We start from the raw sequence: 72,089 nt of genomic DNA on the forward strand, positions 1-72,089 counted from the left end.
TCGAGCACAAACCCGACGTGGTGGGCCAGACAGCCCCAGTGGGAAATTCGAAAGAAGAGGCAAATAAAGCTTCCCTTTGAATAAAGTTCTAAAGTATTCTAGACGTTTCTGAGCAGTAACTGCCTTCGTGACAATCTCAATCACGAATGCCACGGCACTGCAGCTCCGCCATGACCTGTAGCCATCAGCAACACAGGCAAGACATGTGTACCACGTGCGATTTGGTTACTCGTCAAAATTGTCCCCTGTTTTTTATTCTGAGCGTCGTTACCTTTTTTCGTCTGTTGTGGCTTTTACAAAGTAGGATAGAGAAGAATGGCACCGCCGAGCGGCGCTGCCGTGCCAGCGCGACAGCGCCGCATGCGGGGCAAAAACAAACTAGCGGGCGTACACCTGTTCCACCTCTCGTTCACGCCGCCTTGATTGCCTCCTGCACTGCGCGTGTTTGGGCACGTTTCGCACCACGCGCGGTGTGTGCCTAGGTGTGTGTGCGTGGATGTTATTCGAAGGACGATGTACACGCTTCCATTTGCCTTTATGAAGATCGGTACGCTTGACGATTATTTTCATGGCTGCAATGCGGCTAAAACGCAGCGTCTGCTTAGCCATGTAAGTGACGCTGAGCAGGCAACTGGAAACATCTTCTCTGCCACCGGAAAAGTCGTCGGCACATACGATGCGTGTTTGCTAAAGTCATTTTTGCAATTTCCCACAAAATGGTTGCTACAAATTCGTGTTGTCTCTGATGGCGACAACGGACTTCTATTGACACTGTGCGGAAATAAACAAAATATATCGTAGCATAGCAGAAGTACGACATGCGCACACAACTTTAGCTAGTAAGACCCCTACAATATAGAATAGACGCAGCAATGTAAACAGCTTGGCCATTATCCCATTTGCTTGACCACTGTTATTGTATCACACTATGTGATATAATACGTGTGTTATGAACTCATGTGTTTTATGAACTCTGCTCGCAAGGACATGGTTTGCATAACATGAGGACCGGTGCCACGTGCTCATCCTTGTTGACGTCAGTTTTTCATGCACATGCTCCGCCTCTTTGTGACGTCACCGAAAAATGTCCTATTATTCGTTCACGTATATTTGCTACGCTAATAAACTGAAACCTACGTCCCGATTGATATGTACCTTGACAGTGATGGCATACGAGCAAACGGAAGCCAAGCAGAAGCTCCCAATTATAACATATGCGGAATGGCGCGGAATCTGTTCCTTCATATATTTTTCACGCATTGCTGATCTAGGTAGGTGCAGTGCCTTTTGTGGACGCATCCACAACTGGTGCTCAACCAGGCAACAAGTAATTCAGTGTTCAATCGACCGGAGAACATCAAGTTGCATGTGTAAGAACTGCTGTAGCTTGTCTTGAGAAGGTGCACAAGAAATTCTGATTTTGATGAATTTGTTTCGATGAATGTACAAAGCCTATGTTATATAGCCCGTGATGAACGTCATTGGTTGTCATTGTGCCGTCATCTGGCGTTCTTTTTTTTCCCCCAGTGCTATACTTTCAGCCGCAATATTAGTTGGTTCTTTTGTGTGAAGCCCCAATCGAGATATTGACAACCTGTAAATTTTTAATGGACCTCTTGTACCAAACCTAGAAACCACGGGCCTCGTCCGTTGCTGTAAAACAAGTATTTCATGCAGTACATGCAATAAGCAATGCCAATCAAGCAGGCACACTTAATTTCGCTTGACCGCGCTTCGTTCGTGCTACGATGTGCCCGTCCCGTTTGACTTTTAACAGTGCCGTATATCGAGTTAAATTTATCCCGGTTGCCAGGCAAGGCTGCTCTACAGCAAAACACTCTCGGCACCACGTGGGGAGCCACGTTCCCCTTTCCCAACCATAAAAGGAGGGCGAGCACGAAGCCGTTCCGGGTATGACATCAAAATGTACTTTCCTCATAGTTCCCCACACTAAGCGACCGAGATGCATTGTACATTGCCATTCATCAGCTTTTAGGAATGTCAAACCATTGCATAGTAGATGGGTGTGCACATAACATGTATGGTAAAGGCCAAGATGCTGAATGAGAACAACACCCCAGTCACAGCGGTCACAGTACTTTGACTGTCACACAGGTGCATCAAAAGGAGATGCATTTGAAGTCCGCGTTTGTCCTTGCAAATCTCAAGGTATGAATTTTCAGCCTGGGGGCGTCCAAAAGAATACAAGGAAGTCGGAATAAATACGGAAGCAAAATTTGTTTCACATGGAAAGTTACGGAATTCCCACGCACTGTCGGAATCGATGTAAGCGAAGCTTTCTGCAATGGTTGTCTTGATTGACGATAATTAGCGAGGATGTCGGCAGCGAAAGCCTAACTTCTTCAACGCTTAGTGCGTTGATAATAAACGTTACCTTGCGTGCACCGCTGCTGTTGTTATATATATATAATAACTATATATATAACTTGCCGCAGGTTCCCACCTGCGGCAAGTTGTTTTTTCATCCAGTTTAATTTCCATTAAGTTATGGTTTCTTTATTTCATTTATTAAACACAAGTAATTTCCCCTATGTTGTCCTAGGTGTCAGTGTTTGTTGGCTTCTCATGATATGACTAAGATATATATATATATATATATATATATATAAGCACTTCCGCGTCCACGGTGTGTGAGTGATGGCGTTGGCTAACCCTTCCAGGGTTCTAACAGGAAACATATCTCCCCATGAAAGTGGATGGGGAAAGGATCGTTCCCATGTGCGGCAAGTTGTTTTTTCCTCCGCTTTTATTTTTATTATTTATCGTTTCTTTATTTCGATTTATTAAGCACAAGTAATTTCCTCTATGTTGTCCTTGGTGCCAGTTTTGGCTTCTTTTGATATGACTATATATATGTAGGCGAACTTCAATTAGGCGAACCTTATTCATTTCGTTTATTTTTATAAATATTTGACTAGTGCTTCTGTTTACAAGAGCCTTCCGCCTTTAAACAGCCTGGCCAATTAGCACTTACAACATACAGTGTAATAGGAACTAGTTAAAAAATGCACAACCATTATTCTAACGACATCTGCTGAAAGCACCGTAGCTGTAAGGGTGTCAATAACTTAGTCTATTGTCAGGTGGGAGCAGCTGGTTGAGAGCTATGCGGACAGGGTTAGGCCAAATGCTATAGCTCACATTCATTTTTTCTCCAAGTACCGAGAATCAAGTGTTGGAATATGTTCGTGAACTGTCAATGTCTCTTTTCTTCTTTGTGTAGTTGTTGCGCTCACAGACGAAGCATAAATTGCTCTTTCCCTACAGTGGACAAGTTCACCCCTCTTTCGGCGAAGACGGTGGGCGTCCATCTCCCTCCCCCTCTCTCTCTGCTGCCGGCCTTTCTCCCATAGTTGCCCCAAGAACGTCCAGTGATTCGATAATTTTTCGAACCCACTCTCCAACAACTTCTGACCAATCACGACCCCGAAGGGAGGCCCCACCTACCAGGCTATAAAAGACAGTGTGCATCTCGGCGACACTCTTCTCGTCTCTCAGCTCGTCCGAATGAGACCGACGTGACGTCACGCACATCCACGCAGCAAACAACCTTGACGACCTGCGACTGGCCGTAGACGAATGCAGTGAGGCGCCCATCATTGCCCCATCGTCTTGCAAGCATTAGCTTCGTCAAAGGCGCGCTCTTCAAACTCGGCTGCCACGAACCACCTAGGGAGCCACAACTTCCTGAGAGGAACGGAGAATCTGTCCATCGCCGACCCTGCGACCTGACTACCGCTCGAGACGACGACTCAGACCAGGCAGACCGGCAACCTCGTTCTCCGTCGCAGTCATCCGGGTCTTCCGAGGATCTCCGCGATAACGCTTACAGCATGCAAGCGACCACGTACACCCTGCAAGGGTTCAACTGCCCATTCGTGAACGAACGACCCATCACCTTCGAGCAGCCGTTCCCGTGGGTGCGCGTCTGCGTGAACTGCGCGGTGGTTGCGGCCGATGCTGTGCTGCTTCCCTGCTGTCACACGTTGTGTGGTTTGTGCCTCCAAGACGCTTGTGATAGCGGCAGTAATCCACATCGGAGTGAGAGCGACAGCTTCGAAGACACGCACCGTTTCGGCTCGTGTCCCCTCGACGGTAAACCCTTCGCCGAGGAAGGCTTCGTCGAGCTGTACTTTCCTCTGGAGTATCTTATGGCACTGCCGGTGTACTGCTATAATGCCGGCTGGGGCTGCCCCTTCGAAGGTGAGCTTGGAGAACTTCAGGATCACCTGCAGGAATGCTTCTTCGGAACCGAGACCTCTATGTTGGCGCCTCGGGGGTGGTAACATCGCTGGCGCATAGGCCTGGGGTCACCGGTGAATCAGTCGACCCTGTGCATATTACGATACGCTCAATAGTGCGCAAGGATTATGCAGCTTATGACCATGTGCGCTAAACGTCGAAGCAGCTACTTTGAATATATGCCTGTATTGCTAAAGTGCGTAATAAACATTATTGCTTCTCATTTTCCGAATTGCTCAATTATTTGCGTGCCATGTGGTGGTCGGCTGGAAACGGCCTGAACTGCTGCATCACGTTGATTGGGAACATAGGAGCGAACGCGGCCTTTATGCAACCACGCGGAATCACTCGATGGGTATATACTTGCCAGTATAGAGTTTCAATGCGCGCGATAAGCTAGCAATAACTGGCCTTACATCTTGCCTGTCTGATGACCTGATAATTAGTAGCAGTGAGCGTACGAGTCTCCTGCGTGAAAAAAATGCTGTAGCCAAAGTTATGTCCGACACTCCCTCCAACAGTTAAAGGTGCATTAGACGTATCAGCCATTGTCTTTATTGATGCACAGGGGGAAATTCTCTTTGTTATCTTCCAAATTTCGATTTCACATGCCTCGCTAATAAGCAATATTAACAGTTAAATATAGGTTTACCTCGCGTCACCGTCCATCCGATGGAGCAGCGTGCCTGCTTCTTCTCAGCCCGCTCTCACGGGAGTGCTCGTCACTGCAGTAACCACTGCCAAGTGTGCTTCCATGGCGTTGACTCGCACTTGCCAAGGTATAATAACAACGCCATCCATATGGTGCCTCCCCGTACTAGGACAACGCGTGCTTATCCCAACTACAGTGCAACGATGCAATGACGCTTCCCTACCTATCGACTAACTCATTTGTGGAAATCCGATCGCCTTGCAGCATTTCACAATTACGAAGATGTCAGTCGAAACTGCAATACAGAAATTAACAAAAACCTTAGCGATTTAAAGCTGACAAGCGCGACCCTTCTCTGTGTGGTAAGTTCCGTTGATCTGTTCGTCAAGTCGCCTGCATCTCTCGTTTGCAAAGAGGAGCGAGTGACCCTTGTACCTTTTCTTTTATCGCTCACCGCAGTTCACTTTTGAAGTATCTTCGGGAGACTGCTTTAATGTCATCCCTTCGCAAATCACTAATATAAACTTAGATGTTGGCAGTGCGACTTACGCCATCGTATAAGACGTGGTTCTGTTTTACGTTTAATACCATTTTACTCTTGTCAGTACAACACACGCACTGCTACCTTGATGCTGCTATCTTCGTCTACATCAAGTAGATTATGATGTATAGACTGAGTTCTGCCAAAACGTAATCGAGAACGCACGAACATTAGATACCTTTGACGGCGTTTAGTCTCTAAACGCAGCTGAGAGCTCGCTTTTCTAATGAAACATCGAATGGCTGTTTTTGTTCAGCGCGTTACAATGAAGGTTAGAGTTCAAGTTACGTAGAGCGCAGAGTAATTCGTTTCGGGGAATGCTGAAATCTACAAAAATCATGAGCCAGAAATCTAGACAGTTGGTACTCAGTGGTTTTTATGACAAGCACAGAAGCCTTTTTAATGTGGCATTTTCGTTATCTTCGCGGTGATACATCTGATTGCTACACTGGGTATCCAATTTGCATAACAAATTACTCAATATTTGTTTTTGTACGAATTACGCCTGCATGAAGGACCAGAAAGCCCTGCTCGATGATTACGGCATGACAGTGGAACACTCAACGCCCATCTCCTTTAACTTCTCACAGTGGCGCTCATCGAGCAATATTTACTTTCAAGCGTATGTAACAATGTTCAACGAAAAACCTCCTGTTTACAGGCATTTGTCTCAAATGCGATGCATCAACCCTTTCCATTCTCCACCAAGGAGGATGCACGAACACAAATGCATTTTCATGTACTCCTATACTTCCCTGTTGTTGAAATAGCCCACGGCCCATTCCTCTTGACCCAGCTAAGCTCTTCTTGCAATTGAGTAGCCCTTAGCAGTAACAAACACTAGCAGAGAAGTTGGGTGTGTGCGTTTGTGGGGTGGTAAAGTCGAAGATGCCTAAAGGGCACAATACAACGTTATGCCAGTGTTCGGTTGAAAGTGTTTTCGCTACATATTCAACGTAGCCCCTGCTCAGGTGAATAAAAAAAATCCTTTGAAATTGAAGCTTGCTTCTTCCTTCGACTTTCCCACTGCTGCTATTGCTGTCTGGCACACCGCATCGAGCGGGGGAGGGGAAGAGGTTAGACTATGTGTATGCATGTTAGAGGCGAGTCAGAAAGAAAGGCGACGCGAGAAACTTGTTTGGGCCCACCGCGTCGAATCTGCACATGTTCTGCGAAGCTCCCTGGGCATCTTCACATTAGCTTCTTGACAGCTGTAATTACCCGTGACCACCCTAAAAAGCATTCCAGAAACTGCAGCGTTTCCCTTTCTGCTAACGTGCGAGTCCAGACAGAACCTACATAGAACTGTACAGAGGTGGGAGGAGAAGCGGCAGTTCGATACAAGCGGGGGCGGAGGGGGGGGGGGTAGTGACGGGAGAAGGCAAGCAAACCCCACTGCTATACGACAGCGGTGGTGGGGAAACTGGATAAGCTAATGTTCAAAGTGCGGCAGAGTACGTTTCTGCTATTTCTGAAAAGAAACAGCATGCAAATATTTCCAGCAGACAAATTACGCAGGGCGTGAAGAAGCAGAGCCGCATTATTAAAGCACACCCCATGTTGCCGGCGTCAATACGGAAGCGGTCGCACGGCAAATCAGCGCTTCTTTGCCCACCGAAGTAGCTTTGCGACGATGGCATCGCTTGACGTCGCGTATTCGATCCAGACCGCGGTATTTCCATTTCGACAAGGGGCGAAATATAAAACGCACTTCCAATAAGATTTTAGGACATGTTAAAGAACAGCACGGCGTCAAAAATTAATCCGTAGTCCGCGTCTACTGCGCGCCTCATAATCCGATTATGATTTTGGGACGCACAGCCGAGCAATCCAATTCAACGTTAATGGTTGGGCCATGATGCGATGTGCCTTGTGAGGCAATGACAATGCTCAACCCTCACGTAAGTTATGATATATAGTGCACAATAACGCCTCAAGCAAACACCCCTCCCCGTTCTTTCTGTGTGCTATGCAGAATAAACAGCTGTGGTGCACGCCAGGGAACGTTTAACATCAATTGACATCAAGCTTTCGCCGTCAATGCCACTACGCATTGTCGTCGATCAAAGCAACCAGACCAGAAAGCATGGGTTGCGTCGATTCCCACAGTACGTCGGATCTGCGTAAATGTTTGCGCTTTTTTTTAGTTTTATTCTACAGTCTGAACCAACTAGCCCAGCAGCAAGCCATGTTCAACTAAGGTGCCAAGAGAAAGGGCCCGTCCTCTTTCGCAACCGAGTGGCGAAGATTCGCGACAACAAAACGGGGAGGGAGACAGTCGCCGGCTCGTTCGTTTGGACTGTTCCCTTACATCGGCCATTGTCGATGGTATCTCCATAATTTTTCATTCCGCTCGCATCGAAACGTGGGGGCCCCCGCGCATTTCCGTGTTGTCCACCAAGTGTGACTCCACTCCTCCCAAAGTGGAAGGGAAAGAGAGCCATGCATCTACCATGAAAATTTCCAGCCGCTCCGTTTCAGTTCCACCACACCCGACTCCTGTTCATCAAAGGAATCTATTGTTTGCCATTCGATAGGCTTTAGCACCGCCGAACACTTGAACAATAGAGGGGTGTCCAAGATTCTTGTAATTGTAAAGGCGAAGCTGGTGAATGGGAACAATACATAATTGCACTAGTGTATCGGTGCGGGTATACAGGTTAGAAAATCTTTATGTGGAGCGTGCACAGAAATAGTCTTCTTTTTTTCGAATGTTCTGGAGGCAGAATACTAAGCAGAGTTATAAAGAGATAAACAATGTCTCTGAAACCAGCGTTACGACGGGGGGACTCGTCTTCTTCAGCCAATAACTGGTTTCCTTTGTCGCGATTTTATGTACGCCTAGTTCACCCTTCCCCACACCCTTGCGGAGAACGAGAATGAGGCAGCACCATACACTGTAAAAAAAATTTCTTCAGTTTACGGTCAAAGTTGCAGGTAAAACGTTGCCGGACACTTTTCCGTTAAATGAAAAACGGTCTTTCCGTAGAACGGACAGGCCGTAAAAATTATTTCCGTTAAATGGAAAACGGTGTTTCCGTAGAACGGACAGGCCGTAAAAATTATTTCCGTTAAATGGAAAACGGTGTTTCCGTAGAACGGACAGGCCGTAAAAATTATTTCCGTTAAATGGAAAACGGTGAGCTCCGTAGTTGTGATCACAGAATTGACCGTATTTTGCAAATAAGAAAAACGGTGAGTTCTGTAAAACGGAAATGCTGTAAATTGAGCCCCGTACTTGCGATTATAGTACATGACCGTACTTTGGTAATGAAGAAACGGGGACTTGAATGCTCGTGTTCTCGAGCCAAATTGTTTCGTTCATTGGAATAAGTTATTTTGGGCAATGAACCACCCAAGTCGTACATTACAATGTGGATAATGTGCAACATCATTTAAGATATAGCTGGAAATGGGGCAGAAATCATAGCACACAGGAAATACACCACACAGAACGTGCTGTGTTTGCATGTTTCCTCCTAGTGTCATTGTTTTCTACACCGCTTATTCTTCGTGTCAGTGTTGTCATGTTGCACTTGAGTTCTACACCCAACATGTACACAGCATACATACAGATTTGTGTTCGAGAAACAACAAGCCACTTGAATCTGAAAAAACCTGTGTTTATTCTGCTTTACTGAAAAAAGCAGGGTGTGAGACTGGGCTAGTTGGTATTCCATGCTGAAGTGACCAGCGCAAGAGTGAACGCGGGACACTAAAAAAGTGACAGGAACAGGTGCGAACTTCCAATTGGTGTTTATTACGAAAAGGCATGTATATATACTCTTGTGCACTTGATCATAATCAGTTACAAGAGCACACTAAAGCCGCCCCAAGGCCTAAGGCGGCCTCCCACATACAGACCCCAGGTATGCAACTTCTTTAATGTCAACGCTAGGGATAGTTTGCTAACGCAGTTGCCTTATGCGATATCTGCCCCCTCAATGATGGGCGTAGTGCTTTCTTGTGCGTTGCTTGCTATTATTTCTGTTTTTTCAGAGTGCATGACATTTGCATTGGGAGTTGTGGATTCAAAGGAAACCCTCTCTCCCTTTTGTACTTTTGTATTATGTTCCTGTAGTCTCATATTTAGGCACCTTCCCATTTGCCCCACGTAACGCTGCCCACAGAAAAGAGGTGTGCTATTCACTACTCCCCCCGAGCATTTCACGAAAGCTTTTCTGTGAGCAATGTTGCATGAAATTGATTGTCTGCTGACAGGGCTGGTTTTGGCACATAACTGAGATAACTTGTTGGGTGCGGGAAAAACGACCTATACTCCCGCCCTTTGGCCTATTTTCTTTAGTTTATGCAAGATAGCGTGAATGTATGGGATGACTGCTAGATTCCTGCGAACAGTATCACATAGGTGTAAATAAAGAAAATAAGCCAAAGGACTGCAGTCTTGGTCATTTCTTCCACGCCCCGCAAGCTGAGTTATGTGCCAAAACCAGCCCTGTCAGCAGACAATCAAAATTATGCAACATTGTGCACAGAAAGGGTTTCATCAAATGCTCAAGAGGAATAGTGTATAGCATACCTCTTTCCTGCGGGCAGCGTTACGTGGGACAAATAGGAAGTTCCCTAAACTTGAGACTACAGGAACATAATCGGAAAGTACAAAAAGGGAAAGAAGGTTTCCTTGGAATCCATTGCTCCCAATGCAGATGTCATCGACTGTTTTAAAAACAGAAATAATAGCAAGCAGTGTGAAAGAAAACACTAGACTCATCAGTGAGGCAGCGGCTATTGCAGAATGCAACTGCATTAGCAAGCCATCCCTATATGTAGCACTGACTGTTAAAGAATTTGAATATCTGGGGTCTGTATGCGGGAAGCCGCCTTAGGCCTTGGTGCACTCGTTTATTTGTGATGACCATGTTGACTTGCACGATTGTAACAGATTATGATCAAGTGTGCAAGAGTACATATACATACCTTTTAGTAATGAACACCGGTTAGAAGTTTACGCCTGTCCTTGTCGCTTTTTTAGTGTCCCGTGTACACTCTTGCGCAAGTCCTTTCCGCATAGACACTAGAAATTGGCTGACTAGAGGAAGGATTGGTTGAGACTTGGAATGACTGGCTGCTTGCAGAGGCCTTCGGCTTTGCCTGAAAAGAAAGAAGCACCAATCAATTAAGGCTGTTCAATTATTTACTATCATCATCGCTATTGTTACTCAGATAAACAATGATTTCGTATTCACAACTGTCACTGCAAGTGCTCTTGTCAAAAGAAATGGTTCAGACTCAGCCATGTTGATATATATTCATTCGTAGCCTTATAGCATAAAAAGCTTCAAATAGAAAGGACCCAAGTCAATTGATGGTTTGCTTGGAACAGCCAAAGATGTCACGTGCACATTATGACATTTGGAGATTACATCTCCCATATTTAGGTAGAGCTGCCATGGCCACATACTGCAGACCATAGCTTTCAACTTTCACTGCTCCATTAAACAACCTTGCAGAATTTACTGTTTCCCAAAACAATGAAGCACTCTTGAAACAAGCGCAAACCATGCATGTTGTTTACTTCCGACGCAGAACAAGCAAGCCAAAGATATTGTCCAGCTGACAGGCTGGTAGAATAGCAACAATAGCAACAATACAAAAAACCATGCTTGCACCACAACTGTGTCACGACAGCTGTCAGCCCCTTTCGGATATGGTTTGTTGTCACGGAAGAAGTACCAATGTGTAATATTCTTTTTACTCAAGCAGTGAAAATTAAAAGTTACGGTCGTGAATGCATCAACATACCCTTCCCAGCTTCATAAAAAGTTATAATATTGCACTGTGTTCACCGAAAAATTTGCCCTTTTTGTTAAGAAGCCTGCAATTATGCCTGGACCCCATACATGGCTCTGGCAGGCAGTACTATTTATTCTGTCCGTTTCTTGACTTGCAATCCCATAACGAAACAAATAATGCAACATATTTTTCCAGATTGCATTGCTTCATGTGAATGCGCTTAATTCGGGAAATTTCTGAAATGAATCCAGCCTCTACTAAAAAATTTTAAAGTAGAGTAATTCATTAACATGCCTAAACATGAGCACTTCCCGTAGATTTTGAGAGCCAATGAGGACAGAGCTATTTGCTCAAATTTCTACGACTCATGGCAACAAGATGGCCAAATTCTGCGCTGTTAGTAAATGCAAAGAAAAAAAACTTTGGTCAATTTGTGCAATGTTTCGTTTCAAAATTTTCCTTCTTTATACCATAGTGGGGATACTCTGAGGTAATTGGTTGGAATTAATGCTATTGGCCTGCAGTCTGGTACAAAATATTTTTAAAGCCGCAGCGACAACACTATTTCCTTCGGGTCTATCCAAAATGCAGATTCGGTAAAATCCAGGGAAAATGCTTCTAACTAAACAGGTCATTCTATATTGTTTTTTGCAGAGACACCTTTTTTTTCTTGGAAAACTAAGGTTAATTTCATTGTCGCCAGGCTCGGAACATGCCCTACTGTCTGCAGTACACATGTTGCCACTTTAAAGGCCTGCAAGAAGGCACCAGTTATATTTTCTAGGGCAAGAAGGCAATGAAGTATGTTACTTAAGGCAATTAGTCACAGGAGTCCTGGATCAGTAGAAGAAAATTTAAAGACTATAAATTGTTTAGAAGACTTAAGTCACACATTACTGAGTCACCATCTATAGCTTACCGTTAGTCTTAAAGGTACCATCATTGCATTGTGCTAAAACTAACAGAGACTGAAACCTGGCATGATAAAAATGGAGCTTGAGAATGAAGGCTTGCTCAACAAGCAACGGAACGCCAAAAAATGATATGCATGATAAATTTAAAAAAAAGGCGCTTTTGAGGACGGTAAAGAACTAGGCACCATGACGAAATTTGTAAATATGCAAGCATAGGATGGAGTCAGTTGGCGCAAGCCATATATATTTACAGATTACTAGGAAAGGCCTTCGTGCCGCAGTGGACATAATGTATGTGAGAGCACTGCGCCCCTTCAATTATGCAGTCCCAGACTGTCCGCAAACCACCTGCGGCTTCTGGTCTGGCTAGCATTGACAGAAGGGCGCATCACAGTCATGTGATCCCGCTGCCTGGGACTGTCCGAGGTTTTGTTTGAAAGCACCGTGATTGGAAGCCGCTCTCCTGGCTGCTGTTGTCTGCTATTAGCTACTTAAACTAATAGGGTTTTACGTGCCAAATCCACTTTCTGATTATGAGGCAAGCCGTAGTGGAGGACTCCGGAAACTTCGACCACCTGGGGTTCGTTAACGTGCACCTAGATCTAAGTACATGGGTGTTTTCATATTTTGCCCCCATTGACATGCAGCCACCGTGGACGGGATTCAATCTCGTGACCTCGTGCTTTTAGCTACTTGTGGATAGCACCCTACCCAGCAAATTCAGTAGCGTCGTCATCAAAATGGTGCAGTCTCAGAGGCCATGTCGCCGACACAACCATAAAGCTTGCATAATGGAATCGCAGCCTGAGCACATTGAACATGTTAACAAAGCTCAGTTTACATCGTGCTCTCGCTCTTCGGGCCCCTTAACTGCTGTATTTAAGCCAGCTCATTCATTTCCTGTAAATTTAAGTGTCATTGCCACACAAAAATAAGCAAAAACACGGTTGTGCCACATCACTGTTCACCCACAAAGCACAGGCCGATATCCTCAAAGCACGTGAAACCGTCTACTGAAGGCCTGACGTGCGTCTAGGACAGAGCACGTCTACACTGTCTACTAATCCTGCACATCCAAAAGCAAAATTTCGAATTTGGTTAACAGAAGGGATCAGCACACATGTCAACAGCAATCGGTGAAGCTCTGATTATACAGGTTGTCCCACGTAACTTGAGCCAAATAAAAATATGCAAATGTGACGTAGCTCGACAGAACCAAGGTAATGTTGTTTGCCGTCACTTGGAGATACTCAGATATTTTTTCATTCCACCAAAATAAATATTTCATCTTCGTTAATTAATCAACTTTTCAAATATTATAATTAGATTAGAAGTGTCCATGAGAAAATTGGAGAGCAACATGAAAAGCTCCCCATACAGCTTTCTGTTGTTTGAGACATGCTGCGTAGAAGTGTTTTTTCGAGAAAGAAGCTCGCGAATACACGCAAAGTGCTGCGAATGGACAGTCACGCATCGATTTAGTGTGTATTTGCAGGCTTCTTTCACGCTAGGAAAAACACTTTTATGTAGCATGTATTAATCATAATATTTGAGAAGTTGATTAATTACCGAATACTAATTATTTAATCTGGCAAAATGAAAAAAATATGAGTATCTCGAAGCGAGGGCAAACAACATTACCTTGGTTCTGTCCAGTTACGTGGCATTTGCATATATTCAATGTTTGGCTCAAGTTACGTGAAACACCCTGTATGCCACGCCAGCTACCAGCATGAAATATCTACATGCAATATGATATGTTTCCTCGTCCACCAGTTTCACTCATCTGAAAAGCGAAATCTACCTGTTTACTATGCATATAGCAATGAGCATTACAGATTTCACGAAACACATCAAGAAAAGCAAGCATTTGCGCCTGATCACTGTGCTTTGTCTTAAAAAACACAAGGACTAAGGTTGCAGCAATTAGACCACTCATGAAAACCTCGCATTATGGCACACGAAGCATCGATTTAACGGAAGCAATAGCTGAGTACATGATATTTGCTGTCTGGAACGCGCAAAGTACACATAAACACACAGCCTCTTTTAAAACATGGCGTCAAGCCCGCGTGCATCTTTTCAAGACAGCCACCGTCTGCTAGCTACTTGCATATGTCTGAACAAATATCTGCTGACAGCTCTGAGAGTCCGCAGAGTCTGTGACTTCTGGTAAAACGAATGCGATACTAGCTGCTCTCGGACTGGTGGATGGGGCTTCCGAAGCTGATTGAGAAAATCGAATGCGGGACAGCAGTGCTAAGCAGTCCAGGACTGTCAAGGACTGATAACCGAAGAGGCCCACTAATGCTTTGTGTTCCTATCCTATGTAATCTCTTCATACTGATCAGCTCAAGCTGCATGGAAAAGAAGTCTCTTGTTAGTGCACTGAAGACAAGCCTCTTGCCCAAACATTGGCTATAGAGACGACCATCGTTCGACAACTGTTGATCTGTTCATAGAAGTGAGAATTCCGCGAAAAACTTTTCAATGAAGTAAGCAATATGATGATGAACTTGTTTCATAAAACTTCATAAGTACACCTGACCTTTGACTCACTTATGCATGTAAGTAAATATTATGAAATTGTCGCTGTGAACAGTTGTCCCCGACTGCTGTACACTTGTGATAAAAAATTAACCGTATTTGAAAGTTTGTATAATTAGCCAGGAGAGCCGCACTTGCTGGATGGCTCATCATTTAATTCGGAAAAAAATTCAGCAGTGAGCAGCAATTGTATCACTAATGACCTTGAACACCTTTTATAATTATTAATTTGTAAACACCTGTTGTCGAACAGCCCACTTACTGAAGTTTTGAACATATTGTACACAATTATAGCACATACTACACGAAATAAGATCTGTAATAGACCTTACCAAATACAATATTAGTGTGGCGGCAGGTCAAATGGCTCCTCAGCAATGCTTGCGTCCTTCCTGGGAGAACAAAAAACGACATTAGGCTTACACTGACAGCACCAAACCACATGATTTAAGTTGCAAACAAGTGCCCCACAACATAGGAAGTTCTAATAAGATATGGTCAACCTGCTTAACCATGTCAGACATTGAATGACAGAATGTACTTTTATGGAGCCTCAACTCTATGAAATACATGCTAATACAAACATGCTAGTACACAGAATCAAATTGGATGCATGAAAATTCTCAGTAAACCTTTATTTCCTAGCAACCACAAGTTGCTCTTTGTGAAGTGCAACAAGTGAGTGTCTAACGTACACTAAGAAGGTGGAAAATTCGGGATCCTTTCTGGTGAATAACCAACCATATCTCTACCGGTACCCAGCAATACAAAGGTGAATTGTAAGTATTATATTGATTAAAGAAACATTTCAGTGCTACCAAGCAAGTACAATAAATAAATTATTTCGAATTCATCTTCATGTCAGGCTAATCAAGTTAATTTTCCTTAGATCACATGAGAGAATGGTTCGAAAAAAATATTGGAATCTGTCAACAATGTTGAAGCAATTTTATGACAGCCTGCAGATAGCAGTTGTTGAAATAAGACCTGGGGCACGGGGAGAAAAGACAAAGAAGTGTGATAAAACAAAATGGGGCCTGTGCTGTGCAGCTACTAAATGCAGTTTTATTAAATTATGATGTGAAAAACAGCAGATGTAAGAGATGCAAGACCCTCAGGTGGTATTTTACAATGTTGTTACGGGAAATTGTTTCAAGGAGCATGACTGCTTAACCCTTCGAGGGTCAATGAAGTAAATATACCGCACCGCGAAGTACAAAAATGGTCGAAGCCATATATTTACGGCGCTGTCTGTAGGTTTAAAAAGCGCAACAATTTCCTAACCTTTTCTGTCATGTGCTGCCACTATGTGGAAATACAGGAAATTTCTTTTGCACGCCTCGTTCTATCAGTTTTCGTTGCATGGTTTGTTATAGCGCTAGTTTGCTCCTGCGCGTCTACGTACTACCGCTTGTGCATTGGTGTGCGCGTGGGCGGGTGGCGGTTTGGGTTTTGTTTTCTCGGGCGGTTTCGGCTTCTTGTGCTTGCAAAACTGATGGCTATCTCGTTACTAGTCGCTCAAAAGGCTACTGCTTGTTTCTCGCTCATTTAGTGCTCGCAGGGGTGCGCATAGAAGGATGCTGCCGTGCATGCGCTTCTGTTGCTCCTTTCTTTTTCTTTTTTTGAGACTCGTGAAAACTAATTGCATCTGGTTGGTGATAAGATGAAGATTAGTGGAAGTTTGTCACACGTTTTGATTTTTTGATGGGCACACAACCCCACAGTTCGATTACGCTATGGATGTACTATCATAAGCAATATGAAAGGGAACACAGGAACACGTGACCTTGAAACAGACTCGGAGCGATACGCGGATGGCGCTGTGAAAAACAAAGGGGGAAAGGAGAGCGCTCTTCCACTAACTGTTGGCACTCCCACCACGCTGGCATTTCTATAAAGGAGCAGCTTACGTCATGGATCGTCCAACAGCCGATAAGACGGTGGTCGTCGCCAGTGACTTACACAGATTTACTTTCTTTTCTTTCATTCTCTTTTTTTCTTCGTGCAACCGCTTGATAGTACTCCGAGAAAAAGTTTGCCCTGTATTTCAAACCGATTCTTTATTTGAATCGACACACTCGATTCTCAGTGGCACCTCGAACAGCGGCGACGCTCGAACCAATGACGACAGAGGAATAGAACATTGACAAACTGTCTCTCATGCAACTTTGTTGCACGAAGTTCATTCAGAAAAATTCATGTCGCACACTGCAGTGGCCTACGCAGAGCAGTCAACTCTTAATTTGTAGCCTCAAGATGCCTCGAGTGCCTCTTAAAGAGCGGGAAGATATAATAGAAATGTCTAAAAGAGGTTATACGCAGCGCAATATTACTCTCGTGACAAGCCGCCCAATGAAAACGGTCAACCGGATTATCCAGGCTTACCGAGACGAAGGACACATAAACGATGCGCCGCACTGCACACAACCTCGATCAACAACGAACGACCAAGACCTTTGCATCGTGGCTGCAGTCAGGGACAAACCATTTCAAAGTGCAAAGGACATTCGAGGTTCTCTTGGCTTGAACAACTTGAGCGACAGCATGGTACGATGAAGGCTTAGAGAAGCAGGACTGCGAAGTCGCATCGCCGCACAGAAACCTCTGCTCACCGCAGCCAACAAACCGGCTTAGCTGAGGTTCGCTACTGAACACCGCAGCTGGAGCGAGAGTGGGTAGAAGTATGTAGTTTTCTCTGATGAGTCCACGTTCTCGAGCCGCTGGGACCAACGAAAGAGAGTGCGGTGGACCGCAAACACACGCTTTAGTCCGCAGAATATCCAGGAGGTGGCCGCCAGTGGACGCATGTCTGTGAACGTCTGGGGGGCGATTTCCCATGCAGGCCTAGGCCCACTGGTGAGAACTGATGGGAGGTTCACCAGTGCTGCGTATTGCACTCTGCTCGAGCACCAGATGATCCCCTATGTGTTGAACGGGCCGCACCCGGATGGGTGTTATTTTTTCCAGCAGGATTCGTCTCCCGTTCACACATCGGAGGACGTGGCGCGCCTTTTGGAAGAGCGAGGGGTAATGCAACTTCAGTGGTGCGCGAAGGGTGCTGACATGAACATTATGGAGCACGTTTGGGGCCGTATGAGAGTGAACCTTTTGAAGAGTTCACTAGAATTGGCGAACTCCGACCAACTATGGGAAGCAATAGAACATGAGTGGAGGCGCCTTCAGCGTGATACCGCATTCATCGAGGCTCTCTACGCGTCTTTGCCTCAAAGAATGGAGGCCGTCGTTCAAGTCGACGGTGGCATGACGCATTATTAGGCCACCAACGAACAAAACAAAGGATGAGGATAAGCTGCGATAACGCTATTGCCTTATTTCATTTGCTTCAATATCTCTTTAATATTCGGCAAGCGCCAATAAACTTATTTTGAACTCACCCTTAAAGACCATTTTTTCCCGGTTTAGAAGGTTTAGCATAAATCAATATCGAAGTCCGGAACAGTGCTATCTTTTCTAACGATTCGACGCAAAAGGTTACGAGTGACGCAATATCGAACAGTGTTATCACTGTCTGCTGGCGATGCGAAATTCCGCACTTTGCAGACGCATGGCGGGAGTGCGAACAGTTGTTAGAACAGCGTCCCCCTTTCCACTTTGTTTCCGATGGTGGCCGCTGCGTATTACCCACATAGCTGGGTCTGAGGGTGTTTTCTACGCGTTCCTGTGTTCCCTTTCATATTGCTCATAATAGTACATATTAGTGTAAGAGCAGGAACATTTCAGTCTTGCGAAGTATTCTCGTGTGGACATTTTCAAAGCCTTGAACTATAACAATGTATTAAAATTTTTTACTCTTATAGGTTTATTTCCTTTTTTATTATTGTTATTCATGAATAAAGAGTACATATATACCAACACAACATAATTTTTTCTCGCTTTACGGACACCCTAGAAAAATTATGGTAATTTTTTTTCAAAATAAGTCCCTAAGAATTGCAATCTGCAATAAAAAAAATCGACCCTGGGCGGTCGAATATGGCGAAAAAGATCGACCCTCAAAGGGTTAATTATATTCATGTAATCTTTAGAAACGGATGGCATAAAGGACATACTTGATGAGTTTCATAGCGAGTCATGAACACAATGCACGCGGGAGTTAGAGAAGCATTTTTAAAAAATGCTCAAGAAACTTGCAAAAAGCAAGTTGAAAGCAAGTTTCTATAACCTCTCACAACACCGAGCTTCACCTACAAGTGTTGTAACATTTCCTGGCAATGTGCAGCACTGTTTTCACAGACATAGTTTGAATCACTGTGTCACAAGCTCTGGAAACAAAAGTGCATAAGTGCTAAACAAGCGTATATGATGCCCTACCCCTACTGCAGAGACACATTAATCCACACCAACACATGTAGAGGGATTATGTCATCCATTTGGTAGCTTCTGATCATGTTCCAAGCATGAATCTCATAACTGCAAATTCTATAAGAATGTGACACCGACTGATTACTTGGGGACAACACGAAAAGACGGGAGAAGGCCAAACAACACGAGCGCAGGCTAAGACTTTTGGTTAATTGCACACACGCACACACACACACACACACACACACACACACACACACACACACACACACACACACACACAAATAAATATTAGGCCTATTTGTCTTGCCTAGTTGCAGCTGCAGGGCAGCGGGATGTTGTAAACAACCACACAGTTGAGCTGCTGCATGTGCCTCTTGCTAAACTTTGCGCCAAGGCCTGGTCTGATTCACCTTTTTGAACCTAGATTGCTTGGCGTGACAAATAAATGTTCTAGCTCTCCCAACAGTCTTCTTGAGACTATGGCTGACCTTCTGAATGTGATCTAACAGTGGTCACACCACTGTAGGCCAATGTTAGACCTGGGTATAGAAGTTCTCCTCAACTTGTTGAGGATGCTATTTCGTGCTTCTGTGACAGAGCTTCACAGCCAAACAGTGCATTGATGCGAAAGGCAGAATTCTCTCCTTAAAAGACGGGGCATACATGCAGTGCACATGACACTCACCAAAGAAAACAATGAGGTCAAGAAATGGAAGATCACTGTCTAGTGGTAGTTTTCCAGTAGAACACGTTGTGGGGCTACTTGGTGCAGAGCTTTCAGAAGATGAAGCGCCAACAGAGACAACACAGTAAGAAAGAACAAAGACAGGACAAGGCGCTACTTGCAACTGTTTGTTGAGTCAAAAGCAGCTGAATATATAGCCATGGGGAGAAGGGGAGGAAAAAAACAGAAGCATTGCTTGTGTGAAGGCGCACGCGCGAGAACACAGAAGATGAAGGGAATCATAAGATTAGCCAAAAGCTAACGCTTATCTAAAAACATGCATTCATTTGTGTAAATATTCAGACACAGGCATGCTGACACAGGCATCCCCTCTATTCTTAACCTGGTTGGCCTCCAACAGTTCACGTGCCACAGTGTATTTGCTTTTAAGCACGATCGTTGTATCATGAAGCCTTGCTTCACATACTTGCTTATTCTCATTCCTGCAGGCCTTGCAATGAAGTGGCAAGTTTGAGCCATAACTATTTTTCAGCGAAAGCTTGTGCTCCCACAGGTGTTCACTAATACATCGGCCAGTTTGTCCGATATACTCTTTCCCACACTTCCACGGTATACGACCGCTTCTTCACACTTCACAAAAGGATTTGTATGTTTAATAGAACACTCTACTTTTAGAGTCATGAGATCCAATCAGGCGTCACAAAGTAGCAAGCTTTCAGGGCGCAGCAAAAACCACAGGAATTTTATATCTTGCGGCGACGTGTTTAAGATTACGCGCCACTTCGTGAGAATATGGTATCGCCACTGGATACGGCTGAAATTCCTTGCGGGCACGAGGTCGGTATACCGACCCTGCAATCAATTGTTGCAGTATAAGACTATGCACTCCAAGACTGTTAAACGTGCGATTGCCACCATGTGCCTTGAATTTACCCTTAAAGAAATGTGCTGTCATAAAGCACACAACACCTTTGACGAACAGATTTTGAAGTTGAAGAAAGCTGGCTTTCCTTGTTTGGTTTTGAGCAAAGTTTCAGAGGCGTTGAAAGAGGTGCAAAAAGAAAGAAACTGAAGCAGTGAAGAAGGTCAAACATTGGAAAAGAAAGCTAAACCAGTGGTGATACCGTATTCTCACAAAGCAGCGCATAATCTTAAACATGTCATCGTGAAATACAAAATTCCTGTGGTTTCTTCCGAGCCCCAAAAACTTGTTACTTTGTGCCATCTGATTGGATATGATGACTAAGAAAGTAGAGTGTTCTAGTAAACACACAAACCCTTTTGTGAAGTACGGAGAAGGCGTCGTATACTGCATACCGCTGAAGTGTGGGAAGGAGTAAACCGGACAAACTGGCCGACGTATTAATGAACGCCTGCAGGAGCACAAGCTTTCACTCAAAAATGGTTATGGCTCAAACTTGCTGCTTCATTGCAAGGCATGTGAGAATGAGAATAAGCAATTACGTGAAGCAAGGCTTCCTGATACAACAATCATGTTTAAAAGCAAAGACACTGTGGCACGTGAACTTTTGGAGGCCAACCAGACTAAGAAAAGAGGGGACGCCTGTGTCGGCACCGTCTCCGACTATTTACAGAAATGAACGCATGTTTTTAGATAAGTTTTAGATTTTGGTTAATCTTATGATTCCCTTCATATATATCTTCCATATTTTTGCACATGCACATTCACATAATCAGTGCTTCTTTTTTTTTTCTTCCCCCCTCTCCCCATGGTTATATATTCAGTGCTTTTGACCTCAATAAACAGTTGCAAGTGGCACCTTGTCCTGTCTTTGTTCTTTCTGACTGTGCTGTCTCTGTTGGCACTTCATTTATTGAAATGTAGTTTTCCCCCTTTCATGAGCTCATCTAGCACTGTAGAGAAGACAGAAAACAAATCACTCAACCCTTTTAGTAGCCTTACTTCATGTCATATAGGTTAGAAAGTTTCCAATGAAGCAGACTACCTTTACTACGCTGGTTCTTACAGCAGCTAGTGTTTTACGACTAGCTGACAGTGTTCTCAGCAGTGAAAAGTCGCAATTAAAGTGGTTGAGCAACTTTTGATGTCTCCTACAAAGTGCCACACATGTTCAAGTAAGCAAAACTACTACTGAAAGGCAAGCTCCACTATCTGGGCCTGAAGATTTTCTGTGGTGAGCATCGAGCTGGAGCTATTCCCTGCACTCAAAGGTGTTTTTACCTTTTCTATTGGTGCACCTGAACACTGAAGCATGTTGTTGCTACAGGAACACCGGAGAGCGCATTTAACACTTGGTACTACCCAGACGTGGAGGGGAGCTTTCATAACCACATACAATGTTTGTTTTTAACAGTGCGTTTGCACTGCCTTTTAGCATGCATTGCCAAGAAGCATTTAATGGAGTTGAACACAGCTGACGTCTCCGGTCAGACAACTTCGAGAAAGCCAAGGCCTATGACTGTTATGCAATCTGTACACAAAGGCAACCATCAATTCAAGCAAATTGCTCAGAGGGTTGAAACTACCTTTTTATTTTCAGTGCCAAGCAATCTGGGCATGTACAAAATGTTAACCGGACCAGGGCAACATGTGAAGTTTACATAAAAATGTATGTGCTGGAGTTCATAGGTACTACGGTTGGTGCTGTTCACAATATCCCACTGTCCTGCAGCCACAATTATGTAGGGCAAACCGGCCGACGACTCAAGCATTATCTCACAAAACATGCACAGACCTTTGACACAACATGGGGGAGCAACATAGCTATTGATGCTGCTTTGTGCAGTTGTACACCAAATTTTTAGCAGTGAAGTATCTTCATGACACATTTTCCTAGCAGACATAACTTTCAGAATAGCTCCCATTGTGCTAGCGTGTCATCACTTAACCTGCTTGGCAAATTGAAGTATTCAGATCAACCTGCCGGACCGTTCTGAATTGGGCTGCTTGGTGCATGTTTAGGAGGGAACCGAACAGGGCTACAGACAGGACAAAAAGAATATGTTGCTGTGTACAACGCTGTCACTTCGGACTGGCAGTAGCACTGTTCGTTCCCTTTTTAATATTCATATCTTTTGGTCGCCTGACCACGCAACGCAGCTGCGAGCTCAGGCTATAATTTTACATTGTTACATTGTCTTCCAATGTTGCACTTAATTACATCATCGCATACTCACCTGTTGTAGTTAGCTCAACACTAGCTTACAGTGAGCTTATTCGTGGCTAATCTTAGTTACCATGGAGCCCATGCATGACAGTGCTAACGATCAGTGTGCAGTGTTGTTGCATACTCATTAAGCCAACACTAGACAAACAGTTATTTTATTGGTGCCTGTTTTATCTGGTGCCTCAAATCTTGAACTCTGGCACTATAAGTGTTTTTCAAACACCACTCATATGTGCAACCAAGTCAAGTATGAAACAATATCCCTTTCAAGTCGACGTGCTCATACTGAACCAATTTGTTGCCACAGGAAAACAAAAACATCAATTATCCTTTGAATGCATCTGCAAAATTACTCTACTTTCATAGGCCTCGTCATTCCACCAACATTTGCAGTCACTGTCTATTAAGACTGCATATGCAAGACAGATATACAATAGAATGGCACAGCTTACCAGAACAAAGAGCACCACTAGACAGACTGCTGTGGCACACTTTCTCAGGCCCGCTGGCTGAGAAACTGAGCACAAACCGGCACACAGACATCCTTCACTGGTGCAATAGCTGCAATTGAAGCAAATAATATCAGGTATTTTCAGACCGGTCGTCCGCAGTAAAGCAAAAACATTTTCATATACAAATACTCTTGCACATAAGCTTGTCACCGAATTACCGATTGCTGTGGTATCGTTTGGTGTCTTCAATTGTATCGTTCAACTCATTTAAAAAAAGACTTCATGAAGCACCTTCTATTCGGCAAAACAGCAGACATTTTGCTCTACATAACTCACATTTATTTTAGTATAATTATTGTATTGATGCCTATATGCTGAAAATTAGTCTACGCAAGTAGAGACAGTCAGTATTAGAACCAGCCTTTAACATCAGTGTTGACACACCTTTTGATTTTTTTATACCAGTTTGGGACATTTGTAACTTTGGATGTCCATTACACTTTTGGGCACCGCTATTCTGTGTCAAGGTTACGTTAAAAATTACTTATCACATGCACTTGCTTTACAATTACGGCCGCAGATGGGCAAAATTTACGTGGCAATCCACTCCCAGATTACGTTAAACGCTGACGTATTGCGTCAGAACGTTGATATTCAGCCTGGTAGCTAGCTGTCTGGAGTAAAAACAAAACAAAAACAAAAATTCGCGGAACATCTGATGCCGATTACCAGCTAGCAAAATAATCAATTTCTTCTCCAGCGACCCTTAATGGGTATCACGCGCACACTTTCAAGTGCGATCGCGCACGATTGCTCGGGCTCGATCCCAAAGTGTTCCAAGGCACCGTGTTACACCAATGTTACCTAACACTGCAGATCGCACGAGGTTACGGCAGCAAGCACGCTACACCGTCCATTCATTGTGATGTAGGGGCATCGCATGCAACATGCTCTATGAGGTCTTCATACACAAGCAGTCTTTCAATTACGGGTATGAACACAGCGATTATGCACGCCAAGCACACTGCGTCCTAAGCTTAAGGAAAAATAGAATTTCGCTGTGATGCAATGCGTCGCCGAATACGGCTAACATAGTGTTACACCGCGCCGTGAGAGATTGCTAAGGGGAACAGTAACTTCACTTTATTTTGGAATGCCAAGAACACATCACAACACGTTGCAAAACTGGAATGCTAACGTCAGTAAGCCAGCTGCCACATACAGCCGATAACGAACTGCTACAGACGACATCGTCGCTGATGTTGCTTACACGTCTCAATGTACTCTATATGAAATCAGCACAACAAACGCTACACCATTTATCACAGACTCGCAATGCCGCGGCTTTATCAATCCTCATGGCCAAGCGGGAATGTCGTAACAGGGCATTGACAGGGCATGTTCACACAACACAGTTGAGCCCGTCACCGGCTATTGCAGTGCATTTCGCACGCGCGACGTGCACCAACAACAAAAAAGGACACTTAGATCACTTACTTGCGTTGGAGTACATCGTCGATTCCTTCTTATTCTCTCAGTGAAATCCCAAATGCAACAGGTACACCACCACCGCACACCGCCATTTCCAGCCGCTGTCCACTCTGTACTGTTGAGGCGGAGAAATGCAACCCGTCGTGTAGAAGCGATGAAGGGTGGTAAGCAGCGCCACCGCTGAAACCTCTTCCGTTTGTGTGTGCGTACTTACGATTCGCCTATGAATAATGTTCAAGCAGCGTTACCCATGGTGATATTATGTAACTGCTGGTAAACGTGGGCCGTGTCTTTTCTTTATATTCGTTGCGTGTTGATTTTTCGCTCTTAACATGCTCAGTTGCCCTCCACATGAAATTACGGACGGTTCTCCGTATTTCAAAAACAGAGCTCACGTCCGTTTTTTTACGTAGAATTCTGCCGTTTTTCATGAAACTGAACGGTCTACGTAAATTTTACGGCAGGTTTGACCGTAAAATTACGGAAATTTTTTACAGTGTAGAATCGGCGGTAGAGTGAAGTTACTTCGCAGAAGATAACGAGGGTCCGGGTAAAAAGAAACAAAGAGAAAGCGATATTGTGCTTGGTTGTTATAAAAGGCCTTGTCGGTGCACTGCAGAGGTCAGGTTTGGGACTTTGATTTACTTATTAAGATCGGCGGGCCTCTTTTCTTAGACTCTCATGCCCAGCGAAGCAGCATTTTATTTTCTCATTGCACAGATGTAACGCCTACACCCCTCAATCAAACACTGCACATCTCCTGACGGTATACATTCTTACCGCATACAGTATCTTGCCGTCATGAGCCTAGCCGCCGACTTTCCATACGAAGAAAATTTTGTGAATTGATAATTCACACAACACTGGCAGCGGACTCTAGCGCCACAATCAAGGAACCTCGAGTCTGATCACGTGCTTGCAGCTCAGGTGTCACTGGCAGTACGGGGTCTAAGCACCCGGGAGACAACTGGCACGTTTATATTATATAGTTTCATTGTTATCGCTTGCTGCAGCGATGCGACTTCTAAAGTCGATGATTCAGCACCACTCTAGACCCATCCCGTTTCTCCTTTCCCTGTGCCACGCATGGAACAAAATTCACGTAACACGTCAGATGCCAAGAAAGGCTCGTTTTCAACAAAATCCTCCCGTCTATGTGCATTTCTGCCTCAAATGCGATTCATCTGCTTCTCCCTCTCTCTTCCCCACCAAGGAGAAAGCACGAACACAAATGCCCTTTCAGTGACTCTGACAATTTCCTGTGGTCGAAATCTGCCCACTCCTGTCCGCCCAGGCAAGGCAGTCTTGCCATTCAATAGCGTTTAGCATTACCGAACCCTCGCAGGCTGGTCGGGTGGGTACGAATGTAATGGTAAAGCCGTAGCCGTTGATTAGGAACAATACATCGTTATGCTACTTTGTGGTCGAAAGTGTTTTTCACAATATTGGTAACGTGGGCCCGCCTCGGGTAAATAACAAACATGCCAATTATATATTCTTTTAGAATTTTCATCTGGACTTTCCGACTAGCCTTGCAAGTAATTCCCACGTCCCCGAGAAAGCCGCCAGCAATTGCATAACAGTTCTGCCTGGCATAGGATATCAAAAACGTTTTTCTTTTAAATCTTGCGGCAACCGAATGTTTTCAAATAGAACGCTTCATGCTGAAAAATGCGTAACAAACATTTGCCATTAAAATTTGATTCTTATAACTGTCAATACTATCGTAGCAGATTCCATACTCAATTCTTACGACAGTCATTAGCACGTGACAAGGAAAGGCAGGCGTCTTCACCCACCAATAAAACCACGTGCACAGCAATAGAAGAAAACAGAAAGGTTAGCAATGGAAAGAAGTGACGGGTAAATAGGCTAACCTAGTACATTTGTGTATTTTATTGCTAATAAGTTTACAGTTTCTGATATTGATCTAAATAACATGAAATAAAGGTGAAATTAAAGTCAGCGTTATGTGTTGATGGAAAGAGAACCTGCTATCTCCACGCGCTTCCCTCGTAGCTTGGCTATATTTGACCTGTGCTGAACAGAAGATTCAAAAAAAAAAATTAAATTATGGGGTTTTACGTGCCAAAACCACTTCCTGATTATGAGGCACGCCGTAGTGGGGGACTCCGGAAATTTGGACCACCTGGGGTTCTTTAACGTGCACCTAAATCTAAGTACACGGGTGTTTTCGCATTTCGCCCCCATCGAAATGCGGCCGCCGTGGCCGGGATTCGATCCCGCGACCTCGTGCTCAGCAGCCCAACACCATAGCCACTGAGCAACCACGGCGGGTAACAAAAGATTCAGTTAATTATATTGAATGTCCATTCTTTTAGCGATAGGCTATAAAGTTATTAGTAAGATTTGACATTGCAGACCATTGTTTTCTTGACGCATATTTGTGTTGCAAAACGTGTGAAATTGTAGGGTGATTCCTAAGCGCAGTTTATTCGTATTATCCAAGCAGATTCACCAATTATCACGTGTACTTCTCTAGCTTTATTTGTTGAGAAACTTACTCACTACGCTAACCACACCGGCTCTCTCACACGTCGATGTCATCGCAGCCCAAGCAAAATGCTTCTAATAGGCGGACATGAATATTAGGTTCTCACGTTGGAGGTTCCCTTTTCTCCTGTGTTTAAGAGTCTGAACTATATTGTTTATCATTATACTAAAAACAGAGCAAAATATTTCTAATTGTCCACTCACAAAAGTGTAACTGCGCATTTGTGAAAAAAAAAACATTTTTTTCCGTCCCAATTCCATTGTACAGTAGACTAGCGGAACGACGTATTGCTTCCGTTGAAATGATTCGGCCTTCGCGAACTTCGAACCCTGCAACGCCGGAAACAAAATTAAGATTGAAGCAGAAACGTACTATCAATAAAGCCATGAACACGCTTCTGCAACAAAAAAAAAAAAAAAAAAAGGAAACGTACCGAGCATTCACTTGTGAACTCAATATTTTCATGTTGTACATGATAATGCTAAAAATGAAAAGATAAGAAAGGCCCATGTATATTCATCGAAAATATGTTAAGAAATCTGCTGTGCACTATTCAAGAAACAAGACATTCTTATTCCCAGCTGCCACAGGATATTTAAGTTTACTTGCAAGTTGAACTATTCCAGCATTACTTGGAATTTGTAAGCACTATTACATATTAGCGCAAATTAGTCCTTTTCTTTAGGAATTGGTGGGTACTGCCTCTTTGTGTGTGTGCGCGCGTCTTTCGTACTTAAATAACCTGTTAGCAACTGAACCATATGTTGCAATAGGAAGCAACTCGCTAAAGAATGTGCAGCCATGCTTCTAAAAATTTTAGCTTAAAGCACCGCAGTTGAAGTGGTGTCAATGACTGATTATTTTGTCATGAGTAAGCCGGGTGCAGAAAGAAAAGCGGATGTTTGTTGAGCAGTCGCTTAGCTTGCGTTCTTTTTTCCCAAGTACCGAGAATTGAGCGAGTTGGAATATGTTCGTGAACTTTCAGCGTCTCTTCTCTTATTTGTCTAGTTATTCCGCTAACAGATAATGAATAAATTCTTTCTTGCCTACTCTAAACGTTTAGCACTTCTCAGACGCTGAGAGCGGCCAGCTTTCTCTCTTCTTCCTTCAGGCGATTCTCCCATTGTTGCCTCAAACGCATGCAGAGATGCGACCATTATTTCAACCCTCTCTCCGAAAAGTTGCGCACGGCAGCTAGTTAGCCCAGTCTATGCGGCGGAGGAAGCATCCCCGACGCTATCTCTACGTTTTATCTGCCTACCGATTCATTGGTGCCGCAGTGTTAAAGCAGCTGCACTGCGCAGTGCTTGCTGACCCAGATATAAGGAGGAGTGTTACGAAACGAACATGAAAAACCCAGCGATCGCGCTGATGACGAAGAAATTCCAATGTTTTCGCGATGGTTGAACTCGAACATACATGCATCTGGTTTGAAAAAAGCTTCTCAATTCTCACACGCTCGAAGAAGCCGGCCACGGCCGTGATGACGCAGAGAGAGAGAGAGAGAATGATACAAATGAGTGAAAGGCAGGGAGGTTAACCAGAGTTAAACCTTCTGGCTTGCTACCCTGTACTAGGCGATGCGATGACACTGGAATTTCGTTTAAGACGTTGCGATCAAGTAAGACTCGATGGTGTAGCACTCCGCATTGGAGACACACCTCAATAATGCGTCGCGCACTGGAAACCTATGTTAATACAACCCCAATAATGACATGGCACGCGACCCTTGTGGGGAAAGAAGGGTTCCTTAATATTTACTGTGTGCAGAATTAACATGCATCGCGACAAGCTTGAACAACAGAGCCTGCCTAATAATATAATATTACAGGTTATAATACCTAGCATATATATCAGGCACGTACCCAGGATTTTTTTGCGGGGTTGGGGAGAGGGCTAATTAAGGTAACTTTTCAATGCAAATAAGGGGGTGGTTGCCTTTACTACTTGTAGATATCATCAGGGAGTTTGTGGCCGAATACTGAACCAGGATGCCAATTCCTGTTCTGGGGAGGGAGTGTGTTTGTTCAGCTTAGTGGGCCTCGCTAATTTGGTTGTACCTGGATTAGTATAGCCCCACTCGCTGCCAGCACCTTTCGCCCGTGTCAGCGAAAGTGAGTGCTCGGTGAGCACCGGAGACGAGTGCGTTTTCAGTGCAACTCCCGCCTCTCTGTGCAATGGCGAAGTGGATTGAAAGAAGCGGGGGCGACATGGTAAAAAAAAACACCCAGGGACGGTACTGTGGCGAAAACTCGCACGTGAGCTGATCCTTCTGTCTTCGGTGTCACATATCATCGAGGATGAGCGAACGTCAGAGGAGTTGCGTCAGGGGGAACGATACGCAAACGAAGTCGATAACGAAAGATCAAGTTGGATATTTTTTTCGCAACAGCGCTCTGCCTCCACGTAACGGCAGATTGTGCATCGCGATTGCAATTTAGATGCGGGTGGATCGGTCGCTTTCGATGCCAGTAACTGACAAAGCAGGGGACATTTAACGTGCCTCCAACACGCAGCACACATGCGATTTTGCATTTCGGCCCCCATCGAAACACGGCCACTGCGGCATGGATTCGATCCCGCGACCTCGTGCTTAGCGGCGAAACACCATAGCTGCTAAGCCACCACGACGGGTCGTGCCTCATTGCGAAAACCGTGGATACAGAAGAAAGGCATTTTTTTTAATTTGGCATGTTATTTAAGAAAATCCATACTTCCTATAAGAGCTGAGGTAAATTTAATGTAATATGCCGGTCTGCGCAAACCAGTACAATATTTCCAATAAACAAATGGTGGTTTTTTGGCCACGAAGCAAATTGTCCATTCGGTACATTTTTGTCAGAATCCTGGACTCCTAAGAGACCTCTTCTGACCAAAGTTGATGATTAGCACGCTTAAATACTGAAGACAAATCTTTGTAGGTGCAGTAGGCGAAGTTGTGAAGCGGTAGGCAGTAAATGATATTTTATATTATTTTCTTCCTGAAGCATGTTTCGTGCCCATTGAGGAAATGTTGAAAGCATGTCACGTGACAAGAAAACATCTGTTTTTTTTTTTCTTAGTTAAGAAAAATAATTCGGGTATTTTCTCTGAGCAATTAATTATAAATAGCCGCGCTTTTTAAAACAAAATCTGAGATGGTCGAGCGACACGCCACGTCTGGGACACTTTGGTGGAACGACTCGTTTATCGCCGGATAAGCGGTTGTGCCACGTCTCTGCGACCAGAGTCCACAGCGCAACACTTTCACTGGTGACCAAGGCATGGTACGTCGCCTACTGGAAGCACGTTGGGGCGCAAATAATCCCCGCTGTTGCGCAATTCTAAGTCCCCGCACAAGTTGTAGTTCTAACATATGAAGTAAGTAATGCATAGCGAGCGTCTCAGATAGAAAGAAACTGCAAGCGCAGTAACACTTCTGCAAGCTGGGCAGCTTCAACATCTCCGCTTGCCATGTAGAAACGGGGCACACAGAAAGAGCTCTAACACGGAACCGGCAAGCGTGCTTCGCCGCACATAAGATGTCCATGCGGGTAAGCAGTGATTGTATGAAACGGGGTGTCCTGTTTGCATACATGCGCGATGCGTACGCGGCAAAGCGACTTGACAACCACATTCGTATTGATGAAGCCTTTTCAGGAAAGCACACTACGCACGCATGCTACAGACTATTACAACACACACACACACGCACACACACACACACAAACACACACGCACACACACACACACACACACTAAGATGCGGGCTAACTGTGACACAGACCCCGAGACGCGCAAAGCCAGTAATACAATCGCCTACTCACAATACGGTAATTTGTTCCAGGCGTGGGTAACTCGAGAGCTGGCAGGGCAAATAGCAGTTTGAAGGAGAATGTGGCTTCCGCATCGCCGTTGCAGTCGAACTGGCCGGTGAACTGGCCGGCCAATTCGTTATATCTAAAACGATGGTGAAACGAGAAATGAAATTGATTTCATACTTTCTGCCGATCACAGCATAGTGCAGGATGTAGAAGTGATAGGTTGGGTAAACTCCAGTGATCATAGGTTAGTGAGGGCTAGGATTCGCCTCAATTCAAACAGAGAAACAGTAAAATTGGTCAAAAAGAAGCAGGTCAACGTAGAGGCAGTAAGGGTAAAAGCAGACAAATTTAGGCTGGTACTTCCAAACAATCATGCTGCCTTAGAACAGCGAGATGATGATGATGACGGAAATGTAATGAATGAAACTGTAACGAGGCTGCGTTCAGATGCAGCAAGAGAAGTGGGAGACAAGGCACCAAGGCAACCAGTGGGCAAGCTGTCCCAAGTAACAAAGGACGTAATAAAGAAACGACAAAGAATGAAAGTGTCCAACCCAAGGGATAAGACAGAATTCGCACAACTGTCACAACTGATCAACCAAGCGAAAATAAGTAATATTCGAAATTATAACATGAGAAAGACGAAGTAGTCGTAAAAAATGGGCGCAGCCTGAAATCAGTTAGAACCACACCATGTCTTTGTATAAACGTTCGTGCACGTTCACGCAGCCAACCCTCAGCTTGTGTAGTTGTGCTTAGCGCGACGAGGCAAGCCTCAGCCGTGAACACGGGGTGGGAACGTCCTATTTGCGACGCGCTGGTCTAGAGGCTGCTTGAGTAGGTGGCGACGAATCAGCACACGAGTGTCACCAAGCTTGCACAAAATTTCTAGGCAGTCACAGTTGTTATGAGCGCAAGTTGAAGCGAGCCGATCAGCCTCTTCATTTCCGGTTATTCCTACATGTGAAGGCTTCCATTGAGCAACGAGAGATACCCCACGTGATGAAATTTTGCTCACTGAGTCAGTAATGCTGCGCGAAAGTGGACAATCAATCTCGTTGCGTTGTAACCTGCTAAGGGTAGCACGGGAGCCCATAAAGATGGCAACCTTCGATGTAGTTAACTCCTCCTGCACGTATTTTAGTGCACTATTAACTGCTGCTAGCTCCGCAGTTGTTGGCGAAGTTGGATGAGGTATTTGGAAGATACGCCGTACTTGAGCTGAAGGGCAGAAAAAAGCTACAGAGGCGCCTTGACCATCGCTGGGTACATATGCATGTGTGAATATTTGAAGATAATCTGGAAACTTTGCAAACATGTGAGACTGAGTCAATTGGAATATTGCCGAAACAGGCATATCAGACTTTTTGTGCATATCAGGGATTGTGATGTAAATGAGGAATACGTGTTTCGTGATATCTTTTGGAGGCGGAAGCGTATCTGAAGGAGCATGTTCAGAAATGTCAGTAATATGCATAAATAATGCCCCCACTTTTCCCATGCGAGATAAAGCGCGGTGAATGAGACGATCAAGGAGCTATTGACGATTCGATGCGCGGCGCAGACGCTCAATGTCATATTGAGCCGTCTGGTCTGCTTAAAGCCTCAGGGTTAACTGATGTACTTCAGTCATTAACGCAATCGATAGCGCCTCATGAGGTAATCCAAGCATTAGTGGAAGCGCAACGCGATGATCTCTGCTCCAATTGGGCCATCAAACTAGGTGGTATGTTCAGGACTGGTAATGCGTACATCATGCCTGAGAGTACAGATCTATTATTTCTAAGCGAAACATCTAAGCGAAACAAGACCATTCCCTCCATTACCTTGATTACATTTGAAGTTAGAGATATTGGGCCGGTAGGACTTGGGGTGCCTTGCAGGACTCACGGGCTTTAAAATTGGTATTATCACGGACGATTTCCATTTAGCAGGGATTACACCGCTTCTCCACATTTCATCATACTCGTCCGATATACGGTCATGTAAACTCTTGTCAACGTTCCGCAATGCTTGATACGTGACACCATCTTCGCCTGGAGCAGTGCGGCGTTTGGAGAGGCTCAGCGCGTGTCGCAGCTCCTCTAGGGCGAAATCTGCCTCATTGATCTGGCAGGCTGGACCATAGGAAGCGGTCATGATGGGATGACTTGTCAAAGAAGGAAAGTCGCAATTGGTGGTGTCAGTGGATGCAGGAGAGACGAAAATGTCTGGAAATGCCTCCACTATTACTTTTGGTGACTGGCCAGTCGCTATGCTCAATGCAGCCGTAGGATTCGTGAAGATTTCAGGAGTGCGGAGAGCCTTCAGTATGCGCTATACACTTCCAAAACCACTTCCAGTATGCAACGAAGTACTCAAAACTTCCCAGCTCTTGCGACGAAGTTGTTTTCTATGCTGCCGTATGGCTGCATCCATGCGATTAAATATAGTCCAGTCGGTGCGTCGTTTAGAATTCTGTGCCCGTCTATAAGCGCGCCGTCGACATGCGCGGAGCCGCAAAAGCTTTAGATCGTTGTTTGGTTTACCGATACTCCGTCGTCGCTGTATACTGTAGCTTCACGTAAGCACTCACTCATAACTTTAAACAGGCTGTTGTGAGATGGTGTCTCTGATATCAGCTGACGGAACTTGTCCCAGCTAGCCACTGTATAAACGACATCCTGGCGGCCCGCAGTATGTGTTGGTGTTAACCAAATAGGTAGGTGATCTGAGCCCCACGGGTCAGGTTCACATGACCAGGCTAGGCACACATCTCTCGTTGATATCGCAAGGTCTATAGTGGAATGTTCCTTTCCTCTACCTGTAAATGTAGGTGAACCGTCATACAGTATTTGAATGTTGTTCTCGATAATGATCTCGTTAATATCTGCCCCACGATTGTCTTGGGGACGGCTACACCATCGTGGATGGTGGGCATTAAAATCTCCGCATAACACAAACGACGCACGACACCGAGACACTAAGCACTCAAGTAGTGAGGTATCGGAAGAACGTGTAGGCTTGTTGTATGTGCTTGCCAGCGCCGTAGACTCTGAGGCTCACAGTAACAGCTGCACACTCAAACTCATCGTCACAGATGCCGTCTGTGTCAAGAACCGCGAAGCCCAAGTCAGCACGCACGTACACTGATGCTTTTTAAGCATTGTGCGTATGCGCTGCGTCCACACACTTGAATGAGCCACAAGCTGGTACCGCGCATCGAGTGTTACTATCAACACCCACGAAGCCTGGCAATCGATATTCATCTTTCCTTACGTTGGCTTCCTGAAGCGCTATAACGTCTGGTGGAGTCTTCATAGCGATGAGTCGAAGGACTAGATCAGCGTGCCGTGGTCGCATCGACCTGACATTCCATTGCAGCACAACGGGATGAGGCTGCTGACAACTGGTAAAATTGATTCCTGCAAAACGTCTAGTGAAGGCCGTCGAGGACTGGAACGAGGGCCTCGAAACGTTGCTCTGCTGCTGGTGTCTGGCGACCGGCGATTAGAGATCTGATGACGTTTACAAGCATCTTCAGAAAATTGACAAGTTGCGCATCGTCGTTGGCTGATACCGGTTTAGGTACTGCTTTCCACTGTGGTCAAATTCTTTATAGATATTTGCTCCGACGACTTCGGTGGCAGCACTGGCCACGATGTGTCTGAGAGGCAGAAGGCCCGCCCCCTACTTAACGATGCGTTGTGTCTTTGTCATTTATTGAACGCGCTGTTTTTCCAGTCGCTGGGGCAGGGCTACGACGACGGGAGCTTTCACCTCCTGCTGTCTTCTTTCTGGCTTTCTCTTTTAGTGCCTTTAGTTTATTATTCAATGAGGGATGTCCTTTATCCGTTGCCAAATGTTCACCATTGCAGTTAGGGCACTGATATATATGCCTGACTTTCACAGGAATCTACATGGTGATTTCCACCGCATTTGGCACAGACCAGATCTCTGTTGCAAAACCCCTGAACATGACCAATATTAAAACACTTATGAAACTGAAAAGGCCGTCGTACGAAAGGTCGAACAGGATAACGGACAAGTACAGCCTCTATATGACTCGGCAGCTTTCCAGAGGCGAAAAGTATCTTCATACACTTTGACGAGCCTAGCTTTCGAACGCTAATTATTTTGCATGGTGGCGTGCAAAGGATCATGTTCTTAAATACGTCGTCTTTGAGATCTAAGTCCACATCAGATACGACACCAGCTGCTATATTTGTACGCTGTGGTATGTAGGGACGCGTGTGGGACCCCACAGATTTCAGACAAACCAAGTAGAGTTTGTACCATCTTGTCATCAATTGTGTCAACAGCAAGGACATTTTTCCAGGGGTTCACGCGAACTTCTTGGATTAGTACAGGAACAAGTTTGAAGAAGAAATCATTAAGTTTCTGTCGAGAAATAGCATTCAAGCTTACCATCGCATCGACGGGCATGAAAGCTACTGTCGTAGTCTTGATGGTGCTGCATATGATAGTTCCTTCACTTGAGGACGATGCTGGAGAAGTCCGTCTTGGATTGTGATGCTTGACATGTAAAAAAGCATCCGAATCCTCCCATCTTGAGTCAGAAAGCTCGGAATCAGCAGCGTCGGATCTTACTGCCGAATTGAGCCGCTTCGGAGCCGCGGGCGGTTTATGCTGACCGCCAGACGAGTCCAAGATCTATCTTCTATGGCAAGGTCCGCAGGGCTAGTCTCCCAGCTGAGTAGGAGTCTTCGGGGTTCAGCCCAAACGTCGTTGCCTGTTACTGATGCACGAAAATAATATAAATAGAGAAAAACCGCAGCACCACAAGAAAATCAGCAACCGAGCACAAAAACTTCACGCAGAGATAGAAAGAATACACGATTAAGACACGGGCACAATCGTGTCTTTGTTTTGCTTTGTTTTCAATCTACGATACGGTACCACAACTCAGTGAGCCACGGGTCTAGTTACGAAAGTTTTTACACGTAGGCAGGAACAACCGATCATATCTGCGACGAATGAGCCATTTTTGTCGAACGTTCCGGTGGAGATTGATATCCTTATACTGGAGCTTCATTATTTTTCAACCAGGAAGATAGATTGATATGGGGGAATGACTCATTTATTGGCCGGATGTGGCATTTGTGGCAGAAAAAGAAAAGAAAGCTGCAGAAACGTGTACCACTGCGACGTACCATCTGATTTAGTGATTGGCGACTAGATGTGCGGTTTCTGGTCGCCATCATTCCAATTCATTATAAAAAAAAGCTATAAGAAAATATCAGATTCAAATATCAGGCCGTGTATTCAACGCCCAGAGAAAAAAAGATATTTTAAAAAAGACAAGCGCGATTTATGGGAAAGATCCCGAATTTGTCGCATACGTGATTTCGCGTTGCGGTCCCACAGTTACGCATTTGCACTGCGGAGAGCTAAGCCTCGCTTTGTCGCATCACAGCGTTGTACGTACACTGCTGATGGTAGTGATTTAAAGAAAGGAAGGACGCTTGATTCACACACACTGGTCTGAGCGGAACGGGTTTTGCACTGCAAGCTACAAACGCCGATGTTCTCTCTCTTATTTTTCGTTTAATCTCGAACGCCACTAACACACGGCAACAGCCACGTCAGAGGCTAACACATGGTGTTGCACGTAACTTGAGCCAAACATTAAACATATACAAATGTAGCTGGACCGAACCAAGGTCATAGTTCGGTACATTGCAAACATTCCGTACTTAGCACACACTCTCGTTGCAGTCCCGACCTATAAGGTTATGGCCTCTCATCACATGTACGACTTTCGTATTCCGCGCTTGTTCTATTCTTCGGCTAGGTCCTCTCACGATTTCCTTACACACACAGCATCAGTAAAACCCGCAATAAGTAACATATGCACGGGAAACATGTACTTGTGGTCTACACCGCATTTCCGTAGGAACTACAAGTTACAAACCCTGGAACATAATTTACCTACTATCTTAAACAGGTACAAGCATACCATGGGATTTACTTTGAAACAGCTTAAAGAATATTTCTCAAACATGTATAGTTTTATAATACTGTTAACTATCAGGATGCAATGCAGACTGCGCAAGTGGTATTATTTTCAATCTTGACTAAACGTCGAATCTATAGTATTGTTGGGAATGGATACGGTATAAATTTTTACGGTTGGTATATCTATGCGCTGTTTAAGTCAAATCGGTTTATATGCGTATTTACGATATGTGCGTGTGTTAGTATATAGGTAGAAGAATATGTGCATGTTATCTGTACATGTTCATTAGAATTTCTTTTGTTATTAATCTGTTTCATCTCCTGAATGTCGCCACTGCTAAATGTTTCTAGGTTTCCCGGGCCCAGTCAAGCTGTCAAAAAACAGCTTTTTGCCCAGCTATTCCAACCAGAAATGTCTATGTTTTTCTGGAAAATAAGACTGAAATGAAATGAAATGCCATTTTCCGTCTCTTGGAGATACTCAGATTATCGTTTACATCGCGCAAATTAGATCATTCTTCTAATCAATTTAATCGACTTCTCGAATGGTATACCCAGATTAAAAGTGCCAATGAGAAAATTCTAGACCAACATAAAAAACTCCCGATGCAGCTTTCTGTCGCTAGCACGCGCTACATAAAAGTGCTTTTCCGATTGTGAAAGAGTCTCGCGAATGCACGTGAGATTCTTTCGAGCGATGCCATAGTCGCCAGGCTACTGCTGCGGGCAAAAAAAGTGTTGATTTGATGTGCGACCGCTCCCGTAGTGTCGCCTTGACCCTGCAGTGCGCTTTAACAATGCAGCTCTGCTTCTTCACGCCCTGCGTTAGTGTCCGCTTGACATACTTCCGTGTTGCCCACTTTTAAGAAATAGCAGAAACGTACCGGGCCCCCTAGTTTCTTCTTGACTGCTTTTAGGCTTCCTCCGTTGCTGAGAGCTTGTTCAATTCTATCCATGTTATACTTCCTTATGTCAGCTGTCTTACGCTTGTTGATTAACTTCGAAAGTTCTGCCAGTTCTATTCTAGCTGTAGGGTTAGAGGCTTTCATACATTGGCGTTTCTTGATCAGATCTTTCGTCTCCTGCGATAGCTTACTGGTATCCTGTCTAACGGAGTTACCACCGACTTCCATTGCACACTCCTTAATGATGCCCACAAGATTGTCGTTCATTGCTTCAACACTAAGGTCCTCTTCGTGACTTAAAGCCGAATACCTGTTCTGTAGCTTGATCTGGAATTCCTCTATTTTCCCTCTTAGCGCTAACTCATTGATCGGCTTCTTATGTACCAGTTTCCTCCGTTCCCTCCTCAGGTCTTGGCTAATTCGAGTTCTTACCATCCTGTGGTCACTGCAGCGCACCTTACCGAGCACGTCCGAGGAATTGGCAAGAATCAGATGTATGCGCTAAGAGACAAAGCCGGCAATATCATTACTAATATGGATGAGATAGTTCAAGTGGCTGAGGAGTTCTATAGAGATTTATACAGTACGAGTGGCACCCACGATGATAATGGAAGAGAGAATAATCTAGAGGAATTCGATATCCCAGAAGTAACGCCGGAAGAAGTAAAGAAAGCCTTGGGAGCTATACAAATGGGGAAGGCAGCTGGGGAGGATCAGGTAACAGCAGATTTGCTGAAGGATGGTGGGCAGATTGTTCTAGAGAAACTGGCCACCCTGTATACACAATGCCTCATGACCTCGAGCGTACCGGAATCTTGGAAGAACGCTAACATAATCCTAATCCATAAGAAAGGCGACGCCAAAGACTTGAAAAATTATAGACCGATCAGCTTACTGTCCGTTGCCTACAAAGTATTTACTAAGGTAATTGCAAATAGAATCCGGAACACCTTAGACTTCCGTCAACCAAAGGACCAGGCAGGATTCCGTAAAGGCTACTCAACAATAGATCATATTCACACTATCAATCAGGTGATAGAGAAATGTGCGGAATATAACCAACCATTATATATAGCTTTCATTGATTACGAGAAAGCGTTTGATTCAGTCGAAACCTCAGCAGTCATGGAGGCATTGCGGAATCAGGGTGTAGACGAGCCGTATGTAAAAATACTGAAAGATATCTATAGCGGCTCCACAGCCACTGTACTCCTCCATAAAGAAAGCAACAAAATCCCAATAAAGAAAGGCGTCAGGCAGGGAGATACGATCTCTCCAATGCTATTCACAGCGTGTTTACAGGAGGTATTCAGAGACCTGGATTGGGAAGAATTGGGGATAAGAGTAAATGGAGAATACCTTAGTAACTTGCGCTTCGCTGATGATATTGCCTTGCTTAGTAACTCAGGGGACCAACTGCAATGCATGCTCACTGATCTGGAGAGGCAGAGCAGAAGGGTGGGACTAAAAATGAATCTGCAGAAAACTAAAGTAATGTTTAACAGTCTCGGAAGGGAACAGCAGTTTACGATAGGTAGCGAGGCACTGGAAGTGGTAAGAGAATACATCTACTTAGGACAGGTAGTGACTGCTGATCCAGATCATGAGAGTGAAATAATCAGAAGAATAAGAATGGGCTGGGGTGCGTTTGGCAGGCATTCGCAGATCATGAACAGCAGGTTGCCATTATCCCTCAAGAGAAAAGTGTATAACAGCTGTGTCTTACCAGTACTCACGTACGGGGCAGAAACCTGGAGGCTTACGAAAAGGGTTCTACTTAAATTGAGGACGACGCAACGAGCTATGGAAAGAAGAATGATAGGTGTAACGTTAAGGGATAAGAAAAGAGCAGATTGGGTGAGGGAACAAACGCGCGTTAATGACATCTTAGTTGAAATCAAGAAAAAGAAATGGGCATGGGCAGGACATGTAATGAGGAGGGAAGATAACCGATGGTCATTAAGGGTTACGGACTGGATTCCGAGGGAAGGGAAGCGTAGCAGGGGGCGACAGAAAGTTAGGTGGGCAGATGAGATTAGGAAGTTTGGAGGGTCAACATGGCCACAATTAGTACATGACCGGGGTAGTTGGAGAAGTATGGGAGAGGCCTTTGCCCTGCAGTGGGCGTAATCACGCTGATGATGATGATGATGATGATGACCGGGCCCCCCCTTAAACTGAAGTTTCTCCAGTTTTCCCGGAACCCTTCTCATATTGCAGCGGCCGCGTTCCCGTGCCTTCTCAGGTCCCCTTTTGCCTATCCCCTCCCTCCCCCCCCCCCCCCCCCCCATAGCACCGGAGCGGCCTCTTCTCGCCCTCCTCTGTAAAGTTCTATCTTCGTCCCCTCTTGACTCGCACTTTAGAAATAAGGTAAGCGCTTCAGTTTCTGGAATGATTGCAGAGGGGTCACGGATAATGACAGCTGTCAAGACGGTGGTGTGTTGACGACCATGGAGTTCCAGAAGCCACTGTGCACACTCGACACGGTGAGGTCCAAATTAGTTTCACGCATCGCCTTTTCTCACTGCCTCGCTGTGTCGCGTATGCAATGCTCTGGGCCATAATCCGACGTGGTGGCCCAGACAGCACCAGTGGCAAAGTTGAAAGACAGGGCAAAGAAAGCTACCCTTTGAATCAAGTTCTAAAGTATTCTAGATCCTTCTTGGGTGCTGGCGCGAACACACACCAAAAACAAGGAAGGAGACGGTACAGGCGCTCTGTCCCGTCTCCTTCCTTTTTTCTTGTGTGCCTTCGCGCCTAGTACCCAAGAAGAATTGTGACCAACTCGCCCAACAAGACGTCCTTTCATTCTAGATGTTTCTAAGCAATAAATGCATTCGTGACACCCTCAATGTCTATCATGAATGTGTCGGCACAACAGCTCCGCCATGACCAGTGGCCATCAGCAACACAGGCAAGACATGGGTGCCACAGACGATTTTGTTATCGGCTGTTACTCGTAGAAGCGCCCTCGGTTATTTTCTGCCACAATGGAAATAATTTCCTTTCAATCTCGTCGTGTTTCCTCCCTTGTCCGTATTTATTTTGCGCGGTCTTTTCTCCATGGATTCTTGCCAACGAGCTCGCATACATAGCCTTTAAATGAACAAAGAGCTTCTTCCTGCTAACGATTACTTATTTAGCTGATAAATTACTCTATGAAAACATATTTTGCCTTAGACACATTCAAAATGTACCGCAGGCTGGAACGAAATGCAACGCTAGACACAAAAGCGCATTTCCTTCGCATAAGCATTTTTTTCATTTTCATGGCTTTCGTCTGCGGCGCTGACTTAACGATGCCGCGTTAGCTATGCTGTCGCGGCGTGTCAATGGCCAAATTATTTTTTGAGCTTGATCCAGATCGGATGGTGTAGGTATCCTTCAACAAAAAGAAGTTGTGGCAAACTATCGCCGCAAAGTTTACACACGTAGTCCGGCGGCCACAGCAAATCATGCTTCGACAGTTCAGAGAAACAGAGTACACAACGCTGTACCCCCGTTGATGTAAATTTTCTTGCGGTAGGTGGATGTCTACGGAATGCGTCCTCTGAGCACAACTGAAAAGACCCCCCCTCCCCCCCCCCTCCATTATTGTGGCACACACTAGCCCCGTCCCGTTTCACTCTTCACAGTGACGCACGTCGAGCAATAATAACTTGAAAAAGTGCGCGAAGCTGTTTCTCAACGGAAAAGGTCCTTTTTACAGGCATTTCTGCCTGAAATGCGGTCCATCTACCCTTTCTCTTCCCCACCGAGGAGGAAGCACAAATGTATTTGCGATTACTCCAAATTTCTCGTTCTTGAAATAGCCCACGCCCTACTCTTGTTGACCCAGCGAAGCATTGCTATCGATGAATAGACTTTAGTATTACCATGCCCTCTTAGAATAATTGCGGGTGTACCATTGTGGGATGGTTAAGGCGGTGCTGCTGAATGGGTACAATACAGCGTCATGCCAGCATGTGGTTGAAATTCTTTTGGCAATATTGGCAACGTGAGGCCCCCTCCAGTGAATAAATAAATATACATTTCTGCAATTTTATAATCGCCACCAGGACGCTACGACTTCTCACGCAAGTGATTCCCTCGTCCTTCAGTAATATTCGAGAAACTGAAGAACAGCCTTGCATCCCACCGGATATTACAGACGTATTTGAACCGGCAGAAACAAATGTCTTCAAATAGGACGCGTCAACCTTGAAAAGCTGGCACAAGCATTTGCTATAAAGATTTGATTATATGAGTGCGGCACTATATACATTTCAGACTTTTTATTGCACAACAGTCATTACCACGTAACCAGGAGGGGCAAGCGTCCCTGCCCGCCAATATAACCACGCGCACAACAATAGAAGCCAACGAAAGTTAAGCATATCGAGCGAAATTTATCACGGTTGCCAGGCAAGGCTGCTCCTCGACGAGACACTCTCGTCACCAGGTGCGGACCCACGTTGCCCTTTCCCAACCAGAAAGGAAGGGCGAGCACTAAGCCGTTCCGAGAATCACACCAAAATGTACTATCTTCATAGTTCCCCACACTAGGCGACAGAGACGCATTGTACCATGTCATTCAACAGCTTTTAGGAATGTCATACCATTGCAGAATAGAGGGATGTCCACAGGTATAATAAAGGCCAAGATGCCGAATGAGAACAACACTCCAGTCAAAGAGGTCAGAGTACTTTGATCTAAACATATAAACATTCATACAGGTGCATCAAATGGAGGTCCATTCGAAGTCAGCGTTTGTCCTTTCAAATCTCAAGGGATGAATTTTGAGCCTGGAGGGCGTCCAAATGTAGAAAAAATCGGAGTAACTACGGAAGTTCAATTTTTTTTTTTCAGATGAAAAGTTACGCAGTTCCCACGCACTGTCGGAATCGATGTAAGCGACGCTTTCTGCACCGGTTGCTTTGATTGACGAAAATCAGCGAGGATGTTGGCGGCGACAGTAAATACATATATATATATACATATATATATATATATATATATATATATATATATATATATATATATATATAGATATAGGCGAACTTCATATAGGCGCACCTTATTTGTTTCGGTTACTTCTTTTTATAAATATATGACTGGTGCTTCTGTTTGTACGTGCCTTGCGCCTTTAAGCAGGCTGTACTATTAGCACTTACAACATATAGTGTAAAAGCAACTAGCTAAAATATGCGCAGCCATGCTTCTAAAGACATTTGCGAAAGCACCATAGCTGAAAGGGTGTCAGTAACTCAGTCTATTGTCAGGTGGGAGCAGCTGGTTGAGAGGTATGCGGACAGGGTAGGCCAAATGCTACAGCTTGCATTCTTTTTTTCCCCAAGTACCTAGAATTAAGAGTTGGAATATGTTCCTGAACTTTCAGCGTCTCTTTTCTTTGTCTAGTTGTTGGGCTCACAGATGAAGAATAAATTCCTCTTTGCCTACTCTGGAAAAGTTCACCCCTCTTTCGACGAAGACGGTGGGCGTCCATCTCTCTCAGCCTCTCTCTCTGCTGCCGGTATTTCTCCCATTGTTGCCCCAAACACGTCCGGAGATACGATAATTTTTCAAACCCTCCCTCCAACAACTTGTGACCAATCACGACCACGAAGGGAGGCCCCACCTACCAGGCTATAAAAGGCACAGTGTGCATCTCGGCGACACTCTTCTCGTCTCTCAGCACGTCCGAGTCAGACCGACGTGACGTCACGCACATCCTCGCCGCGAACAACCTTGACGACCTGCGGCTGACCGCAGACGAAAGCAGCGAGGCGCCCATCATTGCCCCATCGTCTTGCAAGCACTAGCTTCGAGAAAGGCGCTCTTCAAAGTCGGCTGCCACGAACCACCTAGTGACCCACAACTTCCAGAGAGGAACGGAGAATCTGTCCATCGCCGACCCTGCGACCGGACTACCGCTCCAGACGACGACAACGACTCAGACCGGGCACACAGGCAACCTCGTTCTCCGTCGCAGCCATCCGCGTCTTCCGAGGATCTCCACGATAAAGCTTACACCATGGAAGCGACCACGTACACCCTTCAAGGATACGACTGGCCATTCGTGAACGAGCAACCCATCACCTTCGAGCAGCGGTTGCCCTGGGTGCGCGTCTGCGCGAACTGCATGGTGGTTGCGGCCGATGCGGTGCTGCTTCCCTGCTGGCACACGCTGTGCGGTCGGTGCCTCGAAGACGCTTGTGGTGGCCACAGCTGCGAACACAGGCGCCGTTTCGGCCGGTGTCCCCGTGACGGTGACATCTTCGTGGAGGAAGACGTCATCGACGTGTACTTCCCTCTGGAGTATCTTATGGCACTGCCGGTGCGCTGTTTCCATGCCAGTCTGGGCTGCCCGTTCAACGGAGTACTTGGAGAACTTCAGCATCACCTGCTGGAATGCATCTTCGGAGTTGGTGGCATCGCTGGCGCCTAGGCCTGGAGTCAACAGTGGATCAGTCAGCCCTGTGCAGCTTACGACTGTCCGCATAGACCACTTCAATTAGGTAGCCTGTGACCACGTGCGCTGAACTTCGAAGCAGCTGCCTTTGAAGATATGCCTGTACCGCTCGAGTGCGTAATAAATATTGTTTTTCCTTTACCGAATTGCCCGATTATTGGCGTGCCATACGGTGGTCGGCTGGAAATGGTCTGAACTGCTGCATCACGTTGATTAGGTATATACCAGGTGTTCTTTCTTTCATTATTTTTTTTTCTCATTTAGCATTTACAATAGAAAGCGGCTCGGAGTGCAGCGAACGTGGCCTTTATGCCCCGAGGCTGGCTACACGATAGGTATATACTTGCCGGTATATAGATTCAATGCGTGCAAAAACTAGCAGAAACTGGCTTTATACATCGTCCCCGTCTGACACCATAAGCAGTGGCAGTGAGCGTATACGCGTTTTCCGCGTTAAAGAATGCTGTCGCGAAAGGTTTGTCCGACACTGTCTCCAACATTTTAGAGGTACGTTACACGTATTCGCCATTGTATTTATCGATGCAGGTGCGACGTTTCTCCTTGGTCTTTTCCATGTTTCGACTTAACATACTTCGCTAATGAGGAATAATAAAAGCTAAACACGGGCTGTCGAGCGGAAATGAGGACGTATCAGAAACACTTCCGGAAAAAATGCGGAGGGAAAAGAGAAACAATTCAACTGAGCAAAATCAAATTATGTAGATCCCACGTACTGCGGGAATCGATGTAAGCGAAGTTTTCTAAGGTGGTTTCTTTGATTGACAATAATTAGCGGTGATGTTGGCGGCGAATGCTTAATTTCTTCAACGTTTAGTTCAACACCAGAGTGGCGAGTTGATGTTAAACCTTACGTTGCGTGCACCATTGCAGTTTCTTTGCGTACATAACGCACAGTGAGAGGTGCTTGCTTGAGGCATTGACGTGGGCTATATTTCATCACCTCAGGGGGTATTCAGTATTTCATTGCCTCGCATAGAACATCACATCATGACAGAAGCATTAAATTTGAATTGGATTACTTGGCTGTACGTGCCAAAAGCGCAATCCGAGTACGATACACGATGTATAGTGGCGACCTGCGGATTGATTTTGACCCCGAGGTTTTCTTTAACGTGTTCTAAAATCTAAGTGGAACTGCGTTTTCCATTTCGCCCCTGCCGCAATAGTACGCGGCTGTCGTCATCAAATCCGCGACCTCGAGCGGTGCCATTGTCGCAAAGCTACTGCAGCGGGCACAGAAGTGTTGATTTGATGTGCGACCGCTACCGTAGTGTCGCTTGGACACTCCGGTGCGCTTTAGGTATCCGGCTCTCTTTCTTCACGCCCTGCGTAAGTTGTCCGCTTGACATACTTCCCTGGTGTTCATTTTTGAGAAATAGTAGTAAAGTACTGTGCCTAACATTTTCCAGTTTTCCCGCGACCACTGTCGTGCGTATTGTAGTAGCGCTTCCCTGCCTTCTCACGTCTCCGTTTGCCTATCCTCCCCCCCTCCCCACCTTGCCTGGCAAGGGCCCCTTCTCCCCCCTCCTCTCTAAAGTTCTCTCTACGTCCCCTCTTGACTCACACTTTAGAAATAAGGTGACCGCTGCACTTTCTGCAATGATTGTGGAGGGGTCACGGATAATTACAGCTTTCAAGATGGTAATGTGGTGATGGTCAGGAAGTTCCAGATGGCGTTGTGCACATTCGACGGGGTGGGGTCCAAACTAGTTTCTCGCGTCGCCTTTCCTCAGAATGGACAGCTGGGCTAGTTGGTTGTGATTGGCATTACGAAACATCGTTCCAGCTCACAAATGTACACGGACGAGAACAGACGGACAAAACGAACGCCGGACTTCAACTAAACTTTATTCGCGGAAAACAGGGCTTCATGCACACACATTTTTCCACATCAATCAAGTACAATCTTGCTCATATCCCGCCCTACCTAGCTGTTTCGACACATACGTTTGCCGAGAGATAATAATGTTCTTTTTCCCCGAGCACAACAGAAGGAGGACTGACGCAGTAATCGTTTTCATTAGAGATACAAAAGGCTTCAAAAAATTTTCCTACACCTCCCACCAACTTTTACCTCGCGAATCCGGCTCTCTAGCACCGAGGCCACAATATGTCCGTGGAGCTCAGCCTTCTCCATACACCTTAGCTGGGCGTTGACGCTCTCACGAACTTGATGTTCGCAGGCCTTCTCTTTAGCAGAGCGGATTCAGTTTTTAGCTATAGCTCTTTTTACCAGTTTGGAGTGGGCCGATTGATAATTAATAATTTGTTTTTTCGACCGTGGCTTGTACTGCCAGCACACGCGCGCTCTGTGAAAGATAAGACACACATTGAAGCACTGGATGCGACCATCCTGCGGCAGTTCGTGCGTGGACTTCATTCCAAACGCGTTGCTTGCAAAAATATCGAGAATGTTGATCATACTATTACCTCTATCCTGAGGATTAGTCGCATTCATTACCATTGCGTAATCGTCGACATATGTACAATCTTTCAGCATGACTGCATCGTAAAGGGACGCTTGAATGCGCTTGTCAACACTGGATAATAACATATCGCTTGAAAGTCGAGCTACGCAAGAGCCGATGCACACTCCTTTTTGGATAAAACAGCTATCATTACAAGTGATAATGGTGGATGAGAGATAAAAGGATATTAGCTCTAAAAAATTGTCGGTTGATAACCCAGTCATCTTTTGGAAGGCCACTAGTCCCGTGTCTTCAATGTGACTTCTAACCGCGCAGAAAAGCTCAGGATGAGGCAATGAGTAGAACAAGTCCTCTACATCAATAGAAAAAGCGCACCTCGTTTGACACGAGGCATCACAGCCAGATAAATACTCGATGACCTCGGCAGAATTTTTAACCAGAAAAGGGTCTTCTAACGGGTTGGTGCTAAGGTGCTTCTGCAGATAACTTGACAAGATGCCCGGCCAGGAGCGCTTCTCAGTGACAATAGCTCTGAATGGAACAGATTCCTTGTGGGTCTTTACAGTAAAGAAAACACTCAAGACCCTACGTCAGCCGCGCTGATGCTCTTTCTTAATTTTTCTAGTGCGAGCTCTTTACATAAAGGAATAGCCTTCTTCACCATAGCTAACGACACATTCACAGGGAAAAAGGCCGTTGTTGGCCAAGGACCCAAAAGCTTTTTTAAGCGGAAAGGTCTGCCGCCTAATGTAATTAGGGTTGATTTAAGTCTGTGTCTTCGTGTGCCGTGATGTGTGCAATCTAGAAGGAAGTGATGTGCATCTTCATCTGCAAATGGACAATCACATTCGGAAATTTCCGCATGGCCAATTCTATGTGAGAAATGTTTTGTTTAGGCAGGAGCGACCCTTAATCGATTAAGAAGGGTTTCCATATTTCTGTGTAAGGACAATGAAAATTTGATTTCAACGAACGGATCCATAGCATATAAATCCGAGCTCTTAGAATTCGGGTCAAACCACGTATTTCTAAACATCTTGAGAGACATTGCCCTTATAATGCAGCAAGATTCATTCTTCGACAGTGGTAGCAGAACAACATCAACTTTGAGGTGCGCTTGTCGTGCTACTTCATCGGCGGCTGTGTTGCCAAAAATGTTACAGTGCCCTGGCTTCCACTGGAATTCTATTTCATGGTTCGCATTGCTTGCCTTTGTGAGGTCTTTAAGTGTCTCGTAAATTATGCTATCAGTGATTGTTTTTCTTTTGTGCTGCACAGTGATGTTAGAGCCGCCTATGAATCGCGAAAATTTACACATTTTAGGCATCTCTTGCAGAAGTTATAAATTTTATCCCACATAGAATTCCGAATAGTTTAGCCGTTGTGGACAAAGTCGCAAAAGGTAACTAAAATCGTTCTTGTTTATTTAGGTGCGCTATAATGAATGCTGATCGAAGTTGAAGAGGTTGCTGTACTGGAGCCATCTGTGTATATCTGTCTGTATCCTGAATACCGCATAGATATCTGGTAAAGTGATAGTTGTTGATCAACTTGAATGAAGATGTCTTTTTCAGAATATTCCGTCTACTGACAAATCGATTTTTGAAAGTATAGGCAGCCATGGAGGATGTTGGAAGTCTGAGTTCTAAAATTATTTTTAGCAATATATGAAGATGTTCTCGAATTCCTTTTAAACTAAACTTATATCTCGTTTCATTATGTCTAGAGCCAATGGGTGGCCTTTATGCTTTGTTTGACTCCACCCAGATCTCCAACTACAGACATCATTTGCAAACAGTGAAAATGCTAACTGTGATGGCAGTCTTCTTAGTAAATCTGCCATGACGCAGTTAGAGAGAACAGGATTGAGTAGGCTTCCCTGTTGTAGTCCCTATTTGACAAAACATATTCAGCACTCTTTCCTTCACCCGTCTGAACAAGTACTTTAGAACCTATTAAAAATTCAGAAATACGTCGCAAGGACCTGCCAGACATTCCGAGTTCAAAAATAATAAGCAGCGCATGAACGAGTCTAACAGTGTCAAATGCCCTGTTGATGTCTAGGAAAAACAGGGGAATGCGGGAGATGGATAATAAAGACGATGGTCAAAACGAGAACAAGGTGAAAGCAAACGTTTCGACAAGCAGACTTGTCTTTTTCAAGGCGACGTATGCTTTCCTCGTCACAGAACACATAGGTAGGGTTCTTCTAAAGGGGTGAGGGGGTAAGGTGGGTGGGTGTGGCAACGAATGAAGGTGTGTTAGCGGCGAAGGTGTAGGAATGAGAAAGAAGGAGTGCTGTGCACAAGGCTGGTAACATGGCCATCTTTCAGCCGCATGTCAACGGCCGTTTGTAAGCCGAAGTGCCAACGGCGTGCGCAGCAGCACCTCTATTACCTGTTTCGTTGGTGTTCGTGGGCTACAATGTCTCGGAAATACATAATAGATGGCGCGGCAGAAACCGCTGCACGTGAAAATAAAGCATATGAAAATGAAAGTACTGAAATGGAATAAATAAATAAAAGAGGAAAAATGGAAAGGAAAAAATGAGCACTAAGCAGTCAAACCAATTGTTGTTGCCTAAGTCTTGAAATTTAGCAAAGCTTACAGATTCTAAAGCTCTCTTTGAAACATTTATGCCTCTTGGCCGCAATGTAGTGAACCTATGGATAACGTATGATTCTCTCTATTTTATTTCTCGTTCAGAACAGAAATTTGACTGTAAGATGTAGAGTTTAGGTTCTTCAATGTTGGTTGAAATGCTCCGCAACCGCTTTGAAAAGCTTTTTAGCTTTGTCCCCGCGATGCCTGTTTAGTCTGACGTTCATTGATTTTACCGTTTCATCGATATATTGTTTCTTAGAGAAGTAACATTCAAGCATATAAATCACATCCGAATTTGTACAAGTAAAGCTACACTTCGTATGTATAACAATTTGTGGTGCTGTTATTTTATTTTCACTTTGGAGGTGCCTGCAGGTTTTGAACCTGGGACGACAACATGTGTTTATTATGGGGGAATGATGTTGGCCGACATTTGAGCACAGTAAGATGTCTTTATTAAGGTCTCTGCTGCGGTGACAGGAAACCCTTGGTACACACCGGAACGCATTTCTCAGACGCTCGTTACTGAATTATCTGGGCAGTATTTTCGTAGGATGTTGTTTATGTATAAAAACGCACTAGAATATTTTTTTATGAAGGCCGGTGCATATACTCCAACTGCATAGGAGTATTCTTGCTGCAAACATATATGCATCGTTTAGGTTTTTAGTTTGTATCTATGAACATAATATTGAAAATAATTTGATTTTCCGCAAAAACAGATTACAGTCGAGCCGCAATTGCCAGTTACTGAAACGTATATTACCGCTCGAGTTTCATTAGCGGTATTTTTCTTGCGCTATCAAGAGGCTTAAAGCTTCCTATTCCGCGGCTGTAGTCATTAACTGCGCAAGCATTTTCATAAGGAAGGAAGGAAGGAAAAAGTGGAGAAGGAAAGGCAGGGAGGTTAACCAGTTTAGCTTAACCGGTCTGCTACCCTACACATGGGAGCTGGATGGGGGCGTTGAAAGATGGGGAAGGGATAGAGAGAGTACATAGCAGAGCACACACACATCATCCGTTAGAGTCCATCACTCTTGCGCGGTACCTCATATCACTGTCACAGCCGCTTGTCCAATCCCGTCTCTTTCAAAAACCGACGTAGTCCCTTCGTCGCCTTCAGCTGCGATGTCTCTTGTCGGCGGCATGTGAAAATCGTTTCAAGGGACAATGATCTAGTGTCAAGGTGCGCTAGAACGGATGCCAGGGACTGTCGCTGAACATTATATTCAGGACAGTCGCACAGAATGTGTTCCACCGTCTCTTCGCAAAGACAGGCATTGCAGAGAGCATTGTCGGCCATTCCAATGAGAAATGAGTGAGATTGCGTTAAAGCCACCCCTAGCCACAAGCGATAAAGCAGAGTCGCCTCTCTTCGGCGGAGTCTAGTTGGCATACAGCGATGCATCAAAGAGGGCAGGTGGTATTGACGGTTGCTCCGGTTGGTCTGGCTGTTTGGTGTGCACCACAGAGCATTTTCGTAAGACGACCGCTACGACGATGGCGGATGCTCGAAGATATGAGATTCTGGAAGCACGAAGGTAAACTTGTAGCACAACGAAGCGGCTTCATACGACATATTATATGCAGAATAAAGAAAAGCAGGACATCTCGCGCCTGTTCCACAACATGATGCTTCGTAAAAGAAAGGTACATCATTTTGCTGTGAAGTGAAAACTCGAAGAAGCAGCTTCTAAAGTCGGCGTGCAAATAGGTTTTCCTGGTATTGCTATTGGTTCGGGAAGGTTTTGGCTATGCCTCTCCAAGGTCAAACAGACACACGGCCAACGTGAACCGCGCGATCTTTTTTTTTTTTGTCGCTATCACGTTCATGTTTATGCAGTTTTCCTCCAGACCCATATATATGGCGAGCTCTTGCCTGAGCGAAGGCGCCATACTTTTATCTATTATTATTATTATTATTATTATTATTATTATTATTATTTGTCAGCAGTCGGTGTTATGACGGTTATAGGTGTGGTTTAGAAATGAGAAAAATTACGTGTAACACATATTGAATACAAAACAAAAGAGAACCGTTCATTTGGTCACCAGCTGGATAGAATGCATAAATATATTACACTTCTGGGACGCAAGAACTTGACAAAAGAAACTGTGGACGGTCCCTCTGTTATGCAGTGTTGTGAAAACAATGCGGGCAACAACTAACCAATGGTAACTATACGTATTTTGAGTATTAGACATCGTTACTTTTTAAATATACAACGCAAAAGAAATAAAAAAAAGAATTTGGTTGAGAACTATCGGTAATTCACAAAGGTGCTGCTAGAAAAAAAATACAGTACAAGAAAGTAAAATTATTTCTTTATTAAACGTACAATACAATGTAGCTCGTTTGCACAAAAATAGCGCTAAAAGACATTGCGTACACGCAATACCTTTTGCTTCAATAGATTAAACAACATTAAACATATGCAAATGCAGCTGGACCGAACCGAGGTAATAGTTCGATGCATTGCAAACATAACGCACTTAGCACACACTGGTGTTGCAGTGCAGACCTATAAGACTATGGCCTCTCATCACATGTACAACTTTCGTATTCTGCGCTCGTTCTGTTTTTCGGCTAGCTCCTTTCACGATTTTCTTACACACACAGCATCAGTAATACCCGCACTAAGTAACATATGCACGCGAAACAGGGACTTTTGGTTTCCGTCGCGTTTCCGCACGAACTACAAGTTACAAACCCTGAAATATAATTTACCTAGTATCTTAAGCAGGTACAAGCATACATTGGGCTTTACTTTGAAACAGCTTAAAGAATATTTGCGAAACATGTATAATTTTATGATACTGTTAACTATCAGCATGCAATGCAGACTTCACAAGTGGTTTTATTTTCAATCTCGACTTAAGTTCGAACCTACATTATTGTTGGAAATGGATAAAATAATTTTACTGTTGGCATATCTATGAGCTGCTGAAGTCAAATCGCTATATATGTGTGTGTTAGTATATACGTGGGTATATGTGGAAGATCATGTGCATGTCACCTGTATGTGTTCATTAATGGCTATGTTCTTTCATAAATCTGGCTCATCTCCTAAATATTGCCGCTGCTAAAAGTTTCGAGGTTGCCCGGGCCCAGTAAAGCTGTCAAGAAAATAGCGTTTTGCCCAGGTATCCCTACCAGAAATGTCTGTTCTTTATGGAAAATAAAACTGAAATGAAATGCCATTTTCCGTCTCTTGGAAATACTCGGACGATCGTTTACATCACACCAAATTAGATCATTCTACTCAACTAATTTAATGAACTACTCGAACAGTATAACTAGATGAAAAGTGCCAACGAGAAAATTGTAGAGCAACATGAAAAACTCCCGATACAGCTTCCTGTTGCTCAGCACGCGCTACATGAAAGTGTTTTCCCGAGTGTGAAAGAATCTCGCGAATACACGCGTGATTCTTTCGAGCGATGCCATAGTCGCAAAGCTACTGCTGCGGGCAAAAAAAGTGTTGATCTGATGTGCGACAGCTGCGGTAGTGTCGCCTAGACCCCGCAGTGCGCTTTACACTAGGCGGCTCTTCTTCGTCACGCCCTGTGTAAGTTGTTCGCTTGACATACTTCCGTGGTGCTTATTTTTGAGAAATAGCAGAAACATACCAGGGCGCACCTTGGACTGAAGTTTCTCCAGTTTTCCCGGAACCCTTCTCGTGTTGCAGCGGCCGCGTTCCCGTGCCTTCTCACGCCTCCTTTTCCCTATCCCCTCCCACCCCCCCCACCCCTTTGCACGGGAGCGGCCTCTTCTCGCCCTCCTCTGTAAAGTTCTATCTTCGTCCCCTCTCTTGACTCCCACTTTAGAAATAAGGTAAGCGATGCAGTTTCTGGAATGATTGCAGAGGGGTCACGGGTAATGACAGCTGTCAAGAGGGTGGTGTGTTGACGACCATGGAGTTCCAGAAGCCACTGTGCACACTCGACGCGGTGAGGTCCAAATTAGTTTCACGCATCGCCTTTTCTCACTGCCTCGCTCTGTCGCGTATGCAATGCTCTGGGCCATAATCCGACGTGGTGGGCCAGACAGCACCAGTGGAAAAGTTGAAAGACAAGGCAAGGAAAGCTACCCTTTGAATCAAGTTCTAAAGTATTCTAGATCCTTCTTGGGTTCTGGCCCGAACACACATCGGAAACAAGGAAGGAGACTGTGCAGGCGCTCTGTCCCGTCTCCTTCCTTCTTTCTTGTGTGCCTTCGCGCCTAGTACCCAAGAAGAATTGTGGCCAACTCGCCCAACAAGACGTCCTTTTTTTCTAGATGTTTCTAAGCAATAAATGCATTCGTGAATCCCTCAATGTCTGTCATGAATGTGTCGGCACAACAGCTCCGCCATGACCAGTTGCCATCAGCAACACAGGCAAGACATGGGTGCCACAGACGATTTTGTTATCGGCTGTTACTCGTAGAAGCGCCCTCGGTTATTTTCTGCCACAATGGAAATAATTTCCTTATCAATCTCGTCCTGTTTCCTCCCTTGTCCGTATTTATATTGCGCGGTCTTTTCTCCATGGATTCTTACCAACGAGCTCGCATTCATAGCCTTTAAAAGAACAAAGAACTTCCTCCTGATAACGATTATTTATTTAGCTGGGAAATTACTGTATGAAAAGATATTTTGCCTTAGAGCCATTTAATATGCGCTGCAGGTAGTAACTAAATGTAAAGCTTGACACAAACATGCATTTCCTTTGCATAAGTACTTTTTTTTCATGGCTTTCTTCTGCACCGTTGACTTAAAGATGCAGCGCTGGCTATGATGTCGCGGCGTTTCCATGGTGAAAATAATTCTTTGAGATTTATCGAGAACGGATGGTGTAGGTCTCCTTCAACACACAGAACTTGTGACAAACAATCGCCGTAATGTTTACAAACGTAGTCCGGCGGCCACAGCAAATCATGCTTCGACAGTTCAGAGAAACAGAGTACACAGCGCTGTACCCCCGTTGTTGTACATCTTTTGCGGTAGGTAGTTGTCTATGGAAAGCGCCCTTGAAGCGCGACCGACAAGGCCCCCCCCCCCCCCCCCTCCATGATTGTGGCACACTCTAGCCCCGCCCCGTTTCAGTCTTCACAGTGACGCACGTCAAGCAATATTAACTTGAAAAACTACGCAAGGCTGTTTTTCAACGGAAAACGTCCTGTTTACAGGCATTTCTGCCTCGAATGCGGTCTGCCTACTCTTTCTCTTCCCCACTGAGGAGGAAGCACAAACACAAATGCATTTGCAATTACTCCGAATTTGTTCTTCTTTAATTAGCCCAGGCCCTAGTCTTGATGACCAAGGGAAGCATTGTTATCAATGAATAGACTTTAGCATTACCATGCCCTCTCAGAATAAGTGGGTGTGCACCATTGTGGGATGGTTAAGGCGGTGCTGCTGAATGGGTACAATACAGCGTTATGCAAGTATGTGGTTGAAATTATTTTGGCAATATTGGCGACGTGAGGCCCCCTAAAGTAAATAAATATATATACATTTCTGCAATCTTAAAATCGCCACCAGGACACTACGACTTCTCACGTAAGTAATTCCCACGTCCTTCAGTAATATTCGAGAAACTGAAGAACAGCGTTGCATCACACCGGATATTACGAACGTACTTGAACCGGCAGGAATAAATGTTTTCAAATAGGACGCGTCCACCTTGAACAGCTGGCGCAAGCATTTGCTATAAAGATTTGATTATATGAGTGCGGCACGATATACATTTCAGACTTTTTATTGCACGACAGTCATTACCACGTGACCAGGTGGGGTAAGCGTCCCTGCCCGCCCATAAAACCACGCGCACAACAATAGAAGCCAACAAAAGTTAAGCCTATCGAGCGAAATTTATCGCGGTTGCCTGGCAAGGCTGCTCCTCGACGAGACACTCTCGTCACCAGGTACGGACCCACGATCCCCTTTCCCAACCAGAAAGGAAGGGCGAGCACTAAGCCGTTCCGAGAATCACACCAAAATGTACTATCTTCATAGTTCCCCACACAGGCGACAGAGACGCATTGTACCATGTCATTCATCAGCTTTTAGGAATGTCAAACCGTTGCCGAATAGAGGGGTGTGCACGGTACAGGTATAATAAAGGCCAACATACTGAATGAGAAGGACACCCCAGTCACAGGGGTCACAGTACTTTGATCTAAACTTATAAACATTCATACAGGTGCATCAAATGGAGGTCCATTCAAAGTCCGCGTTTGTCCTTTCAAATCTCAAGGGATGAATTTTGAGCCTGGAGGGCGTCCAAAAGAAGAAAAAAATCGGAATAAATACGGAAGTTCAATTTTTTTTTCAGATGAAAAGTTACGAAGTTCCCACGCACTGTCGGAATCGGTGTAAGCGACGCTTTCTGCACCGGTTGTTTTGATTGACGATAATTAGCGAGGATGTCGGCAGCGAAAGCCTAACGTCCGCAACGCTTAGTGCGTTGATATTAAACGTTACCTTGAGTGCACCACTGCTATTATATATATAAATATATATATACAGACAAACATTTCGGAAGTGGCACGGCCTTCGTCAGAATCAACGAACACACATTTATTCTAACAAAGGCCGTGCCACGGCCGAACGGTTAAAACGTTACAAATGCAATTTTCGTAAGTGTGCCACTTCATTTGTTCAGCTACCTATGCACTGAACCTAAAGAACTTAGGTTCCTTATATATATATATGCGAACTTCAAATAGGCGCACGTTATTCGTTTCGGTTATTTCTTTATAAATATTTGACTGGTGCTTCTGTTTGTACGTGCCTTCCACCTTTAAACAGCCTGTACTATTAGCACTTACAACATATAGTGTAAAAGCAACTAGCTAAAAAATGCGCAGCCATGCTTCTAAAGACATTTGCTGAAAGCACCATAGCTGAAAGGGTGTCAGTATCTTAGTCTATTGTCAGGTGGGAGCAGCTGGTTGAGAGGTATGCGGACATGGTTAGGCCAATTACTACAGCTTGCATTTTTTCCCCCAAGTACCGAGAATTGAGTGAGTTGGAATATCTTCGTGAACTTCAGCCTTTATTTTGTTTCTTCTTTGTGTAGTTGTTGCGCTGACAGATGAGGAACGAATTGCTATTTTTCTTTCCTGGAAATGTTCACCCCTCCTTGGACGATGAGCGTGTATGTGTCCCACTCTCTCTCTGCTGCCGGCATTCCTTCCCTTGTTGCTCCAAACACGTCCAGAGATTGGTTAATTTTTCAAACCCACTCTCCAACAACTTGTGACCAATCACGAGCCCGAAGGGAGGCCCCGCCTACCAGGCTATAAAAGGCACAGTGTGCACCTCGGCCACACTCTTCTCGTCTCTCAGCGCGTCCGAGTCAGACCGACGTGACGTCACGCACATCCTTGCCGCGCACAACCCTGACACCTGCGGCTGGCCATAGACGAATGCAGTGAGGCACCCATCATTGCCCCATCGTCTTGCAAGCATTAGCTTCGAGAAAGGCGCGCTCTTCAAACTCGGCTGCCACGAACCACCTAGGGAGCCACAACTTCCAGAGAGGAACGGAGAATCTGTCCATCGCCGACCCTGCGACCGGACTACCGCTCCAGACGACGACAACGACTCAGACCGGGCAGACAGACAACCTGGTTCTCCGTCGCAGTCATCCGGGTCTTCCGAGGATCTCCGCGATAACGCTTACAGCATGGAAGCGACCACGTACACGCTTCAAGGATACGACTGGCCATTCGTGAACGAGCAACCCATCACCTTCGAGCAGCCGTTGCCCTCAGAGTGCGTCTGCGCGAACTGCGAGGTGGTGGCGGCCGACGCTGTGCTGCTTCCCTGCTGGCACACCTTGTGTGGTCGGTGCCACAAAGACGCTTGTGATGGCCCCAGCTGCGAACACAGGCCCCGTTTCGGCTTGTGTCCCCTCGACGGTGAATCCTTCCTGGCGGAAGACGTCTTCGACGTGTACTTCTCTCTGGAGTATCTTATGGCACTGCCGGTGCGCTGTTTCCATGCCGGTCTGGGCTGCCCGTTCAACGGAGTACTTGGAGAACTTCAGCATCACCTGCTGGAATGCATCTTCGGAATCGGTGGCATCGCTGGCGCCTAGGCCTGGAGTCACCGGTGGATCTAGTAGCCCTGTGCCGCTTACGACGGGCCGCATAGACCACTTCAATTAGGTAGCCTCTGACCACGTGCGCTGAAATTCGAAGCAGCGGCCTTTGAAGATATGCCTGTACCACTCGAGTGCGTAATAAATATTGTTTTTTCTTTTCCCAATTGCTCCATTAATCGCGTGTCATGCGGTGGTCGGCTGGAAACGGCCTGAACAGCTGCAGCACGTTGATGAGTTACATACCAGGTATCTTTTTATCATTCTTTTTTTTTCTCATTGAGGATATACAAAAGAAAGCGGCTAGGTGTGTAGCGAACGTGGCCTTTCTTCCCCGTGGCTGGGTTCCTGGATGGGCATATACTTGCCAGTACATAGTAAAACTATATTATATAGTACAACTAGCAATAAGTGGCCTTATATCGAGCCAGTCTGATGATGTACTAAGTAGTTGCAATGAGCGTATGAGTTTTCCGCGTTAAAAAAAGCTGTACCTAAAACTACGTATTACACTCCTTCCAATATTTTTGAGGTACGTTACAAGTATTCGTCATTGCCTTTATTGATGCAACTGCGACGTTTCTCTTCCGTGTTCTCCAAGATTCAATTTCAGATGCTTCGCTAATAAGTAATTTTAAGAGGTACACTTATATTTCCCTCGCGTCAACTATTCTATTCTCTGGTGCAGCGTGCCTCTTTCGAGGCAGCCCCCTCAGATGGGCATGATCTTCACTGCAGTAAGAACTGCCGCCAGTGCTATCATCGAAATCCATATGGTGCCTCCCCGATCCCGCACTATGACAGCGAGTGCTTAATCACAACTTGAGCACAATGTTGCAATGACGCTTCTCTACCTATTCACTGAGTGATTGGTGGCTATGCGATCGCTTTGCAGCATTTGACATTTACAAAGATGTAAAAGTCGCAACTGCAATACAGAAATTAACAAAATTCGTAACTAAGCAAACCATAGAAGCGTTACGCAAGACCGTATGGCAAGTGCCGCTGATTGTTCTTTTAGTCGCCCGCACTTTTCGTTCGCAAACCGGCGTGAGTGATCCTTGTCGTACTGCTTGCTTTTTCGCTCAAAGCAGTTAGTTCTTGAAACTTCATCGGTAGACGGCTTTAATGACAGCCCTACGCAAATCACTAATGTAAACCTAAACGTTGGTAGCACAAGTTACGGCGTCGTATAAGACGTGGCTTTGCTCTACGTTAAAAAGCATTTTCGCAGTTGCCAGTCCAATACACACACTGCGACATTGGTACTGCTAGATTCGTCTGCATCAAGTATATTACGCTGTATAGAAGGGGTTCTGCGCCAACTTGATTGAGAATAAACCTAGAGTAGCTCGCTTTGATCGTAATCAGTGGTTCTTTATGCTCAGTGGGTTACAATAAAGAATTCGTTTCTAGGAACGCGGAAATCTACAAAAATCATGCGGCAGAAATCAGAACACTTTGCACTCAATGATTAAAGTCCTGTCTCGACTCGCACATTAGTAATACGCTAAGCGCTTCACTTTCTGCAATGATTGTGGAGGGGTCACGGATAATTACAGCTGTCAAGGGGGTGACGCGTTGACAACCAGTCAGCTCCAGAGGTCATTGTGCACATTCCACGTGGTGGGTCGCAAGCAAGTTTCTCGCGTCGCCTTTCCTGTCGGCGTCGTCCATGTCACGTATGCAACGCTCCGAGGCGACCCCGACGTGGTGGCGAAGAAAAAGCAAAGAGGCAAAAAAATGCTTCCCTTTGAATGAAGTTCTAAAATATTCTAGATGTTTCTAAGCAATAAATGCCGTCGCCACATCCTCATTCTCAATCATGAATGCACCGGCCCACCAGCTCCGCCATGACCTGTTGCCATCAGCGACACAGGCAAAACATGGGTGCCACGGGCGATCTTGTTATCGGCTGTTATTCGTCGAAATGTCCTCGGTTATTTTCTGCACCGATGGAACTCATTTCATTATCAATCTCGTCGTGTTTCCTCTCTTGACTGCGTTTATTTTACGCTGTCTTTTCTCAGTGCATTCGCACCAACTAGCTCGCATTCATACATTTCAAAGGATAAACGAAGTTACCCCATCCTAACGATTATTTATTTAGCTGGTAAATTACTGTATGAAAAGATATTTTGCCTTAGAGATATTTAATATATAAAGCTTGACACAAACGCGCATTTCCTTTGCATAAGCACTTTTTTTTTCATGGCTTTCTTCTGCGCCGTTGACTTAACGATACAACGTTAACTAAGCTGTTGCGGCGTTTCAATGGTGAAAATAATTCTTTTAGCTGTATCCAGATCGGATGGTGTAGGTGCCCTCCAACACAAAGTACTTGTGGAAAACAGTTGCCGTAAATTTTACACACGTAGTCGGGCGGCCGCAGAAAATCATGCTTCGACACTTCAGGGAAGCGGAGGAGGACACAGTGCTGTGCCCCCGCTGTTATAAATTTCTTGCGGTAGGTGGTTGTCTGTGGTTGTTTATGGAATGCGTCCTGTAGGCACGACCCAAGAGACCCCCCTCCATGACTGTGGCACATTCTAACCCTACCCGTTTCACTGTTCAAAGTGACGCACCTCGAGCAATATTCACTTCTTAAAGTACGCGAGGCTGTTTTTCAACGGAAAACGTCCTGTTTACAGGCATTTCTGCCTCGAATGTGGTCCACCTACCCTTTCCCTTCCCCACCAAGGAGGAAGCACGCGCACAAATGTATTTGTAATTAATCCGACAATTTCCTGCTCATGAAGTAGCCCACGCCCTACTCTTGTTGACCCAGCGAAGCATTGTTATCAATGAATAGTCTTTAGCAGTAACAATCCCTCTCAGAATAATTGGGTGTGTACCATTGCGGGATGGTTAAGGCGGTGCTGCTGAATGGGGACAATACAGCGTTATGCTAGCATTCGGTTTAAATTATTTTTGCAATATTAGCAACTTGAGCCCCCCCCAAGTGAATAAATAAAAATCGATTTTTGCAATTTAAACATCGCCACCAGGAGGCTACGACTTACCACGCAAATAATTATCACGTCCTTCAGTAATATGCAAGAAACTGAGGAACAGCGCTGTCTCACACCGAATATTACGTACGTATTTGAACCGGGAGAAATAAATGTTCTCAAAGAGGACGCGTCAACCTTAAACAGATGTCACAAGCATTTGCCATAAAAAATTGATTATATGAGTGTGGCACGATATACATTCACACTTATTATTGCACGACAGTCATTGCCACGTGACCAGGAGAGGCAATCGTCCCCGTGCACCAATAAAACAACGTGTACAACAATAGAAGCCAACAAAAGGTAAAGTAACAAATAAGTGACGTAATAACTGGATTTAATTATATTCTCTACTATAAGGTTAATAACGTGAGCGTTTCTGATAATCCTCAGATTCACTGGGATATAGCGGTGAAAACAGACCGAGCGTTGCTTTTGATGGGAAAAGAACCTGCAAACTCGACATGACGATCATATTGTGAATATTTTACATCGTGCTAAAGAGATGCCTCAGTGATTATTTTTTATTTATTTTTTAAAAAATATGAGATTGAATTTTTAGGAAGACGCTCAACGCTACATCATTGTTCTTGCGAAGAGTGGCGCCTCGGGAAAGGTGTGTAATACTAGGGTGACCGCTACAAGCGATTGCTTTGTGTTATCCAGTTTGACTTATTACCTGTCCTTATCTAGTTTTATGTGTGGATTTACTTGCTGAGAGCAATAGCCATACCAAACTTTACGCGCATCAACGTGAGAAAGCATCGCAGATCAAACGGAGTACGACTAACAAGTGGACATGAAAATAAAGTTTTCCTGTTGGAGGTATTTTTTTTTTCTTCTGCACTTCAGAGAATGTCAGTGTGCATTCGCGAAAAAATGTAATTTCTAACGCAATCCTTTAAACAACTGGTATGCGAAACAAATTATAGCTGCTGCTCTACAGCCATCGCTTTTACGATCATCATACCCTGCACCCCCTGAAAAACATTGAGTGCAGCAATATCGAAATAAACGCATCAATACAGGACTATAGATACTACAACTCCTGAAATTCACCCCGTCATTTCAGTTTTTTCATGATGTACCCGATAAGAATACAAATGTTATGATAAGAACGATCCCATGCATGTAATATTTGTCGTAAAGCATATTCCAAAATCAGCACTGCACTTTTTCACTTTTGAATTAAAGAAAGACGACAGTGTTATTGCATGCTACTAAAGGATATTCATGTTTGATAGCACGTTGGACTCTTAAAATTATATATATGTATAAAGACTAATTCCAGAGAGGCGCGCTTTGTTTGTTTTTTCGTTTTTTTTTTTTATTAATAACAACAGCAGCCACATAAAAAAATTGAGCAGCCATGCTTTTAAACACATTGGCTGAAAGCACCGTAGTTGAAAGGATGCCAGTGACTTTTTGTGTGGTCAGGTGGAAGCAGCGTCGATAATGGCATGCTGACGATGGTTGGCCAGTTACTATAGCTCGTATTTTTTTTTCCTCCAAGTACCCAGAATTGAACGAGTTGGAATATCTCCGTGAACTGTCAGCGTCTCTTTTTTTTTCTTCTTAGTCTAGTTGCGCTGACGGTCATATGGTCAATGACTTATTTTATTGTCAGGCAGGAGCAGTGTGAAGAAAGGAATGCGGACGCGGGCTGGCCACTTACTATAGCTCGTATTCCTTTTTCCCCAAGTACCGAGAATTGAGCGAGTTGGAATATCTTCGTGAACTGGGAGCGGCTCTGCTTCGTCTTTGTGTACTTGCGATGACAGTTGACGAATAAATTCCTGTTTGCCTACTCTGGAAAAATGCACCCCTCGTTTGACCTTGAGAGGGGAAGGCTCTCTCTGCTGCCGGCATGTCTCCCACTCTTGCCACAAAGACATCCTGAGATTGGAGAATTCTTTAACCCCCTCACCAACAATTTGCAACCAATCACGACCAAGAATGGAAGCCGCACCTGCCAGGCTGTAACAGAAACAGTGTCCATTTCCACAACATTATTCTCAGCTCTCAGTGCGTCTGAGTCGGATCTTCGTGACGTCACGCACTTCCTCGCCGCAAACAACCTTGACGACCTGCGCCTGGCCGCAGACGAAGCCCGTGAGACGCCCATCATTCCCTGATCGTCTTGCAAGCATCAGCATCGTGAAAGGCGCGCTGTGCAAACTTCGCTACCACCAGGCAGGCGCCCAGACACCGACAACCAGCAGAGATGAACAGAGAAGCTTTCCATCGCCGAACGAGCCATCCGACGACAGCTCGAGAGAGCGGCCACTCAGGCTACGGAGACGGGCAACCTGGCTCTCCGTTGCAGCCATCCGGGTCTTCCGAGGGTCGCCCGGATACCACTTACACCCTGGAAGGGTTCAACTGCCCATTCGTGAACGAGCGTCCGATCACCTTCATGAAGCCGTTGTCCTGGGTGCGCGTCTGCGTGAGATGCACGGTGGTTGCGGCCGATACTGTGCTGCTTCCCTGCGGTCACACATTGTGTGATAGCTGCCTTGACGACATTTCTGATTGTGGGACAAATGCGGCTCGGCGGGAGGGCGACAGTTTCGAAGACAGGCCCCGTGACGGCTCGTGTCCCCTGGACAGTCAACCCTTTGTGGAGACCGACCTCGTGGTTCTGGACTTCCCACTACCGCATCTTCTGAAACTTCCGGTGCGCTGTTTCCATGCCGGCTTAGGCTGCCGGTTCGTCGGAAAGCTTGGAAAACTTCAGGGTCACCTGCGGCAATGCCTCTTCAGAACCGAGACCTTCGTGTTGATGCGCCGTTGTTCGTAGCATCGCCGGCGCCTAGGCCTGGGATCACCGCTGGATCAGTCAGCACAGTGCCGCTCACGACAGACCGCTGCAATTACGTAGCCTGTGACCATGTGCAATGAAGTTCGAAGCAGCTGCCTTTGAAGATATACCTGTACTGCTCAAATTCATAATAAATATTCTTGTTTCTCATTTTCCGAATTGCTCGATTATTTGCGTGCCATGCGGCGGTCGGCTGGAAATTGTCTGAACAGCTGCATCACGTTGATTAGGTATAGACCAGGTGTTTCTATCATTATTTTTTTCTCATTTAGGATTTGCAAGAGAAAGTGGCAAGGAGTTTAGCGAACGTAGGCTTTATGCCACGTGGCTGGGTTCCTAGATGGGTATATACTTGTCAGTATATTGTAAAACTATAGCATATAGTATAGCTAACAATAACTGGCCTTACATCGAGCCATTCTGATGACCTAATAAGTAGTGCCAATGAGCGTACGCGTTTTCACCGTTAAAGAAAAGCTGTAGCTAAAGGTACGTCCGACACTGTCTCCAACATTTCACGGGTACGTTAGACGTATTCGGCATTGTCTTTATCGATGCAAGTGGGAGGTTTCTCTTTGCTATTTTCCAGGTTTCGACTTCACATACTTCGCTAATAATCAATATTAACAGCTAAATATCGTTTTCCCTCGCGTCACCGGCTATACTGTAGGGCAGCGTGCCTGTTTCGTTGCCCCCGCTCACCCGGGAGTGTTTGTCACTGCAGTAACAACTGCCGCGTGTGCTTCCATGGCGTTGATGCGCACTTGCTAAGGAATAATAACAACGCAATTCACATTTTTCGTCCCCGACCCCATACTATGACAACGCGTGATTATCGCAACAATAGAGCGGAATGATGTAATGAAGCTCCGCTACCTATTGACTAAGTGATTGGTGGAAATCCGAATCCGTTGCAGCATTTGACATTTACAAAGATGTCAAAAGTCGAAACTGCAATACACAAATTAGCAAAATCCTTAACGACCCAAAGCAGACAAGCGCAACTCTTCTCCGTTGTTCCGCTCAGTGTTATTCAAGTCACCCGCACCTTTCGTTCGGAAACCAGCGTGAGTGACCTTAGTCGTACAGTTTGCATCTTCGCTCAGAGCAGTTCGTTATTGACACTTCCTCGGGAGAGTGCTTTAATCACAATCCTAGGCAAATTGCTATCTAAACCTGAATGTTGGCAGCGTGAAATACGGCGTCGTTTAAGACGTGGGTAATTTTTCGCTTAAAACCATTTTCACCCTCGCCAGTAAAATACACCCACACGCGACATTGATGCTGCAAGCATCGTCTGCATGAACTACATTATGCTGTATGGAAGGGGTTCTGTGCTAACTTGATGGAGAACATACGCACGGTAATTCACTGTGATGGTTTTCAGTGGGCGCACCCAGGTGAGGACGCGCTTTTCTAATGAAACATGCAGTGGCTGTTTGTGCTCAGTGCGTTACAATAAAGGTTAGAGTACGACTTACGTAACGCGCACAAAAATTTGCTTCTAGGAATGCCGAAATCCACAGAAATCATGCGACAGAAATCTGAAAAGTTTCCACTCAGTGCCTATTATGACAACCACACAAGCTATTGCAAGTTGGCAGTTTTGTTAACGCTGCGGTAATACATCTGATCGCCACGCTGGGTACCCAGGCTGCATACGAAATTACTGGATGTTTTGTTTTTTTCGCCGACTTTCTTGGTGTGATGGTTTGCCTTGCGAGACGAAGTACTTTTCGCCACTTACATCTGAGAAGTCAAGACGCCACAAAGCAGGTAGCACGCACTGCTACAAGCGCTGGACCATCGGGTCATGGTTTGGTTAAGTTTCTTCCGCCACACTGAAGTGCGCTACGGAGAACGTGTAGAAACAGCTCAATAAAATATATACACTGTAAAATAATTTACACCCTTTTTCACTTTTTAGGGTGTAAATTATTTTAACAGTGCTATATATAGGAGCCGACAGCCTATTAAATCTGGCTGTCGAGCGGCAGTGAAGACGCGTCGGAAGCACTTCCGTAAAAAATGCTGAGAGAAAGAAAGAATTCAACTGAGGAAAATAAAATTATGTACAGATCCCACGCACTGCAGGAATCTATATAAGCGAGGCTTTCCGTGCTGGCTGCTTTGCTTGACGATAATTAGCGGTGGTGCTGACAAGGAATGCTTAATTTCCTCAACTTCCAGTCGAACCCGACATCGGTGAGTTGATGTTAAACGTTACCTTGCGTGCACCACTGCTGTTTGCCTGCGTACTATAAACAGAACACACAAGGAGAGGGGTTTTCTTGAGGCATTGTTGTGCGCTATAGTTCTTAACCTCGGGGAGCGTTGAGCATTGTCGGTGCCTCACATGGCATCGTCGCAGTAGCAGGAAACATTTAAATTGGTTTCGTGGCTGTGTGTGCCAAAACCACAATCGGATCGTGAAGCACGATGCAGGGGCAGACTGTTGCTTAATTTTGACAGTGTGGTGTTCTTTAACCTGTCATAAGATCTATGTGGACGTGCGTTTTCTATTTCACCCCGGTCAAAAAGCAACTGTCGCTGTCTTCATCAAATCCGCGACCTCGAGCGATGCCATAGCCACAGATACCGCGGCGGGCACAGAAGTGTTGATTTGATGTGCCACCGCTACCATAGTCTCGCCCGGACCCGGCACTGCGCTTTAATTATGCGGCTCTGCTTCTTCACGCCCTGCGCAAGTTGTCCGCTTGACATACTTGCCTTGGTCTTTATTTTTCAAAAATATCAGAAACGTACCGTGCCGCACTTTGAACCTAAGTTTATCCAGTTTTCCTGGAACCCCTCTCGTGTTCTCACGTCTTCTTTTCGCTATCCCCCCCTCCAACCCCCTTTGTATGAAAACGGCCTCTTCTCCTACATCCTCTCTAAACTTCTATATACGTCCCCTCTGAAATCGCACCTTAGTAATAAGGTAAGCGCGGCATTTTCTGGAATGATTGTGGAGGGGTCACGGATAATTCAGTAGTCAAGAGGGGGATGGGATTGCGACCAGGGAGCTCCAAAGCGCATTGTGCACATTCGACGCGGTGAACTCCGAACAAGTTTCTGGCGTCGCCTTCTTTTTTCTCCCTCGCCCCTGTCCTGCATGCAATGCTCGAGCCCAAACACGACGTGGTGGGCCAGACAGCACCAGTGGGAAAGTCGAAAGAAGAGGCAAATAAAGCTTCCCTTTGAATAAAGTTCTAAAGTATTCTAGACGTTTCTAAGCAGTAACTGCCTTCGTGACAATCTCAATCACGAATGCCACGGCACTGCAGCTCCGCCATGACCTGTAGCCATCAGCAACACAAGCAAGACATGTGTACCACGTGCGAGTTGGTTATCGGCTGTTACTCGTCGAAATTGTCCTCTATTTTTTATTCTGAGCGTCGTTACCTTTTTTCGTCCCTTGTGGCATTTACGAAGTAGGTTAGAGAAGAACAGCACCGCCGAGCGGCGCTGCTGTGCCAGCGTGAGAGCGCTGCATGCGGGGCAAAAATCAACTAGCGGGCGTACACCTGTTCCACCTCTCGTTCACGCCGCCTTGATTGCCTCTTGCACTGCACGTGTTTGGGCACGTTTCGCACCGCGCGCGGTGTGTGCCTACGTGTGTGTGCGTGGATGTTATTCGAAGGACGATGTACACGCTTCCATTTGCCTTTATGAAGATCGGTGCGCTTGACGATTACTTTCATGGCTTCAATGCGGCTAAAACGCAGCATCTGCTTAGCCATGTAAGTGACACTGAGCAGGCAACTGGAAACATCTTCTCTGCCGCCGGAAAAGTCGTCGGCACATACGATGCGTGTTTGCTAAAGTCATTTTTTGCAATTCCCCACAATATGGTTGCCACAAATTCGTGTTGTCTCTGATGGCGACAACGGCCTTCTATTGACACTGTCCGGAAATAAACAAAATATATCGCCGCATAGCAGAAGTACGACATGCGCACACAACTTTAGCTAGTAAGACCCCTACAATATAGAATAGACGCAGCCATGTAAACAGATTGGCCATTTTTTCACAGTGCTCAAGGAACAGAAGTTGAAAGTATTAGTAATCATTTCTGCTTCAGCAATGCCGGCGCGACCAAAACGCGGGCGTCTGTCGTCCAGTAACTCGTTCGATCCGTGCAGTGGTGATGCAGGAATGAACTCCGGTCATGTTCCATGCATCGTGCGCATATTCAATTTTTCTGCATTCATGAATTTCGGCCACTGCCAGCGCATACAAAAGAAGTTGTTTCCATTCTTGGGCAGCGAAAACAAACGAAACACGTGAAAGAAGACGGGACAAACGTTGGTCGAACAACTGAAAGCTTCTATATTAATAAAAGGATTAAATACCTTGTAATCATGAGATTCATGTGGATTACATGTAAAAGCATCATACACTCACGAGTGATTAATGAACGAGATGGCTTCGTTTGCCAGTAGTTTACTTCTTTCGGCGCACCGCAGTAGTCCATGTCTGTCGTCTGCTTTTTTTGCATCATTTTCTTGTGAATCGGCAGAATTTCACTGGTGGATGAACCCTTTCGTGTTTACATTGCTGTCTTGACAGTGAACGACACAATAATAATCTCCAGTCATCCGAAGAGGCGCCGTCGCAAAAAAAAAAAAAAAAAAAAAACACCGAAGTTTCGAGCGCAGCTCGAACTGAGCGCGGGCGCGGCCTTGAAGGGAAACGGCAGAAACGTACACCCGTCGGAGGGGAAATCGTTCCGCCAGGGGAGAAACGAGCGCTGGCGTCTCGGATAAAACTCTGCGTGCCGGAAGTTTATACCCTGTGGTTTATGTTAAATGTTTATGGAGGAGACACTGTAGCACTGACACATATCTCTTAATTTTTTTTTTCATTGATAGAATATAAGATGTTGATGCTTATTTAATGTACCCTTTGCCCGTATATGGGTCTAGCCTACAACATACCGGGTACAAGATTACATATCAAATAACTTTTTCATACAAGCACCAGAACTTGTCAAGCAACGTTTTCACAGCAACACTATGCCGCCGAACCAAATCGCACGTGGTACACATGTCTTGCCTGTGTTGCTGATGGCAACAGGTCATCGCGGAGCTGCAGTGCCATGGCATTCGTGATTGAGATTGTCACGAAGGAAGTTACTGCTTAGAAACGTCTAGAATACATTAGGACTTTATTCAAAGAGAAGCTTTATTTGCCTCTTCTTTCGACTTTCCCACTGGTGCTGTCTGGCCCACCACGTCGGGTTTGGGCTCGAGCATTGCATGCATGACAAGGGCGATGCAGAAAAAAGAAGGCGACGCTAGAAACTTGTTCGGAGTTCACCGCGTCGAATGTGCAGAATGACCTCTGGAGCTCCCTGATCGCCAGCCCATCCCCCTCTTGACAGCTGAATTATCCGTGACCCCTCAACAATCATTCCAGAAACTGCTGCGCTTGCCTTATTACTAAGGTGCGCGTCCAGAGGGGACGTAGATAGAACTTTAGAGAGGATGGGGGAGAAGAGGCCGTTCCCATACAAAGGGGGTTGGAGGGGGGGAGGGATGGCGAAACGAAGACGTGAGAACACGAGAGGGGTTCCAGGAAAACTTGACAAACTTAGGTGCAAGGTGCGGCACTGTACGTTTCTGATATTTCTCAAAAACAAACACCACGGTGGTATGTCAAGCGGACAACTTGCTCAGGGCGTGAAGAAGCAGAGCCGCACTATTCTAGCACACTGCCGGGTTCGGGCGAGTCTATTTATATATATATATATATATATATATATATATATATATATATATATATATATATATATATAGATATATATATATATATATACGGTAGCGGTCTCACATCAAATCAACACTTCTGTGCCCGCCGCGGTGTCTTTCTGGCTATGGCATCGCTTGAGGTCGCGGATTTGATGAAGTCGGCGACATTTGCTTTTTGACCGGGGCGAAATAGAAAACGCACGTCCACTTATATGTTAGAACACGTTAAAGAACACCACCGATATATTGTTGCTTACAGAAGGAACATTCAAGCACGTAAATCACATCCGAACTAGTACAAGCCAAGCTAGTTTTCACTTCGAGTGTATAAATATCTGCTGTTATATTAATTTTAATGTCACTTTGAAGGTGCCTGCAAGTTTTTGCACTTGAGGCGACAAATTTTTTTATGACCAGGAAAGGATGTTGGTTGACTTTTGAGCGCAGCGACATGTGTTTAAGGTTTCTGTTGCAGCGATAGGTAACCCTTGGTACATCCGGGAAGGCGTTTCTCAGACGCTCCTTACTTGATAATATTGGTTGGTATTTTCGTACGATGTTGTTTATGTTTGAGAGGGCATTAGAATATTTTGTTATTAAGGCTGGCGGGCTGTTAGATTCTGGTGCAGGGTGTTCCTTAGATAATTCCGACTGTCTCTCGAATTTTGACGCGACATCATAAGCTGTGTCGAGAATAACTTGTTGACAGTTTCTTTCAGCTATAGCGTTGTTAGGGTCGTTTAGGTGGTGGATTTAATAGTTATTTTTTCTGCAGATTCTTCTTATTCGTTTCGTTAGTCCGAGAAAAATTCATTGCTTGCAGTTTAACGGGTGATGACTGTTGTAATCTAAATATTGCTGGCTATCCGTAAGCTTCTATAAAAGTGTCGTCCTGAGTTTTCCGTATTCTATGTAGACCGTCGTCTCGAGGAAGTTAATTTGACTAGTAGACTGGTGAGCAGTAAATTTAATTCTCGGGTGAAAGCGATTGAAAAGGTGAATTAGGTCGGTTAATGCGCTCGTGCTGTGTTCCCATATTATAAATATCTCCTCAATCTAAGGAAGATAGGTGTGGGATTTAAAAGGGCAGGATTTCAACAGGTTTGCTTCAAGCTCTAAGATGAATATGTTCGCATACGTGGGAGCAAATGCTGTTTCCTTGCTAGTGCCGAAAGTTTGCAAGTAGCGAATAGAATGGAATTCGAAATAGTTGAACGTGAGAACTAACCTAAGGAGCGATAGGTAAACTTCAGGAGCGTGTGCTTGGGGATTGATTGCGAGGGATTTTGATACGGCTTCGATTCCTTCACTAATGGGTATGTTATAGTGAAAAGAGTAGAAACATCCAAAGTGACTAGAGTAGCGAGGTCCTAAATGATTTGGTTAAAGTTGGTGCAGTCGATAATTCCAAGGAGGTGCAGCGTGTCTTGAACAAGTAATGGGAGGGTGGTGGACATGTTGGCAGGTGGTTATTTAGGAATATATATAGACACTCGATGGTTGTGTCGTTATTAGACACAACAGGCCAACCTCGAATTTCTGCTAGGAATATTTCTTCGACGGGAACATCATGTATTTTGAACAAGTTCAAAACGGCCTGCTTCTTTCTCCTTGGGCATGATGAGGTGATATTCAGCTTTTGAAGAATGATCAGATGTCGCACTCTAGTGACACCTGCGGCAGGAAGGACGTTCCACGTCCGCCGCCAAGGTTTCCGAATGGTGGCGCTGGCTAACACTCCCAAAGTTCTAGTAGTAACACAAACTCCCATGAAAGTGGATGGGGAAACCGCGCCGTGGTAGCGCAATTGGTTAGAGCATCACACGCGTAATGCGAAGACGTGGTATCGTTGTTACAAGTTGTTTTCTCATCGACTTTCACTGCTGCTAATTTATCATTTATTTACCTCAATTAGCATGTACAAGTAATTTCCCCTATGTTTTCCTTGGTGTCTTTTTCGTTGGTTTCTCATGATATCACTAATAAAAACCGCGCCCCTTGGTTAACCCCATTTCTACTCGTTAGAACTCTATTCAGTTGTTTTTGGAACTGAGCGAATGCCACCTCCAATTCCTGTCACGTGAAAACCCTTCTTCTTGACGTCGGAAGGAACGTTGAACTTGGCGCGCATGTTGGAACTCTTGGTACAATAAAAATACCATTGTTCGTGGAGCTCTCAAAGAATTGCCGCTCTGAACTGCAATTATCGAGTCGACAGTTACTCAAAAGGACAAAAGACAATGCGCGAGACAAAGTCTTTGTGTTCCTACATGGCACTATTGTCAATATATTTATGCAACACCAAGCTATCGCATTCGCGCGATCACTGTTATTGCATCACACTATGTGATATAATACGTGTATTATGAACTCGTGTGTTTTATGAACTCTGAAGGCAAGGACATGGTTTGCATAAAATGCCGACCGCTGCCACCTGCTCATCCTTGTTGACGCCGGTTTTTCATGCACATGCTCCGCCTCTTTGTGACGTCACCGAGCAATGTCCTATTATGCATTCACGTATATTTGCCACGCTAATAAACTGAAACCTACGTACCGATCGATATGTGCCTTGACAGTGACGGCGTACGAGGAAACGGAAGCGATGCATCATCATCATCATCATCATCAGCCTGATTACGCCCACTGCAGGGCAAAGGCCTCTCCCATACTTCTCCAACTACCCCGGTCATGTACTAATTGTGGCCATGTTGACCCTCCAAACTTCCTAATCTCATCTGCCCACCTAACTTTCTGTCGCCCCCTGCTACGCTTCCCTTCTCTCGGAATCCAGTCCGTAACCCTTAATGACCATCGGTTATCTTCCCTCCTCATTACATGTCCTGCCCATGCCCATTTCTTTTTCTTGATTTCAACTAAGATGTCATTAACGCGCGTTTGTTCCCTCACCCAATCTGCTCTTTTCTTATCCCTTAACGTTACACCTATC

General features: G+C 45.1%; 2 protein-coding genes and 1 long non-coding RNA gene across 3 annotated transcripts; 2 read left to right on the forward strand and 1 right to left on the reverse strand.

The window, feature by feature from the left end:
• Window positions 1-10,426: 10,426 nt before the first annotated feature.
• LOC126527704 (uncharacterized) lies at window positions 10,427-23,415 on the reverse strand. The gene is made up of 3 exons (XR_007598813.3): window positions 23,284-23,415; window positions 15,004-15,063; window positions 10,427-10,568 (listed from the first exon to the last, which is right to left on the reverse strand). It is a non-coding gene; the product is annotated as an uncharacterized lncRNA (long non-coding RNA).
• Window positions 23,416-43,968: 20,553 nt separating this feature from the next.
• On the forward strand, window positions 43,969-44,382 carry LOC140213306 (TNF receptor-associated factor 6-A-like). Its single transcript, XM_072284515.1, has one exon. The coding sequence runs from the start codon at window positions 43,969-43,971 to the stop codon at window positions 44,380-44,382; it is 414 nt and encodes a 137-aa protein (XP_072140616.1).
• A 12,752-nt stretch (window positions 44,383-57,134) lies between these two features.
• LOC140213307 (TNF receptor-associated factor 6-A-like) lies at window positions 57,135-57,548 on the forward strand. The gene has a single exon (XM_072284516.1). It carries the CDS (start codon window positions 57,135-57,137, stop codon window positions 57,546-57,548), a length of 414 nt encoding a protein of 137 aa, XP_072140617.1.
• Window positions 57,549-72,089: the final 14,541 nt, after the last annotated feature.

The sequence above is a fragment of the Dermacentor andersoni genome, chromosome 9 (assembly GCF_023375885.2).
Source record: "Dermacentor andersoni chromosome 9, qqDerAnde1_hic_scaffold, whole genome shotgun sequence".
NCBI lineage: Eukaryota > Metazoa > Arthropoda > Arachnida > Ixodida > Ixodidae > Dermacentor > Dermacentor andersoni.

What these genes read in the sequence shown, in the direction of transcription:
- LOC140213306 (XM_072284515.1), top strand. Translation starts at nt 43,969, where the DNA reads ATGGAAGCGACCACGTACACCCTTCAAGGATACGACTGGCCATTCGTG.
- LOC140213307 (XM_072284516.1), top strand. Translation starts at nt 57,135, where the DNA reads ATGGAAGCGACCACGTACACGCTTCAAGGATACGACTGGCCATTCGTG.